At 38.4% G+C, this 72,089-nt stretch overlaps 1 protein-coding gene and 1 non-coding gene across 3 annotated transcripts; one reads left to right on the forward strand and one right to left on the reverse strand.

Annotated features, from left to right (window-relative positions):
* Nucleotides 1-9,643: 9,643 nt before the first annotated feature.
* On the reverse strand, nucleotides 9,644-14,048 carry LOC107643630 (putative methyltransferase PMT2). Of its 2 annotated transcripts, none has more exons than XM_016347332.3 (7): nucleotides 13,692-14,048; nucleotides 12,337-12,988; nucleotides 12,013-12,223; nucleotides 11,562-11,856; nucleotides 10,735-11,103; nucleotides 10,522-10,599; nucleotides 9,644-10,225 (listed from the first exon to the last, which is right to left on the reverse strand). In XM_016347332.3, the coding sequence occupies exons 2-7, from the start codon at nucleotides 12,979-12,981 to the stop codon at nucleotides 9,997-9,999; spliced, it is 1,827 nt and encodes a 608-aa protein (XP_016202818.1). In that variant the 5' UTR covers nucleotides 12,982-12,988; nucleotides 13,692-14,048; the 3' UTR covers nucleotides 9,644-9,996. The 2 variants fall into 2 exon arrangements, with proteins under 2 accessions (XP_016202818.1, XP_016202819.1); XM_016347333.3 differs by lacking the exon at nucleotides 13,692-14,048 and adding an exon at nucleotides 13,262-13,461.
* A 57,111-nt stretch (nucleotides 14,049-71,159) lies between these two features.
* On the forward strand, nucleotides 71,160-71,267 carry LOC148564441 (small nucleolar RNA R71). Its single transcript, XR_015885286.1, has one exon. It is a non-coding gene; the product is annotated as a small nucleolar RNA R71 (small nucleolar RNA).
* The last annotated feature ends 822 nt before the right edge of the window (nucleotides 71,268-72,089 follow it).

Here is a 72,089-nt window from a genome sequence, read left to right on the forward strand (position 1 = left end):
GTTCATATTGCAATTTTGAGTTTCTTGAAGTTTTGATTGATGAATTTAATGTTTTATGCTTTCTTTATGTTTCTTTGGATGTTTATTGTTGATATTGTTGATAGTTGGTTATAGCTTTCTATTTTTCCTTGTAATTTTCCATGTTTTGGTTTTATGCACACAAGGTGTTTGTGAAAATGCCAATTATGAGTTTTGAGTAGATTTTCCCACCTTGGCTTGTGGTTTGAGTTCCTAGGATACTAGAGTCATAATGTACGACATTTAGTGGTAATTATTGGGTAGTTAGTTGACTCTTGTTTCCATTGACGCTAGCCTTTTATCAACTAGTTTGGTAAGTTGGCTAGGACTTATGGGTTAAGGTCAATTATGCTTGCTTGACTTACTCCTCGATGTTTGGGGTTAACTAGGCAAGATTGACTCATGATAATTACCATAGTTGTGGTTATGGCGATGATAGGATTCTTAGATCCTCATTCCCAAGTCAAGGCTCTTTTATTGCATTCATAGCATTTTCACTAGTTTTGACCTTGCTTTCTCTTTACTTACATTAATTCACAATTTTGATCATTGCTTAGTTCTTTCATTACTTTAGTTCTTTTAATATTTCGTTCTTCGATTCAAAAATCCCTTTTTGTCCTCTACAACTGAAAGAGAAACACTCTCCAATTGCATCCTAGGAAAGAACGACCCGAGGTTGAATTACTCTTGATCTCGGTTTATAATTGATTTGAAATTAAACTTTAGTGGAGGATTATTTGTTGGTCTAGGCTATACTTGCAACGAGAATCTATGTTTAGTGAAATTCTAGACTAACAATAGTTTTCCCATCAGCTTCTATTCCGTAAGCAAGTCGGAATGGTGATTCTCCGGTGGTAGAGTGTGGTGTTGTCCGGTATGCCCATAGGACTTGCGGGAGCTCTTCAGCCCAAGCTCCCTTGGCGTCCTGTAGTCTTCGTTTTAACCCGGCCAGTATGACTTGTTGGCGGCTTCCACCTGTCCGTTGGCTTGTGGGTGTTCTACAGAGGTGAACTGGTGCTTGATTTTCAAATCAGCCACCAGGTTCCTGAAGCCTGTGTCGGTGAACTGAGTGCCATTGTCTGTGGTAATAGAGTATGGGACCCCAAACCTTGTGACAATGTTTCTATACAAGAATTTCCAACTTCTTTGGGCGGTGGCAGTGGCTAAAGGTTCATCCTCGATCCGTTTTGTGAAATAGTCTATTCCTATAATAAGGAACTTGACTTGCCCTGATCCCTGAGGGAATGGTCCGAGGAGGTCGAGCCCCCACTTTGTGAATGACCAGGGTGAAGTTACACAAATGAGTTCTTCGGGTGGTGCGATGTGAAAGTTGGCGTGCTTCTGACATGGGGGGCAAGTTTTGACGAACTCTGTTGCTTCCTTTTGCGAAGTCGGCCAGTAAAAGCCAGCTCGGAGTACCTTTTTGGAAAGAGCTCGCGCCCCGGGGTGGTTGCCGGACATGCCACTGTGGACTTCCTCAAGAACTTCCCTTGTAGCAGAGGTCGGGACGCATTTTAGGAGGGGTGTAGAGATTCCTCTCTTATATAGGACGTCGTGCACTATAGTGTAGTACTGCGCTTCTCGTACTAGCCTTTTTGCCTCCTTTTTATCCACAGGGAGTGTTTCAGATTTGAGGTAACTAATTATGGGAGTCATCCACCCTTGGTCCTGGTTTGATATGCTTAAGACCTTCTTTTCTTCCGATGTTGACGGATTTTGTAGTGTTTCCTGGATGAGGCTTCTATTATTGCCCCCTGGTTTGGTGCTGGCTAGTTTTGAAAGGGCATCTGCTCGGGCATTTTGTTCCCGAGGTATATGTCGAATCTCATATCCCCTAAATTGTCCGAGTTATTCTCTGGTTTTGTCTAGGTATTTCTTCATGATGGGATCCTTAGCCTGGTAGCTCCCTTCTATTTGTGAGGTGACTACCTGTGAATCACTGAAAATGGTAAGCTTCGGAGCTCCTACCTCCCTAGCTAGCTTCAAACCAGCCAGTACGGCCTCATATTCAGCTTGGTTATTTGAGTCGGGGAACTCGAACTTTAACGAGAACTCGATTTGGGTTCCCTGATCACTCTCTAAAATGATGCCTGCGCCACTCCTAGTTTTGTTCGAGGAGCCATCCACGTAAAGGCTACACTCTGTGGGGGTGCCCGAGGTGTCAGTGTACTCTACGATGAAGTCGGGCAGGTACTGAGACTTGATAGCTGTCTGGGCTTCATACTTGAAGTCGAAATCGGATAACTCGACTACCCATTGTAGGATTCTTCCGGCTAAGTCTGTTTTCTGTAAGATACCCTTTATGGGTTGGTTGGTCCATACTCTAATGGTGTGAGCTTGAAAGTATGGTCAGAGTCATCGGGGAGTAAGTATAAGGGCGTAGGCAAACTTTTCTATCTTTTGATAGTTCAATTCAGCCCCTTGCAAAGCCTTACTGATGAAGTAGAAAAGTTGTTGCCCGTTTTTGTCTTCTCTGACTAGTGCCGGGGCTATCGCCCGATTTCCTACAGCAAGGTATAGGATTAATTCTTCATTTTCCCTAGGTCGGGTTAAGATGGGTGGTTGCCCCAAAAATGTCTTGAAGTCTTGAAAAGCTTGTTCACATTCTGGGGTCCATTCAAATCTTCTTCCTTTCCTTAGTGTTGCGTAGAAAGGGAGAGATCTCAAGGCCGATCCAGCTAGGAACCTAGACAGAGCCGCTAGTCTTCCATTGAGCTACTAGACTTCTTTAACACAGGTCAGACTTTTCATGCGAAGTATGGCCTGGCATTTATCTAGGTTTGCTTCGATTCCTCTTTGGGTGAGCATGAAGCCCAAGAATTTGCCAGCTTCTACCGCAAAAGTGCATTTTGCGGGGTTAAGTCTCATCCCATGCTTTCTTATGGTGTTGAACACTTCAGCGAGGTCGGATAGCAACGTTTTCTCCCTTTGTGTCTTTACCAGCATGTCATCTACATAAACCTCCATCAGTTTTTCAATGTGATTGGCGAAAACTTTGTTCATCAGTCTCTGGTATGTGGCTCCTGCATTTTTGAGTCCGAAGGGCATGACTATGTAGCAGTTGTTTGCTTTTGGGGTTAAGAATGAGGTTTTCTCCTGGTCAGGTTGATACATTGGGATTTGATTGTATCCCAAGTAAGCATCCATGAAGGAGAGGTATTTGTATCCCGATGAAGCGTCGACTAGTGTGTCTATATTCGGAAGTGGGTAAGGATCTTTTGGGCACGCTTTGTTGAGGTCGGTGTAATCAGTGCACATTCGCCACTTTCCATTTAACTTTTTGACCAATACTACATTGGCTAGCCATAATGGGTACTTTACCTCCCTTATGAACCCTGCCTCTAGCTAGGCCTGTACCTACTCCTCTACGGCTTGCGACCTCTCTGGGCCGAGCTTCCTACGCTTTTGTTGCACTGGCCGAGACCCGGATATACGGCTAACTTATGACACGTTAATCCGGGATCAATACCGGGAATGTCGGCAGCCTTCCATGCGAAGAGGTCAGAGTTGTCTTTTAGGAGCTTTGTTAGCAGCTCCTTTAGGTCTCCATTTAGTTTTACCCCTATGTTTGTTGTTTTGCCTTAAGCGTCTCTAATTTGAACTTCTTCGGTCTCACCTTCTGGATGAGGGCGGAGTTCTTCGCGAGCTCGGATTCCCCCGAGTTCTATAGTATTAGTTTCCTTTCCTCTGGGGTCGCCTTTGAGGTTCAGAATTTCGTTGTAACAGCGTCGCGCAAGTTTTTGGTCCCCCTTTATGGTGGTGATCCCTTCTGGAGTCGGGAACTTCATGCATAGGTGTGGAGTAGAGACCACCGCGGTGAGCTGATTTAGCATTGTCCGACCTATGAGGGCATTGTATGCGGAGCTCACGTTGACTACAATGTAGTCTATACTCAGTGTTCTAGATTGTGTTCCTTTTCCAAATGTTGTGTGTAATGGGATGTACCCAAGTGGCTGGATTGGAGCATCTCTGAGCCTGAATAAAGTATTTGGATATGCTCTGAGCTCTTTCTCTTGTAGGACGAGCTTGTCGAAAGCGGATTTGAACAGAATATCCGCGGAGCTTTCTTGGTCTACCAATGTTTTGTGGAGATTGGCATTGGTGAGTATGATGTTAATGACCACGGGGTCATCATGCCCCGGGATGATGCCTGTGGCGTCCTCTTGAGTGAAGGTAATAACGGGGAGGTCGGGTGACCTGTCCCCTTCTCCGACATGATATACCTCTTTGAGGTGTCTCTTGCGGGATGATTTAGAGATCCCTCCTCCTGAAAATCCTCCATTTATCATGTGAACATGTCTCTCAGGGATGTGAGGGGGACATTCTGCTCGTCCGACCTCTTCATCCTTTCTTCTCTTTTTTGGTTCATCCGCTCTATTGGCTAAGAACCGATTTAATCTCCCTTCTTATGCCAATTGTTCTATGACATTCTTTAGGTCGTAGCATTTATTGGTAGAATGCCCGTAGATTCGGTGGTATTCACAATACTCTGTCCGACTTTCTCCTCTCTTGTGTTTAATCAGGCGAGGTGGTGGGATCTTTTCAGTGTTGCATATCTCCTGGTAAACGTCCACGAGAAACACCCAAAGAGGGGTGTAGTTATGGTACTTTCTGGGTTTCTCAGTAGGTTGGTCTTCTTTCTTCCTAGACTCTTTATCCTTGTCCCGAGGTGGGTAGGAGAATCCAGTCTTGGAGGTTTCTCCTAATCGGAAGTTCTCTTCCATATTAATGTATTTTTCCGCCCGTTCTTGAACCTCGTTGAGAGATGTTGGATGCTTTTTGGATATGGAGTGACTAAAGGGTCCTTCTCGTAGGCCATTGATGAGACCCATGATAGCTACTTCTGTTGGAAGACTTTGTATGTCCGGACATGCTTTGTTGAATCTTTCCATGTAGTTGCAGAGGCTTTCCCGATCTCCTTGCTTAATCCCTAGTAGGCTTGGAGCATGCTTGGCTTTGTCTTTTTGGATGGAGAATCTAGCTAAGAATTTCTTGGCGAGGTCATCGAAGCTTGTTATCGACATTGGCGGCAAGCTGTCAAACCACTTTATTGCCGTCTTTGTCAAAGTGGTCGGGAAGGCTTTACAAATGGATTGCATCTGAGGCATCCGTAAGATACATTCGACTTCTGAAATTGCTGAGATGATGGCTTGAATCAGATGTACCGTCATACAGGGTCATGTCGGGGGTTTTGAAGTCCTTTGGAACTTTAGCCTTCATGATCTCTTTTGTGAATGGATCTTGGTCCTTGTGAGGGCTATCTTCGCGGCTGGATCGGGTGGTCTTAGTTTTGAGGTCGGCTTCGAGCTTTAGGAGCTTGTCCTCTAGCTCTCGACGCCGTCTTGTTTCTCTCCGGAGGTCTCTCTCGGCCTCTCGCTGCCGCTCAGCTTCCTGTTCGAGCTGTTTAAGGCGATCCTGTTGTCTCCCTTGGATTAAGGTGTTTCCTTTGATGCAGCATCCGTGTTCTTATGCGGCGTTCTCTCTTCCAAACCGGAGTCATGATCGTTGTCAGGATTGTCTGCCATGACGGTGAGATGACTTCCAGGTTCCCCGGCAACGACGCCAATGTTCCAAGGGTTACCTGAAACTGAAGGTCGATCCCGGATGAGATCTTCGGGTGTGATCGGAGCTGTTGGGTCCGACTTGCCAGATCTTGAAATGCTTGCTTGATCCTTGGTCACCGGAGGGTGGTGGTACCTGCAAGAGACTCCGATGCTTAAGTTAGCATGGGCTTTAGGTAGTTTTTTGTGTAGAATCAGAGTATGAGTTATACCTGGGTGCTCTAGTGTATTTATAGTAGTGTGGAGTGACCTTCCTTAAGATAAGTTTAGTTATCTTATCTTTGGCCGACCGCCTTCTAGTGGGCGGTGATTCTTCTTTTTGGGGCCTCTTTGGGCCTTTCCTGGGTCTCAGTGCGTTTGTCCGAGCTCTTTAACGAAGAGGTCGGCGATGGCCAACCTTTCATGAGGTTGGTCCTTTTGTCGCCCTCCAACCTGATCTTATAGCTCTGATTGATGTATGAACACTATCTCAGAGACAATGCAACAAATAAAAACTAACCTTGGTCTCTAAATTGTTTCATTGCTCTAGAAAATTGAAGAACATTTCCGTTACCATATACTACTATTAGAAAAGGTGGATACTGTTTCGCCAAAGAATTTGATAGTCTCAAAACGTTTAAATTATTAAATGGTCCTAATAATAAAATATGTTTTTCTAAATTTTTTACTAATGATTAAATATTCATTATTTAATTGTATTTATTAATTGACCTTTTATATGTTATTTAATTTTAAACTCAACTCTTTATTTTATAAATTATTATTCTATTAATCATCATTTATGTTTTCATAGCTGTACCTTAACAATTAGCTGAAAATCAATCGATTAGCTCAATTTCAGTGTAATCATCTTGGATCATGTGCTTGATCGTCTGTGATTCGAGAGCCACTGCCTCGTCAACCTCAAATGCCCCGCCAGCAAGATCCTTGCGAAGGTGATTGAATATTGCAAGAAGCACGTCGATGCTGCTGCTTCCGAGGAGAAGCCATCCGAGGAGGATTTCAAGATGTGGGATGCTGAATTCGTTAAGGTCAATCAAGCCATGCTCTTCGATCTCATTCTGGCTGAAAACTACTTGAACATCAAAAACCTCTTGGATCTTACTTGCCAGACAGTGGCAGACATGATCAAGCAAGACTTCGGAGGAGATTTGCAAGACATTCAATATCAAGAACGACTTCACCCTAGAGGAGGAGGAGGAAATCCGCCACGAAAACCAGTGGGTGTTTGAATGATATTGATTTGTTGCTGCTTCTACTGCATGCATTTATCCTGTTAAAAAATATATTTTGTTAGTAAAACTATTTAATTATCTAGACACTTTGGACCCTCAAAACCGGAGATTACTGTTTCCATTTATCCTGTTCCTTTATAATTGCAAGGTTTATAAGTTTTGTTTCTTCTAAACACTACCCGATGTGAGGCTTGTATATGAAGAGGAACAGATACAAAAAAAAAAAAAAAAAAAAAAAAAAAAAAAACACGATTCAAACCTGATACCTCATGATTTTGAAGCATGCATCTCACCACCAGGATATTGATCCTTTTTAAATATGCATGGCAAAAACCTATATATAATATTTTATATTTTAATTTTATAAATTTTAAAATGAATTCTATTTCATTTATTTAAATTTTGATAACCATTATTTATAATTGTAGAAAATTTAAAAATTAAAAAATTTAAATTGTTATTTATATTTCTTTTATTAAATTTTGTTATAATTTTATATATTTATTTAATTATTACCGAAGTAAATAATTCAACCAATAACCTAATGGCTCAATCAATAACCTAATATCTTGACTGCGCCGATTATCAATTTAGTTTTGATAATTATGCTAGCAACACATGATCCACTAGCGACAAATATTATTATTTATTACTTTTTTTTTAATTTTCCCTTTTCCAATAGTCTCAAGTTAGAGTAACAGATATACCAAAAATTTTGGAAGTAAAGTAACGAAGGATCCATAAATTTTAGAAGATAGGGAAAACACAATATTAATATAGGGTTGAACTTCATAAAATGAAAGGGCGGATATTACATATATAGAGGTAATGACCAAATCAGTACCCGAAAAATTTAAACGCTGACATTTTGGTATCTTACTATTGTTATTGACAAAATGACCCTTAAAAGATTTTAAAATTTGACAAGCGTGCCCTTGAGCTCGCCGGAGCAAATTTCCAGCAAGCACAATGCTAATGTGGCCACCGTGTTTTGGTGACTTGGCAAACCACCCCCAAAGTTTCCTTCCCAACGCACACTCCCTCCCCTTCCCTCTCCCCCTGTCGCAGCCCCCATCCCCAACGCACACTTCTCCCCACCGTAGTCTCCGTCGTATCACAACCCCCTTCCCAACGTACACTTCTTCTTTCTCCCTCAACACCACCATTCACAGCAACAACAACTTTAACATCAACAACAACAACAATAACCTCCACCACTCTCCCTCTCCAACGCACACTACCCCTCCCTCCCTCAACCCCACCACTCGCAGTAACAATAGCCTTAATATCAATAGCAACAATAATCTCCACCACTCCCTCTTCCCCAACTCACACTCCCCTCTCCCTCCCTCAACACCACCATTCACAGCAACAACCTCAACATCAACAAAGTTGCCCCAAATCATGAATTGTCCCAAATTTTTAGGTTAAATTATCATTCAAAAAAATTAATAACAATAAAATTCAGAGAAAATAAATAAATTCATATACAATAATCAAAATAAAATAAAATAAAATAAAACTTAATACAACACCACCAAAACAATAATAGAAGAAGAACACCAGACACAGAGAGGGAACGACACGATGGAGCCAAGATGGAACCCAGACAGAGGAGGCATGGCAGCGACTGGGGGCTAGCAACAAGCAGATACAAGCAGTGAAGACGACAGCGGTGAAGACACACAGACAACGCAATGCCACGAAAGAGATAGACGACACCGGCGGACGCAGAAGATCCGATGACGAGATGGCGACAGTACGGTGTCCATGACACTAGCTCTGTAAGACTGAGAAGGTTGAACTCTACTGCTATTTTGGGGGAGAGTGAGTTGAGAGTGTGAGACACTGTGTTGAGAAGGGGATTAAAATTCAAAGGAACAAGGGAAGGGGAATTAGGGTTCAGAAAGGGAAATTTTGGATTGAGGAGGGAGGAAATGCGTTGGGGATGGGGAATTAGGGTTAGGGAGGGGGAGGGAAGGATTAGGGTTGGAGAGGGGGAGAGTGCATTCAAAAAGGGGAGGGGAAAGGAGAAGAAGTGCATTGGAAAGGAAGAAAGAAAGAAGTAGGGTGGAGGGGGGGTTTGCCATGTCATCAAAATGTAGTGGCCATGTCAGCACTGTACTTGCCAAAGATGTGTTCCGGCGAACTCGTGGGTACGCTTGTCAAATTTTAAAATCTTTTAAGGACCATTTTGTCAATAACAATAGTGAGGTACCAAAATATCAGCGTTTGAATCTTTCAAGTACTGATTTGGTCATTACCTCTACATATATATTATTAAGAAAATTTTCAAAACCCTTACACACATGGCACATACAAGTAGTTCCATTCTAGGCTGGTTCCAGAAGAGTCATACATTTTGTAGAATCTCAGATACTGAATTGTCACAAATGGGAAAATATAGGTACTTCGAAAAACAATTAGTCAAGGGGTAAAAAAAAGTTTTTTTCTTAACTAATTATTGTTAACCTGAATCCTAAAACTTCCGAGAAATTGGTTTGTAGCCATGATAGGTAGCCAAAATTCCTAAGATAGTAGCATCTCTTCTATTTTATTTGGATGCAGTAACATTCTCATTAGCAAAAAACTAACATCCAAAATTTTCACAATCACTTACAATCAAATCATAGGCATATCTTCTAACCTAACCAAATGATAAAGGTGAATAATCAGGAAGCACTTCAAAATTCATATTTGAGTGTAACTTGCAAATGAAGTTACAGCTACAAAGATTGTACCATATACTACTATTCTTTGTTACAAAATTTAGGCGAAGCAGCTCAAACTTTTGTAATTCAGTAAATATAAAACTATTGGGACCAAAGAGAAAAGAGAAGAGACCAATATTTCCTTGATTTTTGAATGTAATATCGTGTAACAACTAACAAGATACTTGATTGATGAAAAAAAACGGCTAATATCTTAAACCCTGAGCATAGTAGCTTCCCAAATTTGTTCATTAATAAATGATAAATTAACTAGATACGAAACCTATTGCAAATTGCAATCAGCAATTCAGCATAACTCTTGTAATGGCCATAATTTGTGCCAAATTTTGTGGTTGATCATTCAAGCCAAAAATGCTCATATCAAAACCCATATGAACTCTGTTAGGATCTAGTTGAGCCCCAAGGGGCTAAAAGCCATTAATGACCTTTCAACTTGCACCGGGTGCTTTATTAGGATGAAGTGGAATTTGACCCGACAACCCAATATTGCTTGACGGCAATCAGTACCTTTTCGGGAACAAGTGGACCATCCTCATGGTCAACCATTTTGGAGTTCCATCTCATTCCTCCGACGATTTTCTTGACCTTAATTAAGATGTCAACTTCGTCACGGATGATGACTGCTCCTTCTGGCCGCAAAATCCGGTCCATCTCAAGAAGAATGTCTTCTATGTTACAGCTGCATATAATGTGAGACAAGATTTTTAAGGCTACATGGATGAACCTATCTTCTAAAATCAAGTAGTTATGCTGGTCTAGATCCAAATGTTACACAAGCTCTACATTTGGGTGAGGGTTACTGAACCATAGCTCTTTAAAGAGGCATGTTCAGACTTCCACAAGCATATCAAATAGGCACAAAAGTTTGAATGCTAAACAAGTTGTTAGGCACATTAGATAGAGAAGCATTTTTGATCAAGAACTGATATAAATAAGAATTATAAAACATGAAAATTTAATCAAAGGATCGCTTACTTGTCCTTGTACAGACTAAAAAGACCATCGCTATGAATGAGGTCGTAGGTCCTTGGATATGTGGAGAAGGCTTCACACCTGTGGATTATAAGGGCCCGATGTATGAACAAATAAGGGGGGAAAGCCATGAAAGATGAGAAAATTGATAATTCATTTCACTAATAGATAATGGCACGAGATTAGTATCATCGTGACTGAGTAAGAAAACCATACCAATCATGATAGATGCCAATAAGTCCTCGTTCATATATGACACCCAGTGTACTTTTCTCAGCAATAGTAGGCACAACATTCATGACCCATAACTTTGGAGATTGAATAGCTGCGGCAAAACTGCCCAAACCAGCATTCATGTCCATAATGTTGCGATACCTTCCAGTATCCAGGAGGCTATTAATTTTCTTATAAGCATTTACGTGCCTTTTCCACTTATTGTTATCCTCCACGAATGTCTCAACACTAACTCCAGGAACTGCACCATTAGCAATTCTAGGAGGGGTTGCAAATAGCCTCTCGGGAAATGGCTTGAGTTCACCAGAAACTTTAGGTGTGCGGGTAACACAGGCCTCCATTTTCTTATACCTGTAGACACAACGACATGATACCTCATAATTTTCGAAGGATCAAAACCAAACAGAGACTTGAAATCATATCAAAGAATGATTTTGACAATAGTATTATGGACTGACTATTGAAAGGGTTCACATGACATAAAACAATGATAAATTGGAAAGATGACAAGGAAAATAAGCAGTCACATATACTTCAAAGATGTTTTCATCTGCTTCTTATTGCCAGTTTCAATCCAAGGTCACTATGGTTAAGTGAACATCCTCTTAACCATCAAGATACTTTGGAAACTGGAAAAGCATTTTTTAGAATTATACATGAAAATATCACTATTATTCTCCCAAATATCTTTAGCTCAATGCATAATGCAAACGTCTACATCCTTGCACATGGCTTATAGAAAGAAACAATGGGAATAATAATAATGCACTGCTAAAATATACAAATTGTTTAAACAGGAAGATTCTTACCAGACATCATTAACATCGGTTGTTTCACAAAAGTTCACGCCAGATTCTTCTTGTCTGCTACGGCATGATTCGGTGTCCATAGTTTTTTGCCAAATGGCAATTTCAGCCTCCTCTGACTTCTTCTCCCAGCAGAGGAGCTTAGCAACCTCTTCAATCTTTCTTTGTTCTTCCTCGAGTTCCTCCTTAGGTCTCTGCCAGTTTCTATAACTTGCCTTCCAGTTTATTGGAGGTCCCGAAAGCACCCAATAACCACCAGGTCTTAGAACTCGGTCTACTTCAATCATATAAATTCCATCTGCAAATGAATAATGCAAAATTACGATTGTTATAATAAATAGGGTATAAAAAAACCAGATCAAACAGAATACGAAGTTAAGAATCCAAAAATTATTGTCCTGCCTAAGTTACAGCAAATATTTCAGAGTAATCTTTCTGAATGCAAAATTCTCACCATTTGCTCCCCAAGGAATTAAGCAACGAGAACAATGAGCCATGTCGAAGGCCGCAGAAGGATAAGGCGTTTTTATGGTTCCAAGAACACCAATGACAGCAGGTACACCTCTTTCAAGAGCAAACTGTACTTGTGCTTCATGAGAGTCCCTTGGCGCAAATGACATTGCAATAACATTTCTGCTCCAAAGATAAGCACCCCAACTGGCAACCTGGGAAATAAGACTTAGAGCTTAAAGAAACTAATAATGCTGTTTTATCAATTAACATGTAATAGAAGGACAAAAATTGGTTTTATGTTCTATGAATTTGATGAGGAACATACCCCACAACCAGTGTCCAGAGCTGTCCTAACTGTCCCATCATTTATAGGGATCACGGAAGCAAGTTGGTCGATATATTTATCTGCACCTTGAGGAAATTGGGTGCCACCACCGGGGAACCTAAACACTGATCCTTCATACTGGATCCAGTTCTGAATAGCCTTCTCAACTGTAAGGCTCTTGTACGGTGCATTTGCGTAAGGAACGTAGTCACGGCTCTTTGGCCATGGAAATGGAGTGACATACCCCTTGGGTGCTGGAATCATACAGTGTAGCTTCTCTCCCTCAGGGGGGCAATGCCTCTCTCGATAGTTCATGTTTTCTCTTGGAAATGTCATTGCACGCTGCTGATCTTGGCACGGAGTGTAATCCGTATATCTAGCAGCACATGGCTCAAATTTCTTAGCTTCTGAATCGACCTCATCGATCTTGCTAACCTCACCAGCATGGTGAGAGTCAAAACTTAAATTTGGAACTGTGTCACACTCTTGGCCTTTCTTGGTGATCTCCAATGCTATGCTATCTCCCTTTCCAAAACCGCTTCTCTGCCACGCACCCAATATATAGAAGAAACAGCACAGACCAACTACTATAAAGACCTGCACAGAACTTCTAGTCCTATTATCAGCTGCACTTGGTTTTGCCATTTAGAACCTGAAATAGAATAAATAATCAATCCTGACTCAACTCAATAAAAATTGTATTTATAAGACTAGCAAAAACCCCAAGGTTAAGTACTACATCATCCAATATCAAGATCAAGAATAAAGATCTCAAGACAAAAGTAGCCAGATGTATTTAGCTTTCAATCTGCAAAATTTAACAACTTGGATACTCCAAGGAAAGAAAGTAAGCTTCAGTGAATCATATCAAATCACTTTGAATCATTATCGCCATGAAGGAATTAATTATTAGTCTGAATCATACGGTTCAAGAAAAATGTCAAAGCAAGCTTCAGATCTGTTGAATAGAATCAGAGTTTAAGCTCCATTTGTAATAAATGTTTCCACTGGGAAAATGCTTATGCATTTTGTGTAGTACTATGTTAATAGAAGACAAAAGACAAGACAAAAGGACGAAACATGAATGAAAGAGAATAATGATTAACTAAACCAGTACAAGGTGTTAATGATGTGGGATCTAGCTTCACGTAAATGCAATGCAAGATCACATACAAACACTGGAAAACGCGTTTCAGTGTTATAATTAATGAAGACGACCCACCAAAAGTTGCTAAATAAGGAATTTAACTTGGGGCACAAAAGTGGGATAAAAAAACTAAACTTTGAAAGTACCAAGATAGAAAAAAATCACCATCACTTGAAAGGAAAAAATCAAACGAGGAAAAATCTCTTACCGATCATATGAAGCTGGGGCGGGAGCAATATTTGGAAGATCTGAGATGTTTCCTTCCTTCCCACACACACACACACTGATAAATCTTGGAGGCTTATATAAATTTTCCGGGGGACCAAACAGTGATCTTCTTTTCTGTTTTAATATTCAAATGATGATGATGATTGTGTAATGGGAAAGGGATGTGAAGGATCCAGTAAGAGGAGTGAGACGTGTCAAATCTCAAATAATAAAAAATGTACAAGAGATTCCTAATCTTTAATCCTCATGAGGTTCTTTTCCATCAGCAATTAGCAGCAATCAATGAATGTTCACATGAAAGAGACACAGTAACGGGATTGGCATCACCACTCACCATAAATAAAGAGAAAGGGAAAGGGAAAGTTAAAAAGAAAATAAAAGAAAGTAAATAATAACAATATAATAATCATAACAATATAATAATGATTCTAAAAAATATTGGATGGAACATTTTTGTCTTAATAAATTTTTTATTTTTAAAAATTTTTGAGAATTATTTTTGTATGACTGGTTAAATTTGTATAATTTGAAGAAGAATAATTTGTGTTAAAACATTTTTTTTTGAAGATCTACTTATCTTATAATAAAATTTATTAAAAATTTATTGTTGGAAGGCATTTTTATATTTAGGTTCCCATTTGAAGTTTATCCCTTTTTTCATGAGTTTGAAGAAAGATATGGCTTTTTGGGCCGAGGCGTCGAGGGAGCGTAAGTGGACAGCAAGCCGCCCGATCAGTCTTTGGACATCTTTGAGATTTGTGGGGCTGCTGATGAGCAGATATTTTATACACTTTTTGGCATTGTTTCCTTAGTATTTTTAGTACATTTGATTAAGTTTTATTATGTTTTAGTAGGTTCTAGTGCAAAAATCACTTTTTGGATGCTACTTTGAGTTTTTGTGGTTTTTCTATGATTTTAGGTGATTTTTGGGTAATTCTGGCAAGTTTTGAAAAAGCCTGATTCAGAGATAGAGAAAGCACTCCAGATGTTGTAAGATTCTGACTACCGTGCATTTCAACGAGCATATCTGGAGCTACAAAGATCCAAATGACGCGCTCTCAACGACATTGGAAAGCTAAAATCCAGGACTTTTCAGAAATTTATAATGGTCCATACTTATCTTTGGAAACGATGTCCCAAAACGGGCGTTGAACCCCATCTGACCCTCTGCCTGGCGTTTGGACGGCCCAGAAGAACCAAGATGGCATTTGGATGCCCAAAAGAGAGCAAGACTGGTGTCCAACGCCCCAAAAGGAGTCTAAGTACGTGGATTCACCCAAATCTCAGCACAAACACTCACCAAGTGGGCCCATATGTGAATTTTCGCATCCTTTAGCTTAGTTTATCACATTTTTGTCATTTTTAATTAATAGTAACATCTTTTAGGTCTAGTATTTTGATTATAAATAAGAAACTTTCTTCCTTCTGAGGATCATGCCTCCCAGGAAGGGAGAAGCATAGACATATTACTACTATTATTTTTTGTAAGCTATGAGCAACTAAACCTCCGAGGTTAAGGTTAGGAACTCTACTGATTCTCATGGATTAATAATATTACTGTTTCTATTTCAATATATGTTTGATTCCATTCTAAGATGTATCTTCATTCTTCAAACTAATGAAACCGGGTGGAACGAGAGTATGACCCATTTTCTACATGGGTTCTTACGAGTCTCTAGCGGGATAGCATTGAATCACAAGCTTGATTATACATCTCTTAGACGGCTAATCCACGACTTCGTTGGGGACATGGGAACATCTGTTCAGCCGAGGTACGGGGCGATTAGGGCCTTAATGGTATAGACTAGAATTATAAACCTTTATTCTCTGATCCAGAAGATTCGACCTTGTCTGTGGCATTTTTTGTAGGATCACCAGGGATTGAATTGCTAAAGCTTCACCCTCGTTCAGATTGGATGACCATTAGCACTAGCATGCGATCTGAAGCAGAGGAGATTAATGACCACTAGTCCCAGGGTTAATCACTTATAGTTTTCCATGGAATGATTCATCCATTGTTGGAATAAACAGTAAGAAAAATTGATTCAGAAAGAAGAAGCATCTCCAAAGCCTCAACCAATTTCTTATCACTGTTTTTACACCAATTTAGTAATTCTTTCCTTATTCTATTTTTATGCGTTTTTCACAACCACTATCTTTTCTATCCGCCTGACTAAGATTTATAAGTTAGCCATTGCTTGCTCAATCCAATAATCTCTGTGGGATTCGACCCTCACTCACATGAGGTATTACTTGGACGACACGGTGCACTTGCCGGTTCATCTGTGCAAAGTTTGCGGAGTTCAATTTCGCGCACTAGCTCCTCATCTCAAGGATGGCCTTGCACTTCTTCGGGTTTGCTTCTACTTCCCATTACGTGAACATGAAATGAAGCCTAGGAACTTTTTGGCTTCCATCCCGAAGGCACACTTCATCGGATTGAGGCGCATCCGGTGCTTTCTTAGGGTGTCTAGTATGAGTTTGTGGTCATTAATGAGCTCCTCGCTTGTTTGTGTATGTCCTAGAATGTCGTCGATATAGACCTAGAGTTTGGTCCTAGAGAGGTCTTTGAAAATTTTGGTGACGAGCCTTTGGTAGGTGGCCCCAGCGTTCTTTAACCCGAAAGGCATGACTGTGTAGTAGTATGTGCCATCGAGGGTTACGAACGTGATTTTCTCTTCGTTTAGTTTGTGAATGAGTATCTAGTTGTACCCGGAATAGGCGTCCATGAAGTTGAGGTACTGATGTCCCAAGGCAGCGTCAACCAGTCCGTCGATATTTGTCAAGGGGAAGGCATCCTTTGAACAAGCTTTGTTTCAGTTTGTGTAGTCGACGCACATTTGCCACTTGCCGTTTGCCTTTTTGACTAGGACGACATTTCCCAGATGAAGTCTGCTTCAAGTAAGCCTTTAATTTGCTTTCTGACTTCGACTGCTCGGTCGGCGAACATTTTTCTTCTTCTTTGTGCTACTGGCTTGGCTTTGGGATACACGACCCTGCGGTGAGAGATTCGGTTGGGGTTTATTCCTAGCATGTCAGCTGGAGTGAATGCGAATAGTTCCTTGTTTTGCTTCAAAAGTTCCATAAGGTCGCTTTTTAGATCGAAGGGTAGGTTTTTGTTGATGAACGTGAATTTGTCTTTGGTCTGTCCTATCTGCAGTTTTTCCATATCTCCTTCTGGTTCTGGTTTGGGTTGATCGTCCTGGCGTGCATCTAGGTCGGTAAGGAAAATCCCTGCCGCGTCCCAAGACTAATGCGTGAGCATCTTCCTTGCATTTTTCTTAGTAATTTACATGTGGATTTGCTATATTGTTATGAGATTTAGGTGTTTTAAGCCACTATAAATGCTACTTTGAATTGTTTTGCAAATTAATTTATTACAGGTAGCATTCGAGCGAGTTTAGTATAACTCAAGAAAGCAAAAAGATGAAGAAGCACAGCAGGAGGTGATGCCAAACGCCACGTCATGGCGTCTGGCTTTAGATCAACGCAAAGGCAACCCAAGAGTCACCTTGGTGGCGCCAAATGCCATGTCACGGCGTTTGGCACAATGTTGAACGTAACAAGCTCTAAGAATGGCGCAAGGAACAATCAAGTATGGCGCCACACCCAAGCTTCCATGGCAAACTCCATTCTCCCAAGTATGGCGCCACCTTTTTACACAAAGGTGGTCCCTCATGTATTTAAATTTTATTTTTTTATTTATTTTTAATTAGAAAAAGATATTAATTAGGTTTCTGAATTTAATTTCTAAACCAATTAGGTTAGATATAAAAAGAGAAACGATTCAACCTTTCGGGCTTCTTCTCCTCTCTCTTCTCCTATTCCGCACTTTACACTTTTTCCTGCTAAGGTTTTCACACCATGAGTAACTAAATCTCCATCGTTAAGGTTAGGAGCTATGTTTATTTGGATGGATTAATAACTATTGTTTTCTACTTCTGATTTATGCATTGATTTACATTCAAGAATCAGTTTCGTTCTTCATCCTAAAGATTAGAGTATATTGAAAAATAACTATTTTCTAACTTGAATTCTTATTGAATCTGGAAAAAGTTATATCACTTGAATTACAGCTTGAAACTGATTTCTCATAACTCTCTAATTAATTGGATTTAACGTGATACGTGACATATAATCGTCTTATTTTTTGGTTCTTAGGGTTTTGTGTGGCTTATAAACTAGGATTTAGACCTAAACCCTCTAATTAGATTAAGTGACCAAGGAATTGGCGGTTAATTGAGTTACAGGAGAATTAAATTACCAAGGAATTGGAGTTTAATAACTTAGAGTTTGCTGTGAATTGAATCTCTACATCAAAGTAATTAATAAGAATTGTTAATCATGAAATCTAAACATCTCCAAGGCCTTAACTATTTTCTCACATCCTTTTTACAACCAATTTACTGTTTGCTTTCTTAAACATTTCTGAATTACTGTTGAATGCAATTTGAACCCAAAACACTCCTTTTTACTTGTCAGACTAAGTGAATCACTCAACTATTATTGCTTAGTCCCGAGGGATCGACCCTCAATCACCTGAGGTATTAATTGGTACGACCCGGTGCACTTGTTGGTTAGTTTGTGGATTGTAAATTCTGTATCCTCTTCCAGAAGGCCAAGCTGGTGTTGTCGCATTCAACCGTGACTTCCTGGTGTGCGTATATTGTTCCCACAACACCATTATCGACTTGGAATTTCACGATTAAGAACTTGGTGAATGTGACGGCGGATGAGTCGTTGATCATCTTGCTTCCCAAGATGCTGTTGTAGGCTATGGAGTCCTTTAGGACTACGAACTCGGAGAGCACGATATTCCTTTGGCTTCTGTTTCCGATGGTGATTGGCAGCACTATGGAACCATCTGGATTAATAAAATTATCTTGGTTTTATCAACTTGGTAAGGCTCTATAACTTCTTGTCTATCACACGCAATACGAGATCTTGATTTCATCCTAATCACAACCATCTAACTGAACTTGAAACTTCCTAGCAATATGAATAGTATACTTGTCGTGCATTTTTGGATAAGATGAAAAGGTCATAATGTTTGCTTCTCTTGCTATTATTTATGTCAAATTGTCTTTATTGTAATGCGATTCCAAAAATATATTATCTTTGGTTTAGTTATACATCTTGTTGTAGCCTGAGATTCTCACTATTGATTCACTATCTAAAACCTTCAGAATGTATGCACTCGATGCCAAACCTCTAAGCCACTCAACCTAATGGGAGCCTCTTGTTATTTGGTTTTATTCTTCTTGAATGAGTCCTTATTCTTTCGAAAAGATTATTATTATCGAAAATTTTTTTATGACAATCAAATCATGAATTCTTACCTTCAAAATTCAACCAAAATAAATTTATATCGCCTAAACAGATGGAACACGACAACCTACACGTAGAAAACGAATGGTGGAGGAGATAGGTGTGATGGCGGCATATAGTGAAAAAAAATATAATGGTTGCAGCACATGGAAAAAAGTCCACGATGGTTGCAGCAACGACTAATGGCGCAAGAGATAGATGTAATGATAGCGTATAACAAATTTAAGAGGTAAAGGACATGATAGTTGCAGCAAGTGGTGGAGAGGACGGAGAAACAGATGGTGGGATAAAGACAATATTGCGTATGGGTGTGGAGTTTTAAAAATAGGAGAAATTAAGAGAAAAGAGAAGAGTTCTAGGAGAGAGGAGCAATAATGATGATAAATAAAATGAGTAAAATTAAAAAATAAGATAAAAAATATAGGGACTTAATTAAAAATTTTACGAAACTATAGAAATTAATAAAGTAATTAAACTATAATAAAAATAAAAATAAAAATAAAATTTGTCATAAAATTTTAGAAATAAAATTAAAATAAATTAATTAAAATATTTTTAAAAATTTTTGAAAATATTAAAAATAAAAAATAAATTTTATCAAAAATAAACTGATATTTAAAATATATATTTTTTTAAATCTAAATTGGCCACCGACAAGACCACAGAAGCATGGCGTCGTCGTATACGGTTTTTATTAATTTATTTTGATGGTTTCCTTTTTTTTTTTTTTGGGTTGAAATTGTGATAAAAATAAATGGTTTCGCTTGTCCGTAACTGGCGGATCCTTTTTAAAAAATGATTGAGAAAGATATAATAGTTGAGTTGGTAAACTTTTTATTTTTTAAAAATAGTTTAAAAAATAATTTTTTAAAAGTTATAGTATTGGTAAAATTATCTAAAAAATAATTTTTAATAAGTATAATTACCACAATTAAAAATAAAACGAATTATAATAGATAAAAATATAAAAGTTAAATTTAAAAATTAATCAATATATAAGGTTATATTAGACTTTTAAATTTGATAAGTACAAGATTTTGAAAAGTTTTATCATAATACTTAGTTTGGTAAAATTTTTTAAAAAGTTTTACTACAACATTTTGGGCCTATATGGCCACGGTTTTTTTTGTCACAGTAAAAAATCATGATCATAAATTCTCTAAATCGTAAACAAAAAAAGTTATGGTTACGGTTTTTTAAAAAAAAGGTGATCATAGAGTACCTACGATTACGGTTTTTAAAAAAAGGATGGCCTAAAAGGGTCCATGGTCACGGTTTTGGGGGATGGCCTAAAGAGATTTATGGTCACGGTTTTTAGGGGTGACAAAAAAGGGTCTATGGTCACGGATTTTCAAAAAAGGGTGACTAAAGAGGTTTATGGTCACAGTTTTTGGGAGTGGCCTAAACATGTCTGTGGTCACGATTTTTGGGGTGGCCTAAAGAGGTCTATGGTCATGGTTTTTAAGGGTGACCAAAAAGGGTCTATAATGATTTTTCAAAAAAGAGTGACCTAAAAGGGTCTATGGTCACGGTTTTCAGGGGTGACCTAAACATGTCTATGATCACGGTTTTGGAAGGTGACCTAAAAGGGTCTATAGTCACGGTTTTGGGGGGGGTGACCTAAAGGTATCTATGGTCACGGTTTTCAGGAATGACCTAAACATGTCTATGATCACTGTTTTGGAAGGTGTCCTAAAAGGGTCTATGGTCATGGTTTTGGGTGTGACCTAAAGGTTATGATCACGGTTTTGGGGGTGGCCTAAAAAGGTCTATGGTCATGATTTTTTAAAAGGGTGGCCTAAAAGAGTCTATGGTCACAGTTTTGGAGAGTGGCCTTAAGGGGTCTATGGTCACAGTTTTTCGAAAAGATGACTTAAAATGGTCTATGGTCACAGTTTTGGGGGTGATCTAAAGGGGTCTATAGTCATGGTTGTAAAGGGTGACCTAAAAGGGTTTATGATCACGGTTTTTGGGGGTTACTTAAAGGGGTCTTTGATCACGGTTTTAAAGGGTGACCTAAAAGGATCTATAGTAACGATTTTTTAGGTGACCTAAAGGTATCTACGCGTATTTGTGCAAATTCATCTTAAAAATAATTTTTAATATGCACAAGTATCACAATTAAATTTAAAATAAACTATAATAGACATAAATATAATGTTAAATTTTAAAATTAATTAATGTACAAACTTATATTAGACTTTTTAAGTATGATAAGTACAAGTTAATTTTGAAAAACTCCACCTTAACACTTAGTTTGATAAAATTTTTTTAAAAAGGTATTTATACTTTTCAAAAGCACAAACTTCTCTTTTTTATTTAGTAAATTAAAAATACTATGTGCTTGTACTTAAAATTTTTAAAAGATAAAGATGCTTTTCAAAGTATCTAAGATAGAACTTTTCAAATATGACTTGTACTTATCGAAATTAAAAAATCTAATATAATTTTATACATAAATTAATATTTAAATTTAATTCTTACATTTATATTTGTTATAGTATTTTAGAATTTAAAAACTATTTTACCAAATATATTTATTGTTATTTGTGTTTATTAAAAATTATTTCTAATTTAATTTATCAAATATATATACTATAACTTTTAAAAAATTATCTTTTAAAATCTAATTTTTATAAATTACTTTTAAAAAATAAAAATTTTATTAAATTAAATTTAAATACTTTTAAAAACACTCTTAACTTTTAAAAAATACAAGCATAATCACATAATTTTTTTAATTTACGAAATATAAAATAAAGAGCTTATGTTTTTAAAAAATACGAACACCTATTCAAAACACTCCACCAAAACTAAGCTTAATAATATGGGTCTTGCTTCGAACTCTTTGTTAAAAGATTAGTTAAAATATAAGTTAAAAAAATTTTCAATAAATATACTGTAAAAATATTTTCTATTAAATACCCTATAGTATTTAATAGCAAAATCTTCGATCTCCAATAATATTAATATTAACAAAAATAATTTATATGCTCTAAAATTCATTCATTCTATATTTATCTCTATTTATATAAATTAATTTATATATTTTCTTAAATAATAAATAATTAATAATTATTAATTATTAAAATAATTATATTTGTCATAATAAGATAATTAGATATGCATAGTAAAATAATTAAGCTTATTTATAATAGTGTAATAATTTTTTGTATAAAATATTAAATATATATATTTTTATATATAATAATTAGTTAGTAGTTGATTTTTTATATAGGTATATGATGATTTTAATATTAATGTGTGGAAGTTGGAGTGACCTTCAAATTGAGAACAAAGATTTGTGTGGTGCCCATGCCTACTTATGCCGTCCGTAGTTTATGACTTTATTCTTATTTATTATTCTTATGTCTCTTAAATATCCCATATGACTGTATAATCTATTGTCACACAAATATTGCTCACAACTTTGTATAAAATTAAAATGATATTTTTTATATTTTAAAAATATTTTATTTTAAATAGTATCTTTAAAAATATTATTTAATAATAAAAAATATTATTTTAATTTTAATATTATTTTCAACTATTATAATTATCGTAATTACTATAACATAATTATATTAATTAGAATGACTCTATATTATATTAGTAATTTTAAGATATCCCTTAATACATATTGCATCTGAGTGTCTCTCGATCTTCGTAAGTTTGGTTACTTTAAATGTCAGTATGTAGATTCGATCCATATTTCATATATAATTATAAAAATAAAATAAATATCATTTTTTGATTTTTTTTATATGAGTAATATTATATATTTAAATTTTTATTAATTAAATTTTATTATTTAATTTAATTAAACTTTGGTTAAAAAAAAATTTAAATATGTAATATTATTCTTTTTATTCTAAGGCAATGACGCGGGTTGCAAATTCTTTACGCATAAAATAAATTGGAAGAAATGGATATGGTCAAGGATAACTGTATCCAATATAATAGAAAAAGAAATTTAACTAACACCCTAAGAATAACAATGAAAGTGCAGTTTAACCTAAATTAGTGGGAGTTCAACCACATATGCAAATGGAAAGGTGATGGATTTTTCATTAGTCAATGCAATAAGGGTAAAGGGTGTGAAGAATTTTAGGTTGATGAAATACAATAGGAGCCCATGGGTATCTATATTGTGATGCACCTAAATTATTATTACGACTATTATTATTTAGCTTTAGCAAATTTGTTAGCGATTTAAAAGCATAAAACTTTTATAGATAAAAATTAACTTTTCTGTGTTTTTGATAATAAATGCACGAACTTTATTAAACTCTATATTTTGTCAAAATAGTGATACTTGTTAGCAAAACAAAAAAACCTGTAATATACTACAGAATTAGTTAGCTCTACTAAGATTTTTTAGAAGAGTAAATTGTGTTTTGTTAAAGTTTTTCTAGAAGAGTAAACTGAGTTTCATTCACCGACGATAAATTTACATTTTATAGTATTTATCTACTTTAATTAGGTGAAATTTGTTAGTTTTTCTCACACTTATTCATTGAATTTGCATATTTTTATAGTTTTATCCTATTTGTGCTTAAATGACTAAAGCATATTTTTTTAAGCTTTAATTGATTTATTTATTTCACTTTTTCATTCCATTCGATACCTTGATATGTGTGTTCTAATGTTTTAGAATATATAGGTAAGAATGGTACCGAAAAGTGAAAAAGAGCATGCAAAAGTGAGGAATCATGCATATTGGAAGCTTGGGAGTTTTGCAAGCTTGCATACGTGAGATCACAGTCGCGCCCCTTGTAACATCCTTACTACCAGAATGTCACGCCTCCAGCTGCGTCACTCTGATAGTGAAGAGTATTACGACGACTTTCATATATTTAATAATAAAATAGGATCCTTTGAAAAATTCAGAACTGTATAAACTATTCTTTTGAAAATTGGAAACACATACTTTTTTGTTCGAAAACACACACACACACACATACACATACACATACACACACAGACTAAGTTCTTTATACAATAACTTACAAACATAACCATCACGACCCCTAACTCTCTTTACAAGATAAAATATTAATGGCGAGGGAAAAATAAATAATAACTATACATTATATCAGTATCGCATAAGCAAAACGTAATTAAACTCTTCGTAAGCTTCTTCATCCGATTCCTAAAAAGATAAAGCTATAGGGGGTGAGAACCAAATCACATGGTCTCAACACGAATTTTCAGAATTGTCATAAAAAGATATTTAAAAAAATATTTTCCAACACAGTGATCATCGCTTATCTTATGAATCTTTTAAAAAATCAACGGTTTAACATCCAAAAAAATTCAAAACAATTTTAAAAGAAATCAATTAATTATCCAAAATCTAAAACCTTTCTTTTCTTATAAGAAGATCTTAAAAGTTTCCTAGACTGTATGAATGACTAACTTGTTCTAAGCATAGATTTATTAGGTCTATGCTGAACTAGCTTGATTTTTCATACTTAACTAAACCTCAATCAACTAAATCTCAATCAGAAACCAATCTCGACCTCCCACCCATCACACAAACAATCAACACTATCATCAACTCGTCACCAATACTCAATCACAAAGTACCACATCAGAAACAACCCTCAACGCCTCTTCCACACGCTAGAGGGATCTCTCAGAAACAAACATAGGTAAAACAAACAAGGAAAGTGGTGCACAAATCCCCATGCTTCGTACAACTAAACCAGCAAGTGTATTGGGTCATCCAAGTAATACCTGAGCGAGTCAGGGTCGATCCCACGAGGATTGTGGTTAGAAGCAAGCTATGGTTATCTTGCAGGTCTTAGTCAGGCAGATCAGAAGGATGTTTGAAGTTGTAAGAGTAATGTATACCTTAAAATCATAAATAGGAATATGAGAAAAGGGTAGAAGGTGTTGTTGGATACGGAATTGTAGTAGGACTTTGGGAATCAGCAATAGGGATATGTTGAAGGATTGGAGTTGCGTTGTCTTTTTGAATTAACTCTGGTATTACTGCTCTCTTTGCTTGTGAGTGATTACTTCAATGGCAGGCTATATGTGATTGACACTGGTTTGAGCAGCTGCCAATACTCCTCCAGATCTGAACCCCAGGTTTAGTGCGGATCCATTCTGATTGAGGGTGAAGCTCGTACAGTTCATTCTCCTTGATGATCCTACTCAAAATGCAACAAACAAGGTTGAATCTTTCGGATCGGAGGAATGCTGCATCTTTGGTTCTAGCCTCTACCACATAGACCTTAATCTCCCCGTAAATCGGCTGAAATGATGTCTCGAAAAGTCTCCAACGAAGTCATGGATTAGCCGTCTGAGAGACGTATATTCAAGCTGGTGGTTCATCATTGTCCGATGAAATATGCACTCTGAACCCATGTAGAATGTGATAACCTTATGCTAGTTCAACGCATTCATAATGATGAAGAACGAATACACATCTTATAATTAATCAAACACGGATCGAAGAGAAACAGTAATACTTTTATTAATTCATATGACTCATCAGGACTCCTCCCCTCAACCTAGGAGGTTTAGAAACTCATACTGAAAGTAAAATACAATGGTGACAACTAAAATAGGGCTGAATGGTGTTTGATGTCTCTGAAAATCATGTAAAATACACTTTAAATACTAAATATATGACTAGTAAGGGTAAAACAGTCTATTCAGTGCTAAAATCCACTTCTGGGGCCCACTTGGTGTGTGTTTAGGCTGAGCTTTGATGAGATCCATGTGCTATGAGATCTCTTGGGCATGGAATGCTAGCTAGGGAGGGTCCTCTCTGGGCCTTTGGATGCTGGGCTTTGCTCTTTGGGCGCTGGACGCCTGGAAGGGGGCAGGAAGCTGGCGTTGGATGCCAGTTTTGGGCCTTCTAATCCGAAGCAAAGTATGAACTCTTATATATTTTTGGAAAGCTCTAGAAGTCAGCTTTCCATAGCCATTGAGAGCACTCCATTTGGAATTTTGTAGCTCCAGAAAAGCTCTTCCGAATGTAGGTAGGTCAGATTTGGACAGCGTCTGCAGTGCTTTCTCTGTCTCTAAATCAGACTTCTGCTCCAACTCCTCAATTTAAGCAAGAAAATACCTGAAATTGTATAAAAACACAAAAAGTCATAGTAGAATCCAAAAATGTGATTTTGACCCTAAAACCTATAAAAACTTAACAAAAACTAAATAAAACACACTAAAAACTATTATGAAAATGATGTCAAAAAGCGTATAAAATATCCGCTCATCACAACACCAAACTTAAACCGTTGCTTGTCCCCAAGCAACTAAAAACACAGCAGGATAAAGAAAATTAAGATACAATAAATTTCTAAGTTTCAAATGAAGCTTAGTTAAAATCGGATGAGCGGCACTTAGTAGCTTTTTCCTTCTGAATAATTTTGGCATCTCACTATGCATTGAAACTCAGAGATGTTGGCATCCTTAGGAACTTAGAATCCAGATAATATTATTGACTCTCCTAGTTAAGCTTATTTTGATTCTTGAACACAGCTTTCTGAGTCTTGGCCGTGACCCTAAGCACTCTGTTTTCCAGTATTACCACCGGATACATTCATGCTACAGACACTTTAACTACGTGAACCTTTTTAGATTGTGACTCAGCTTTACTAGAGTCCCCAGATAGAGGTATCCAGAGTTCTTAAGCATACTCTTTTTGCTTTGGACTACGACTTTAACCGTTCAGTCTCAAGCTTTTCACTTGACACCTTTACGCCACAAGCACATGGTTAGGGATAGCTTGGTTGAGCCGCTTAGGCTAGGATTTTATTCTTTTGGGCCCTCATAACCACTGATGCTCAAAGCCTTAGGCCCTTTTACCCTTGCCTTTTGGTTTAAAGGGTTACTGGCTTTTTCATTCTGCCCTCCTTTTCCTGCATTTTTGGGCAGTAATGGATTTTTTTGCTTTTTATATTATTTTATTTTTCACCATTTTTCTTTCTTTTTCGCATGCATAATAATTTTTTTTCTTTTGCAACATGCTTTTTCTTTTACTTTTTGCTGCTTTTTCTTGCTCAAGAATCAATTTTCAGATTTTTCAAATTATCAATAATATTTTTCCTTTTTCCTTATTCTTTCAAGAGCCAACATTCTAATATTTCAACTTCAAACATGCACTGTTTAATCATACATTCAGAAAAAAAAGAAAATGACACCATATCAAACTAATTAAACTAATCTTATTATAAACTTAAAATTCATGCATCTCTCAATTCTTTTCAATTAAAAATTTTCATTTAAACAAGGTGAGAGATATATGGAATATTTTACAACTTTTAAGACATCAATGCAAATGATCATGCAACTAAAACAAGAGAACATATAAATAAACAGGCAGAGAACATAAAAATAACAGGAAAGGGGTGTAAAGAGAATGAATCCACCTGAATAATGGTGGCTAGTGCTCCTCCTTGAGGATCCAATGTAGTACTTGATCTCTTCAATGTCACTCCTTTGTCTTTGTTTAAGGCGGCTGCACAGGCTCTTGTGCATGCTTCCTAGTTTGCTCCATCCTCTTCTTCCATACTTAAGAGTGGTAGAAGTCAAAAAGCAAAGCTTTTGCAATACCAAACTTAAGAGTTTTGCTCGTCCTCGAGCAAAGTAGAGTAGAAGAAGGTGGGGTAGGTGGAGCTCTGTGAGACCTCTTGGTCTTGAGAGGCTAGGAAATTCCAGATTCCTTGCTTCTCTGAATTGGCGTTTGAACGCCCAGGGGCTGCTCCCTGGCTGGCGTTCAACGCCAGCAATACTCCCTTCTTGGGGTGTTGAACGTCCATCAGGGATACCCTGGCTGGCGTTCAACTTTAACACTCTTTCTGGAGTGTTCTATTTTTATTGCTGTGAATTCCGTCTCTTGACTGGTGCATATGATCATGACTTTAACAACTAAAAGAAAAACAAAATGAAAGAAAATAAACATGGTTAAGTAAGGTTGGACGGCCTCCCAACAAGTGCTTCTTTAATGTCATTAGCTTAACGAACAACTCCTTTCAAGGAGGAAGATAGTCATAGAGGAATAAATCCTCACTCCTTACTGGGAGCTTCCTTCCTGTGCTCTCATGGAATAGCGTAATACGCTCAAGAGACAGGATTTTGTTCACTGCCTGAGGTAGGGTTGGGCTTACAACAGTATGCTGGTGTCCCTTTTTATCACTTTCCTCTTCCATGGTGAATACCATGATAAGATAAGTGAGTACCACCATCTTCCATGGTGAAAAGCCCTCAGTAGGGATATTCTTGTTTTTCCAGGCCCTAAGTATCTTCCTTTTGGGACCTTCCTCCTTTGTGGATAGTGTACATCCAACATCAAACTTACGTTTGGTCTTAGGAGGGAGTGAGTTAGTTCCATCCAAGGGAGGAGGCTTGGATGCTGAATCCTTTATGCAAGTGCCTCCCTTGTCAGGGGGTAATGGAGGGTCAAGGACCTTGAATACCATCCAGTCCTTATGCAAGGTAGTCCTTGTTCCATTTTTGATTCTTAGCTTCCCCATTACTATACTTGACCTTAGGTCACACAGAGCCTTCTCAAAGGTCATGGTGCATATGGTGCAAGGAATCAGAAAGCATCTAGGGTCTGAAAGCTTCTGAGGTAGCTCTTGCTGAACTAAAGCATTGAGGTCTTTGGAAAGCAATGGAGGTTCTTCCTCCAAAGGCTTTGTACCAAACAGTTTGGCATTCAGCTTCATGAGAGCTCCTAGGTGCCGAGCAACTTGCTCTTCCCTAGTGTCTTCATCCTCACTTGAGGATGAGTAGTCATCAGAACTCATACACTGTAAAAGTACATTCAAAGGAACCTCAATGGTCTTTATGGTTTCCTTTGGTTCTGAGATAGAGGGTTCTTGAGTGGGCTTTAAGCTCTTAAGGTGTGTGCTCTCACTGGCGTTCAACGCCAGCTCTGTCAGCTTATTGGGCATTGAGCGCCCTTGCTGTCCACCCTGACTGGCGTTCAATGCTAGTCCCTCTAGCATTCTGGGCGTTGGACACCTAGCAGAGGTGTCCTTGATGGCGTTCAACGCCATCTTCCTTGGGTGTATGGGCGTTGAATGCCCAGTGAGGGCTTCCTCATTGGCGTTCAGTGCCAAGCTTGCTGCCATCATGGGCGTTGAACGCCTAGTGAGGGCTTCCTCACTGGCGTTCAATGCCTTCCCAATCTCTCCAGACTCGGCATCTACCTCAGTGGAAGGTATCGAATTTAAACTCAAGCCAAGATCATACAGGGCTTTGTCAAAAATGATCTTTCCAGTAATCCATAGGATCTGAAAGCTCCATAGATCTGACATCTTCCTTGGCAGCTCATGCTAAATTAGGATACTATACTTCTTAGTAAGTATCTCTATTTCATCTCCCCTTAGGTCTTTCTTTTCATATACCTCTGTAAAAGAGATATTGACTTGCAGTTCCTTAAGGGCTGTTGGGGAATGAGCTGACTGCTCATCTGCCAGTTCTTTATGCATGCCTAGGAAGTATGGCTCTTGAGGTTCTTTCACCTCTGCAAGAGAGAGCTCTGTGATCATCACAGACTCCTTTTGCACGCCTAGAGAAGAATCAACTTGAGGTTCCTTCTCTTCTTGAAGGGCGTGCTTAGTGGCATTCTCAGGATCCTCCTGGATATTGATTGCCGCCAGTTTTTTAGTATCATGCTCCTGAGGTTCAGCATCTTTGGTGAAGATTACTGTCTCACATTCTTTCAAGGTCTCCATGTTTAGAACTTCTGTCCTAGCTGGGGTCTCCTCATAAAAGTATAAGTGCTGGTTATTTGCAGCTATCTCAATGAGCTCATCTGTCTCTTCATGTGTCTCTATAAGGTCCAGAGAACCACCTGCAAAGTGATCTATTATCTCTCTGGCCATCTCAGAGATAGCTTCATAGAAGATGATCGTCTTGCCCATCTAGACAACATATGGGGGGCAATTTCTGAACATCAGCTTGTACCTCTTCCAAGCATCACGAAGAGACTCACTCTCCTTCTGTCTGAAGGTTTGGACATCTATCACTAGCTTTGCTAGTCTCTATGAGGGAGAGAACCTGTTCTGGAAATTGTTAATAACCTGATCCCATGTGTTCATACTTTCCCTGGGTGCAATATTCCACCAATCCTTTGCTCGATCTTTTAGAGCAAATGGGAATAGTTTTAGCTTGTGGAGTTTAGGGTCCACTCAATTGGTGTCTTCAGTGTCACAGAACTGCAGGAAGTCAGTGATGAATTTTCTGGGGTCTTCCTGTGCATGTACGTGAAATTGGAACTTCTGCAACACTAATGTAATATGTTGTGGGTTGATCTCAAAGCTTCTTGCTCTGATAGGAGGTTGAAGAACTGAAGATTGACGGTTTAGAATTCAGAATAAATTCTCGTTGTAAGTATAGTTTCTAAACCAAGCAATCAACCTTTCTTACAAACGTTTTGGTTGTCACAAGTAACAAACCCCTTTTGAAATTGATAACCGAAGTATATAACCTCGGGTCGTCTTCTCAAGGAACTGCAGGGAGGTGTTCTTATTATTAGTTATGAGTCTTATAAATTTGGGGTTTTGAAAGTAAGAAAGAAGTATGACAAGTAAAATAAATAAATAACTATAAAATAAAACTCTTGGCAAGGTATAAGAATTGGAAGTCCTATCCTTATCAATTGTGATGAGAATTGGATTTTAATCCCACTTTGTTAACCTCTAACTATGAAGGTAAATCAAGTGGACTAATTAGCTTGATCCTCAGGTCCTAGTCAATTTCTATGGAAAGACTAGAGTTATTGGAGCAACTCCCAATTTCAATCACTGCTTTATTTGACAACTCAAGCATTACCAATTACTTACCCAAAGCTAAAAGGAAGAAAATATCTAAATTAAATTAACAGCATCCATATAAATAAAGCAAAACAAAATTAAATATGAAAATACCTCAAATTGCATGAATAAAATAAAATTAAATCTAACATGGATGTTCATAAATTAAATTGGGAAAATAAATAAAAGGAAAATTGAACCTGATAAAAAGAAACAATCCTGAAAGCAAAGAAATCCTAAATCCTAATCCTAAGAGAGAGGAGAGAACCTCTCTCTCTAAGAACTACATCTAAAACTAAAAATTATGAATTGTGAGCTGATGATTGTGAATGGATGTATTCTCCCACTTTATAGCATCTAATCTGTGTTTTCTGGGCCGAGAACTGGGTCAGAAACAACCCAGAATTCGCTGGTTTCGAATTCAAACACGCTAGTTTTTTCGCCACTGCGACGCGTTTGTGTAGATTATGCATTCGCGTCACTTATCGTCAGAGCAACTATGGAAAATTATATATCAAATCGAAACCCCGGACGTTAGCTTTCCAAAGCAACTGGAACCGCATCATTTGGACCTTTGCAGCTAAAGTTATAGCCGTCTGAGTGCGAAGAGGTCAGGCTGACAACTTTGCAGTTCCTTTAACTTCTTGTATTCCTTCCATTTTTGCATGCTTCCTTTCCATCCTCTAAGCCATTCCTACGCTATAAACTCTGAAATCACTTAACACACATATCAAGGCATCTAATGGTAATAAGAGAGGATTAATATTAGCAATTTAAAGGCCAAAGAAGCATGTTTTCAATCATAGCACAAAATCAGGAAGGAAAATGTAAAACATGCGAATAGTATGAATAAGTGGATAAAGAGTTGATAAAAACCACTCAATTGAGCACAAGATAAACCATGAAATAGTGGTTTATTAGAGGTACATTGATATTTTCTCCATAGAAATCAGTGTTGAAGCCACCAAGCACCTTTCTTGCCTATTTTCCAGGTTCGGCCATGTCTTCTGTTTCTTTTTCAAAACTTTCTAAAAGGTCTCTTCCGGAGTGTTGTGCTTTAGCTAGTTATAAACGCCTCCTTAGAGTCTTCTTAGGTTTAGGATTAGGAGTCAAGAAGGGTTCTTTATCCCTATTCTTGATCATAAATAAGAAGAAAAAAAAAAGAAAGAAAAAAAGACTTTTAATAGACAAGAAGCTCCTCTTTAAAGTCAGAAGTAGAGAAAGAAGAAGAAGATAAAAAAATAAAAATAAAAATAAAAATAAAATAAGTAGAAGAAGATTATCTTGAAAAGAGAAGATAGAAGTACATAAAAAAATAGAATAAAAGAGAAGAGAAAAGAAGAAAGCTTTTTGCTCCACTTGCATCAAAGAGCTTCCAGTTAGATGTGAAGAAGAAAGGAAAGAAGATAAAGAGGTTGAAGTAAAAGAAGAGATAGGGATAGGACAGTTTTAAGTAATAGAGATGTGAGAAGAAGAGCAATATAAATAGAAGAAGTAAATAAGAATTAAAATAATTTTTTATTTTTATTTATTTAATTATTTTTAATAATTTGGTTATTAATTTAAAAAGAATTTAAAATTTAAATGTTGATTTTTAAAAAATAGAAGGGAGAGAAGAGAGAGAAATTTTCAAAAATTGAGAGAGACGAGAGTTAGTTAGGTGGTTTTGAAAAAGAAGAGAGAGAAGAAGATATTATTTTCGAAAATTAAGGAAGGAAGAGTTAGTTAGGTGTTTTTGAAAAAGAAGAGAGAGAAATAGGAGAAGTATTTTCGAAAATTAAGAATAGAAAAGTTAGTTAGGAGGTTTTGAAAAAGATGAGAGAAAAGATAAGATATTAATTAAGAAAAGATAAAAATATAAAAAATGAAAATAAAAGATAAGATAAGAAAAGATTCAAATTCAAAATAAGATAAGAAGTAAGATAAGAAAAGATTTTGAAATTAAAGTTTGAATTTAGAAAAAGATAAGATTTTGAAATTTGATTTTGAAAAAGATATGATTTAAGAATTTGAATTTTGAAAAAGATAAGATAAGATTTTTAAATTTTGAAAAAGATATGATAAGTTTTGAAAAAGAAAAGATTTTTGAAAACTTGACAACTAAGATATGATAAGATAAAATTTTAAAATCAAAATCTGAATTTTAATGGAAAAAATTCAAAAATTATAGTTAAATAAAGATAAAAAAGTTAATTTTTTGATTTTTTAATTTATTGATGAAAGAGAAAAACACAAAAAAGACACAAGACTTAAAATTTTTAGATCTAGCACCTTTGTTTTTCGAAAATTTTTTGGAGGGAAACACCAAGGGACACCAAACTTAAAAATTTTAAGATCAAGACACATACAAGACTCAAGAACACTTTGAAGACTCACAAGAGCACGAAGAACAAAATTTAAAGACTCAAAGAACACAAGAACATAAGAACACCAAACTTAAAATTTTTAGAAAGCCAAAACAAAATTTTCGAAAATTGAAAGAAAAATAAAAAGAAAACACCAAGCTTAAAAATTGAAACAAGATTTAAACAAAGAAAGATTATTTTTTTAGAAAATAGGACTCAAAGAGAATACAAGACTCAACAAGAACATTAACACTGTGACTCAAAGCAAAAAAATTCAGAGGATGCCAAAAATAAACTATATGAAAAAGGTTTTTGAAAGAGTTTAAAAGATTTTGGAATTGAAAAACAAGAACATGCAAGACTCAAACCAAGAACAAAAATTAAACAAAGAAAAGAAAAATATTTTTGAAAAAGTTTTTAGAATTTTTTGAAAAAATTGAGGAATAGAAATTAAAGACTCAATTAAAATAATTTAAAATAAACTTACCAGATCTAAGGAGCAAAACAATCCGGCAGTTTGTCCAAACTCAATAATTCCCGTCAATGGCGCCAAAAACTTGGTGCACGAATCCCCACGCTTTGTACAACTGAACCAGAAAGTGCACTGGGTTATCCAAGTAATACTTGAGCGAGTTAGGGTCGATCCCACGAGGATTGTGGTTTGAAGCAAGCTATGGTTATCTTGCAGGTCTTAGTCAGACAGATCAGAAGGATGTTTGAAGTTGTAAGAGTAATGTATACCTTAAAATCATCAATTGAAATATGAGAAAAGGGTAAAAGGTGTTGTTGGATACGGAATTATATTAGGACTTTTGAAATCAGCAATTGGGATATGTTGAAGGATTGGAGTTGCGTTGTCTTTCTGAATTAACTCTAGTATTACTGCTCTCTTTGCTTGTGAGTGATTTCTTCAATGGCAGGCTGTATGTGATTGACATTGGTTTGAGCAGCTGCCAATACTCCTCCAGATCTGAACCTCAGGTTTAGTGCGGATCCATTTGGATTGAGGGTGAAGCTCGTACAGTTCATTCTCCTTGATGATTCCATTCAAAATGCCATAGACAAGGTCGAATCTTCCAGATCGGAGGAATGCTGTGCCTTTGGTTCTAGTCTCTACCACAGAGACCCTAATCTCCCCGTAAATCGGCTGAATTGATGTCTCGAGAAGTCCCCAATGAAGTCATGGATTAGCCGTCTGAGAGACGTGTATTCAAGCTGGTGGTTCATCATTGTCCGATGAAAGTCGCACTCTGAACCCATGTAGAATGTGATAACCTTATGCCAGTTCAATGCATTCATAGTGATGAAGAACGAATACACATCTTAGAATTAATCAAACACGGATCGAAGAGAAACAATAATACTTTTATTAATTCATTTGACTCAGTAAGGCTCCTCCCGTCAACATAGGAGGTTTTGAAACTCATAATGAAAGTAAAATACAAGGGTGAAAATGAAAATAGGGCTAATGGTGTTTGATGTCTCCGAAAATCATGTAAAATACACTTTAAATACTAAACAGATGACTAGTAAGGGTAAAATAGTCTATTTAGTGCTAAAATCAACTTCTGGGGCCCACTTGGTGAGTGTCTGGGTTGAGCTTTGATGAGATCCACATGCTATGAGGTCTCTTGGGTGTGGAATGCCAGATAGGGGGTCCTCTCTGCGCCTTTCGACGCTGGGCATTGATCTTTGGGTGTTGGACGCCTGGAAGAGGGCAGGAAGCTGGCATTGGACGCTAGTTTTTGTCTTTCTAATCCGAAGCAAAGTATGGACTCCTTTATATTGCTGGAAATCTCTGGAAGTCAGCTTTCCATATCCATTGAGAGCGCTCCATTTGGACTTCTGTAGCTCCAGAAAAGCTTTTCCAAATGCAGGCAGGTTAGATCTGGACAGCATCTAGAGTGCTTTCTCTATCTCTAAATCAGACTTCTGCTCCAGCTCCTCAATTTCAGCCAGAAAATACCTAAAATTGTATAAAAACACAAAAAGTCATAGTAGAATCCAAAAATGTGATTTTGACACTAAAACCTATAAAAACTTAACAAAAAATAAATAAAACACACTAAAAACTATATGAAAATGATGTCAAAAAGCGTATAAAATATCCACTCATCAGAAAGCACAGATATAAATAGCAGTTACAGCAAATAGCTCAGATAGCAAGGAGCCAGCATCCTCAAGCACACCCAGCTATGATGAACACAAATTTCTTTCAAATTTCCATGAGAATCAATTCTTCGGTTGGGTAAGTGAGAGGCAAATTATCCCAGAAGTGGCTTTCAATTAGGAAGAAATGAACACAAAGAGATACAAGTGGAGATCAATCGAAGAGGGTGGACGATCCTTTGCAACCCAACAAGAAGAGTACATGAGTTCTTTTAACAACATTGCATATAGAGGCATCTACTCTAATGATTCAGCGAATGGGATGTTGATTTGGAGCTTCTTAAAAATTTCAAGGAATTTAGAGAACTGATTATCCCTCACATATTTTTGGAGTCTCTGAGGATAAGGGGCTCGTCCTGGATAGGGATTCAAAGTCTCCTTCTCTTTATGCGGAGTTAGTTCAGAGACTTCCTTTTCCTTTGGTTTGCTTGTTTCTTTGTGGACTTCTTCACTTTGTGTTCTTTGGCTTGTGGGTGATTCCTCCACCACCTTTCCACTTCTAAGTGTGATAGCCTTACACTCATGATAAAGAGGATGCTTTGCTTAAGGTGCTTAGAAGCCAAACGACTCTTGGGTGGACTAGTGCGCGAAATTGAACTCCACAAATTTTGCGCAGATAAACCGGCAAGTGCATCGGGTAGTCCAAGTAATACCTCAGGTGAGTGAGGGTTGAATGCCACGGAGATTGTTGGATTAAGCCAGCAATGGCTATCTTGTAAATCTTAGTCAGGAAGATAAAAAAAGATAGTGGTTGTGAAAAATGCATAGAAACAGAATAAGGTAAGAATTACTGAATTAGTGTGAAAACAGTGATAAGAAATTGGTTGATGCTTCGGAGATGCTTCTTCTTTCTGAATCAACTTTTCTTACTGTCTACTCCAACAATGGATGAATCATTCCATGGCAAACTGTAAGTGATTAACGCCAGGGCTAGTGGTCATTAATCTCATCTGCTTCAAATCACACGCCGGTGCTAATGGTCATCCAATCTGAATGAGGGTGAAGCTCTAGCAATTCAATCCCTAGTGATCCTACTCAAAATGTCACAGACAAGGTCGGATCTTCTGGATCGGAAAATAAAGCTTTATGATTCTAGTCTATACCACAAAGGCCCTAATCGCCCCGTACCTCGGCTGAACAGATGTTTCCATGTCCCAACGAAGTCGTGGATTAGCCGTCTAAGAGATGTATAATCAAGCTTGTGATTCAATGCTATCCCGCTAGGGATTCGCAAGAATCCATGTAGAAAACGGGTCATACTCTCGTTCCACCAGGTTTCATTAGTTTGAAGAACGAAGATACATCTTAGAATGGAATCAAACATAGATTGAAATAGAAATAGAAATATTATTAATCCATGAGAATCAGCAGAGCTCCTAACTTTAACCTAGGAGGTTTAGTTGCTCATAGCTTACAGAAAATAATAGTAGTAATGTGTCTGTGCTTCTCCCCTCCTGGGAGGCATAGTCCTCAGAAAGAAGGAAGTCCCTTATTTATAATAAAAACTCTAAGACTAAACCTAAAAGATATTGTTTTTTAATTAAAAATTACAAAAAAGGAAATTAAATAAGCTAGCAAGTGCTAAAATCCACTTTAGGGCCCACTTGGTGAGTGTTTGGGCTGATGCCTGGCATTCAAATTAAGTTCTGGGCGTTTCCTGCTCCCCTTGGGACATTGAACGCCAGTTTGGGCCGTCATCTTGGGAGGTTGCTCCCTTTGGGGCGTTGAACGCTAGAAAGGGAGTAAGTTGGGCGTTCAATGCCCATTTTGGGCCATAAAATCCAAAGAAAATTATAGACCATTATATATTTCTAGAAAGCCCTGGAAGTTAACTTTCCAATGCCGTTAGGAACGTATCAATTGAACCTTTGTATCTCTAGAAATGCTCGTTTGAATGCATGGAGGTCAGGATCTGATAGCATCTACACTCCTTTCTTCGCCTCTGAATCAGACTTTGCCAAAACTTGCTAAATTCACCCAAAATTCAACTAAAATCATATGAAAACCACAAAATCTCAAAGTAGCATCCAAAAAGTGAATTTTGCATTAAAACCTACTAAAACATAGTAAAACTCAACAAAACATAACTAAAACACCATGAAAATAATTTCAAAAAGCGTATAAAATATCCGCTCAGCATGGACCATTGGTGAATTGAAAGGGATTAGTCTGGCTAAGTGTATTCACAAAATCTTACTTGAGGAGTATGCTAAACCAGTTGTGCAACCACAAAGGCGACTTAAAAGGAAGTAATGAAGCTTTGGGAAGCTGGGATAATTTACCCAATTTCTGATAGTCCATGGGTAAGTCTGGTGCAAGTAGTTCTTAAGAAAAGAGGGGTGACCGTCGACAAGAATGAGAAGAATGAGCTTATTCCCATAAGAACCATCATGGGGTGGCATATGTGTATTGGTTACAGAAGGATTAACACTGCAACAAGAAAAGACCACTTTTCCTTGCCTTTCATTGATCAAATGCTTGAGAGGTTAGCCAACCATGCATTTTACTGTTTTCTAGATGGATATTCTGGCTATAATCAGATTGCACTGGACCCTCAAGACTAAGAGAAGACGACATTCATATGCCCCTTTGGTGTATTTGCTTACCAGAGGATGCCGTTCGGACTGTGTAATACTCTAGCAACTTTTCAGAGGTTCATGTTTTCCATATTTTCTGACATGGCTAAAAAATTTATTGAGGTTTTTATGGATGATGTTTCTGTATTTGGTAATTGTTTCGAGGGTTACCTGAAACTGGAGGTCGATCTCGGATGAGATCTTCTGTTCTGGTCGGTGCTGCTGTGTCCGACCTGTTTAGAGTTGGTGGCCGGAGCTGTCGTGCCCGACTTGTTGGATCTGGTGGTCAGAGCTGACGTGTCCGACTTGTTGGACTGGGTGATACTACGGATCCTTCGTCACCAGAAGGTAGTGGTACCTGCAAGAGACTTCGATGCTTAAGTTAGCATGGGCTTTAAGCAGGTTTTTAGTAGAATCAGAGTATGAGTTATACCTGGGTGCTCCAATGTATTTATAATAGTGTGGAGTGACCATTCTAAAGATAAGATAGTTATTTTATCTTATCTTTGAGTGAAGTAATCTTATCATTAAGGGGAACCGCCTTTATCTTTCTAGGCTTTGGCTGCCTTTAGATTGGGCTGTGTCCCTTCGTTTGCGCCTGCTTGGGCCTCTTATGGCGATTTGGCCGAGCTCTTTATGAAGAGGTCGGTAATGGGCCAACCTTCCAAGAGGTCGGTCATGACCAACCTTCTAAGAGGTTGGTCATGGGCCAACCCGGTCCTTTATAGTTCGAACTGATGTATGAACAGTGCCCCTGCTTGAGCTTCGACCTCTTTGGGGAAGTCATGCTCAAGCACCTGTCTGGCTTGTTTCTTCATTGCTTTGCAATCCATGCAGATTTTCTAGAGGTTTGGTACTTCCCAGTCCGACCTCTTTTGAGTGGTAGTGTGGGTTTTCTACCCTTGCCTTCTAGATCACGCCTTGCTTTAAGTTTATGTTGACAACCCTCTGCTTTGGCGAAGTTATCCTTGCGGCTTGATATCCGGGCTTTTAGTGAATTGTCTAATGACTTTTTAGTGTTCTTTATATAGAACCTTTTTTAGTCTCGGATGACGTTCGTAGCCCTGTTTGAGATTGTGCCTTCTTTGAGCGGAGTTGTATCCCTTTTAGCTAAGCACATTTGAGCTTTAAGTTGTTTTCCAACCTTTTGACTTGTTCTTTTTTGAGATCGTACTTGCGCCTCTTCTTAGCTGACGTCGACCTGTACGACTTTTCCCTTGCTTGAGTTCGGACCTTTCCGCGAGATCGTGCTTTCAGAGCTTCGATCTTCTTTGGGGAAGTCGTGCTCAAGCATCCTAACTTTGGTCGATCTTGAGTAGTTTCTCCTTGTGCGAGTCTGGAATTGCCCTTTTTAGTTTGTTGAGAGGACTTTTCAGCCTTATTCCGACTTGTTTGTCTTCACTGCTTGGGATTTTTTGTCATAATCCAACAACTTTTAGGTAGTGTTCTGATGGGGAACCTTTTTATAGTTTGTTTGGATGACTTTTTAGCTCCGTCTTTGAGGCCGTGCTTTTCGCTTTTTAAGTAGTGTCTTTTTTCAAGACTTCGTACCTTTCAGCGAAGCATTTCTGGCTTTGGCCTTTTGACATTTCCTTTTGTGAGATGTTTATAGAGTGTTTGCACTTTGCTGTCCGACCTCTTTTTGATCAGATCTTATTTTGTCTGTCTCCTATTTGGGCGAGATGACCTCTGGGCTAACTTGTCCGACAACTTTTTAGTGTTCTCGTGGAACCCTTTTTAGTTAGTTTGAACAATTTCGATAGCCTTGTCGTGGAGCCGTGGCTTTTTGGGCAAAGCTATGTCCCTTTTAGCGCACGCTTTTCGTTGGTCCGACTTCTTATTGTCGGTCCAAGCTGTAGCTTTCGTTGGTCCGACTTCTTCTTGTTGGTCCAAGCTATAGCTTTCGCTGGTGCGACTTCTCCTTGTCGCTCCGCTCTAAGTTATTTCTAGAAATCCATTTTATTTGGACCTTGTTAGGTCTCTTTTTATGGATTACTTTTTATAATGTTTTGTAGCTTATCGGGCCGACTTCATCATATCGGTCCCTTCTAAGTTATTTCTAGTAATCAATTTTCAGGGCTGGCCAGGCCTCTTTTCTATTGGTTACTTTTTATAACTTTCTGTCGCTTTGATCTGGTCCGACTTCTTTTATGTCGGTCCATTCTAAGTTATTTCTAGCAATCCATTTTTTGTTTCAAACCTCGTCAGGCCTCTATTCATGGATCGCTTTTTTATAACTTCTTGCATTAATCTGTTTTTATCGCTTTCATCTTAGCCGACTTTGTCAAAATCGGATGATGAATTCTGCTTTCATTTTTTTGCCAACCTTGTTGAAATCGGGCGATGAATTCTGCTTTCATCTTTGCCGACTTTTAATGTGATCGGGCGATGAATTTGGTTTTCACCCCGCCGACCTTGTCATGATCAGGCAGTGAATTTTTGCACTCAGATTAATGCGTCTTGGTAGGAAACTTTTGGGAAATCTGCAAACTTTATTTAAATAATAAAAGTAAGATATGAATAAGAGTGTGTGCACGTTAGTACTTACCCTTTTAGGTCGGGCAATCTTTTAGATCTCGGCCTGGTGCCCTTTTTAGGTTGCAGGCATGCTATGACCTTGGTAGCTCTCGCCCCTCGAGGTCGGACACTTTGTGGTGACCTTTCCCAAGTACCTCTGAACACTTGGTATGGTTCTTTCTAGTTGGCTGCTAGCTTCCCTTCCCAGTAGAGATCGTTGTTAGCGAAACTTTGCTGGATTACCTTCTGATTGTTTCTTGAGGCCATTTGATGCTTTAACGCTTCCTCACTAATCCGAGCTCTTTCTCGGACTTCTGGAAGTAGGTCGAGTTCTTCCCTTTGGATTTGGGAGTTGACCTCTTCATTGTAGAGGAACATTCTTGGGGATCCTTCTTCGATCTCTACTGGGATCATTGCCTCCATTCCGTAAGCCAATCGGAAGGGTGATTCCCCCGTGGTGAAGGGTGGAGTTATCCGATATACCCATAGGACTTGTGGGAGCTCTTCAGCCCAAGCTCCCTTTGCGTCCTGTAGTCTCTGTTTTAACCCAACTAGTATGACTTTGTTGGCAGCTTCTACTTGTCCATTGGCTTGTGGGTGTTCTACGGATGTGAATTGGTGCTTTATTTTCAAGTCGGCCACCAATTTTCTAAAGCCTGCGTCTGTGAATTGAGTGCCATTGTCTGTGGTAATGGAGTAAGGAACCCCAAACCTTATGACAATGTTTCTATATACGAATTTCTGACTTTTTTGAGCAGTGGCATTAGCTAGGGGCTTTGCCTCAATCCATTTTGTGAAGTAATCCACCCCTACAATGAGGAACTTGACTTGTCCCGATCCTTGGGGAAATAGTCCGAAGAGGTCGAGTCCCCACTTTGTGAACGGCCAAGGTGATGTTACACTTATGAGCTCCTCTGGTGGGGCAATGTGGAAGTTAGCATGCTTTTGATGTAAAGCTTTGACTTTGTATTTGGGTTTTTGCTCTGTTGTTGCCTCCAAAAGGTGCCCTTGGACTTTCGTGTGAGTCTTGGGGTTTTCCTTTTACTGATGTATCTGACACCTGATGTTTTGTTGTTATTGTCCGAGTTGTTTCCTTATTTTCCTGAGTTGTTTGGTAGTAACCCCATAGTTGATCTATGTCTTCTCGAAAAAATATTGCTGAGATGTCTACTAAGATCCCGGACGGCATGTCTAATTGGCTGGATTCTATAGTTTTAATGCGTGTTACTGTGGCTGACCCTGAGTACTGTGTGCAACTTAGGAGGTTCCGCAGAATTTGTAGGGATAGGGATGAGGAGAAGAATTATGAGTTGGTGTCGCCGGACCCTGAGGAGAGGGTTTTTCCTTCCTTGACTCCGGGGGAATGACCATTTTTCTATGCTTATGATTACTTTTTCAGTCACTTGAATATTACCATCCCTTATACCACCTTCGAGATCGACTTGTTGTGGTCTTGTAATGTAGCCTGGATGAGGCTTCTTGTATTGCCCCCTAGTTTGGTGTTGGCTAGTTTTGAAGGTGTATCAGCTCGGGCATTCTGTTCCCGAGGTATATGTCGGACCTCATATCCCCCGAATTGTCCGAGCTGTTTTCTGGTTTTGTCTAGGGTCCCCCGAATTGTCCGAGCTGTTATCTGGTTTTCTCCAGGGTCCCCGAATTACCCGAGCTGTTCTCTGGTTTTGTCTAGGGTCCCCCGAATTACCCGAGGTATTTTTTCATGGTGGGATCCTTCGCTTGGTAGCTCCCTTCTATTTGTGAGGTGACTACTTGTGAATCACTGGACACGGTAAGCTCCTATCTTCTTGGCCAGCCTTAAACCAGCCAGTAGTGCCTCGTATTCAGCTTGGTTATTTAGCTCGATTTGGGTTCCCTGATCACTTTGTATAATTACACCTGCACCACTCCCAGTTTTGTTTGAAGAGTCGTCCGCGTAGAGATTCCATTTTGTGGGAGTTCCCAGGGTGTCAGTGTACTCTGTAATGAAGTCAGCCAGATACTGTGATTTGATGGCTATCCGAGCTTCATATCGAAGATCGAATTCGGATACTTGACTGCCCACTGTAGGATTCTTCCAGCTAAGTCTGTTTTCTGTAGGATGCCTGATGAGAGAAACTTTTGTGTGGTCTAGAAATTTGTGGATAAATCCTCGTTGCAAGTATAGTTTCTAAACCTTCAAAAGTCCTTTCATACAAACGTTTTGGTTGTCACAAGTAACAAACTCCTTTTTAAAATTGATAACCGAGTATTTAAACCTCAGGTCATCTTCTCAAGGAATTGCAGGGAGGTATGTTCTTATTATTGGTTATGAGTCTTGTAAATTAGGGGTTTTAGAAAGTAAGGAAGCAGTATGTTGAATGATAAGAAAAATAAAATAATAATAATAAAAATAAACTCTTGGTAAGATATTAGAACTAGAAGTCCTATCCTAGTTATCCTTATCAATTGTGATGAGAATTGGATTTTTCTCCCACTTTGTTAACCTCTAACTATGAAGGTAAGTTAAGTGGATGAATTAATTCGAATCCTCAAGTCCAGTCTTTCCTTGGGAAAAGTTGGAGTTATTGGATCTCGAATTAATTCTTGAAGAATTCCAATTTTCAATCAACAATGAGTTTGATAATTCAAGAGTCACTAATTATTTAACCAAAGCCAAAAGGGAAAATATCTAAATTAAATTAAAAGCATTCATAAATAAAACAATCATAAACTGAAATACCTCAAATAACATTAATTAAGAAAATCATAACATGAATGTAGCACAAGCCAATTAGGCAACATAACTAATACAAGTATTAAAGCACCTGAAAGTAAAAAGAGAAATATAAAATAAAAAGAATATTGAACCTGGGATTTAGAGGCACTCCTAAAACTAAGAGAAATCCTAAATCCTAATCCTAAGAGAGAGGAGAGAACCTCTCTCTCTAAAAACTACATCTACTCCTAAAATTATGAATATGAAAGCTTGATTATGAATGGATGCAATCCCTCTACTTTATAGCCTCTAATATGTGTTTTTTGGGCTGAGAACTGGGTTAGAAACAGCTAAGAATTCGCTGGTTGCGAATTCAAACACGCTGATTTTCGTCACTGCGACACGTCCGTATGGAGCACGCGGCCGCGTCACCTAGCATTAGGGAAACTATAGCATATTATTATCAAATCGATGCCTTGGAAGTTAGCTTTCCAACGCAATTGGAACCGCGTCATTTGGACCTCTGTAGCTAAAGTTATAGCCGTTTGAGTGCGAAGAGGTCAGGCTGGACAGCTTAGCAATTTCTCCAACTTCTTGTATTCCTTCCATTTTTGCATGATTCCTTTCCATCCTCTGAGCCATTCCTGCCCTGTAATCTCTGAAATCACTTAACACACATATCAAGGCATCTAATGGTGATAAGAGAGGATTAAACATAGGGAACTTAAGGCCAAAGAAGCATGTTTTCAATCAAAGCACATAATTAGGAAGGCAAATGTAAAACCATGCAAATAGTATGAATAAGTGGGTAAAGAGTTGATAAAAACCACTCAATTGAGCATAAGATAAACCATAAAATAATGGTTTATCAACCTCCCCACACTTAAACATTAGCATGTCCTCATGCTAAGCTCAAGAGAAGCTATAAAGGTGAAGAGGAGTAGTAGAATGTATGAATTGCAACCTATCTTATATGAATGTAACTACATGCAAAATGTTTCTACCTACTTGGTTAAAAGTAAAAAAATCCTTCAAGAAGAAATATGAACTGGATTTCATAATTCAAATCATGAAAATGAAGTTCAAATAGACTTGCAAGAAGAAAGTAGCTCATGAAAGCAGGGAACAAGGAATTGAGCATCGAACCCTCACTGGTAGTATATACACTCTAATCACTCAAGTGTTTAAGGTTCGATTCTCTCAATTCTCTACTAACCTTGCTTTCTAAAGCTTGCTCTTCATCTAACAATCAACAAAAATTTGATGCACAGATACACATATCAAGAGGTCTTTTAAGGGTTGTAATGGGGTTAGGGTCAAGGTAGGATCGTAATTGGCCAAGTGGACTGAAATCTGAATCCTTAATTAACTTAAACTTTCCACCTAACTTTAGACAATCCATGAACTATAATACCACATCTAACTATCCATTAACCATGTTTTCCACATATTCATGCATTCTAATTTCAGGTACAGTACATATGCATTGCTTTCACCACTTACTTTGGGGCATTTTGTCCCCTTTTACTTATTTGCTCATTTTCTCTTCTTTTTCTCCCTTTTTTTTATATATACATATTTTTTTTCTCAATGCATATGATTATTCTCAATATTCTTTCACATTTTCATAAAGATATATAACATCCAATTCTCAAACCAAATATTTTGAAATTCAACTTTCCCCATACTTAATTCATGAGCACTCTCACTAGTCTAAGCTAACCAAGGATTCAAATTAAGGACATTATTGTTTTCCGCATAGAGTTAATGATGTGCTAAAGTAAAGAATAAAGGGGTATAATAGGCTCAAAATTGGTTTGCAAAGGATAATAAAAGGGTCAAGGCCATATGGGTATGTAAGCTCAGTGAAATAAGGCCTCAATCATGTAAGTGTATGCATACATCAAACCATGGAAATATAGAATTAAGCAAGACAAAGATCACAATTTTAGAGAGAAAAATACACACTAAAAAAATAAAATATTGGTTGGTAAAATGCAACCAATTCAAATAGGCTAAAAAAATCTCACAGGTTTTGTGTGTTCGAGCTCTAAACCATGTTCCAAAATAATATCTCTTCAAACAAGTGTAAAAAATTTTATTCAAATTAGTGAAATGCTATAAAAAGTTTCTTGAAAAAGAAAATATTTCTTCAACCAAGTGGTAAAATATGCAATCAAACATGCAAATGCAACAATGAATAAAAAAATAAAAAATTTGGTGTTGGAGTTATTGGATCTCGAATTAATTCTTGAAGAATTCCAATTTTCAATCAACAATGAGTTTGATAACTCAAGAGTCACCAATTATTTAACCAAAGCCAAAAGGAAAAATATCTAAATTAAATTAAAAGCATTCATAAATAAAACAATCATAAACTGAAATACCTCAAATAACATTAATTAAGAAAATCATAACTTGAATGTAGCACAAGCCAATTAGGCAACATAACTTACAAGAATTAAAGAACCTGAAAGTAAAAAGAGAAATATAAAATAAAAAGAATATTGAACCTGGGATTTAGAGGCACTCCTAAAACTAAGAGAAATCTTAAATCCTAATCCTAAGAGAGAGGAGAGAACCTCTCTCTCTAAAAACTACATCTACTCCTAAAATTATGAATATGAAAGCTTGATTATGAATGAATGCAATCCCTCTACTTTATAGCCTCTAATCTATGTTTTCTGGGCCGAGAACTGGGTCAGAAACAGCCCAGAATTCGCTGGTTGCGAATTCAAACACGCTGATTTTTGTCACTGCGATGCGTCCGCATGGAGCACGCGGCCGCGTCGCCTAGCGTCAAGGCAACTATGGCATATTATATATCAAATCGAAGCCCCGGACGTTAGCTTTCCAACACAACTAGAACAGCGTCATTTGGATCTCTGTAGCTAAAGTTATAGCTGTTTGAGTGCGTAGAGGTCAGGCTGGACAGCTTAGCAATTTCTCAAACTTCTTGTATTCCTTCCACTTTTGCATGCTTCCTTTCCATCCTCTGAGCCATTCCTGCCCTGTAATCTCTGAAATCACTTAACACACATATCAAGGCATCTAATGGTGATAAGAGAGGATTAAACATAGGGAACTTAAGGCCAAAGAAGCATGTTTTTAATCAAAGCACATAATTAGGAAGGCAAATGTAAAACCATGCAAATAGTATGAATAAGTGGGTAAAGAGTTGATAAAAACCACTCAATTGAGCACAAGATAAACCATAAAATAATGGTTTATCAATGCCTTTTATGGGTTGGTTGGTCCAAACTTTGATAGTGTGAGCTTGAAAGTATGAGTAGAGTCGTCGAGAGGTGAGTATGAGGGCGTAGGTGAACATTTTCTATCTTTTGATAGTTTAGTTTGGCCCCTTGTAGAGCTTTGCTGATGAGGTAGACGGGTTGTTTCCCACTTTCGTCTTCTTTGACTAGTGCTGAGGCTATTGCCCGACATCCCACTGCGAGGTGTAATATGAGTTCTTCACTTTCCCATGGTCTGGTAAGAATGGGTGGTTGCCCCAAGAATTTTTGAAATCTCAGAAGGCTTGTTCGCACTCCGTTGTCCTTTTCAAACCTCTCTCCCTTCCTTAATATACCTCTTTGAGGTGTCTTTTGCAAGATGATTTAGAGATCCCTCCTCTTGCGAATCCTCCATTTATCATATGAACATGTCTCTCAGGGGTGTGAGGTGGACGTTCAACTCGTCCGACCTCTTCGGTGTGAGGTGGATGTTCAACTTGTCCGACCTCTTCGGTGTGAGGTGGACGTTCAACTCGCCCGACCTCTTCGGTGTGAGGTGGACGTTCAACTCGTTCGACCTCTTCGGTGTGAGGTGAACGTTCAACTCGCCCGACCTCTTCGGGGTGAGGTGGACGTTCAACTCGCCCGACCTCTTCGGTGTGAGGTGGACGTTTAACTCATCTGACCTCTTTGTCCCTTATTCTTTTTCTTAGTTCATCCACTTTATTGGCTAAGTACCGATCTAATCATCCTTCTCTTGCCAATTTCTCTATGATATTCTTTAGGTCGAAACACTCGTTAGTGGGATGTCCGTAGATTCGGTGGTACTTGCAGTACTCTGTTCGATTTCCTCCTCCTTTTTTGCTTTTGATTGGGTGAGGTGGTGGGATCTTCTCAGTGTGGCATATTTTTTGGTAAACATCCACAAAAGATAGGTTTCTCAGTGGGTTGGTCTTCTTTCTTCCTAGATTCTTTATCCTTGTCATGTGGTGGGTTAGGAGAATCTGATTTTTGAGCTGTCTCCCAATCGGGAGTTCTCCTCCATATTGATATTTTTTCTGCCCTTTCTTGAACCTCGTTTAGAGATGTTGGGTACTTCTTGGATATTGATTAGCTGAAAGGTCCTTCTCTTAGGACATTGATGAGTCCCATGATGGCCGTTTCTGTTGGAAGACTTTGTATGTCCAGACATGCTTTGTTGAATCTTTCCATGTAGTTGCGAAGACTTTCCCGATCTTCTTGCTTAATCCCTAGTAAGCTTGGGGCGTGTTTGGTTTTATCCTTCTGGATAGAGAACCTGGCGAGGAACTTTTTGGCCAAGTCATCAAAACTTGTGATGGATCTAGGAGGCAAACTGTCGAACCACTTAATTGCTATCTTTGTTAGAGTAGTGGGGAGGCTTTGCATCGAATAGCGTCCAAGGCGTCAGTGAGATACATTCTGCTTCTGAAATTGCTGAGGTGATGGCTTGGATCGGAGGTACCGTCGTATGGGGTCATGTCAGGAGCTTTAAAATCCTTTGGAACTTTAGCTTTCATGATCTCTTTTGTGAAAGGATCTTGATCCTTATAGGAGCTGTCCTTGTGACCAGGCTGAATGGTTTTGGTTTTACGGTCGGCCTCGAGTTTTAGGATTTTGTCCTCCAACTCTCGGCGTCGTCTAGTTTCTCTTTGGAGGTTTCTTTCGGATTCACGTTGGTGTTCTGCCTCCTGTTCGAGCTACTTGAGACGATTTTGCTGTTCTCGGAGGGCTTCCAAAATTTCTGTATTTGGAGAATGTTTGTCTCTGTTTTGTTGAGGTGTATCTTTGGGTGTGATGTCCGTATTCTTATGTGGTGTTTTGTTCTCCAAATTAGAGTTGTGATCGTTGTCAATGTTGTCCACCATGATGATGGGATGACTTTCAGGTTCTCCGGCAACGGCGCCAATGCTCCGAGGGTTACTTGAAACTGGAGGTCGATCTCGGACGAGATCTTCTGTGCTGGTCGGTGCTGCTGCGTCTGACCTGTTTAGAGTTGGTGGTTGGAGCTGTCGTGTTCGACTTGTTGGATCTGGTGGTCGGAGCTGACGTGTCTGACTTGTTGGACTGGGTGATACTGCTGATCCTTCGTCACCGGAGGGTGGTGGTACCTGCAAGAGACTCTGATGCTTAAGTTAGCATGGGCTTTAAGCAAGTTTTTAGTAGAATCAGAGTATGAGTTATACATGGGTACTCCAGTGTATTTATAATAGTGTGGAGTGCCTTTCTAGAGATAGTTATCTTATCTTATCTTTGAGTGAAGTCATCTTATCTTTAAGGGGAACTGCCTTTATCTTTCTAGGCTTTGGCTGCCTTTAGATTGGGCTGTGTCCCTTCGTTTGGGCATGCTTGGGCCTCTTATGGCGATTTGGCCAAGCTCTTTATGAAGAGGTCGATAATGGGCCAACCCGGTCCTTTATAGCTCGAACCGATGTATGAACAGTAATTCTTTTGATTCTTTCCTGAGACATCTTTCCTTGGTATTGAAACAGTGCAAAGAAACAAACCTTCTTTTGAATTGGGAAAAATACCATTTTATGGTAGTTGAAGGTATTATTCTTGGGCATCGCATTTCAAGTAAAGGAATAGAGGTTGACAAAGCTAAGGTGGAGCTAATTGAAAAATTACCACCACCTACTAATGCAAAGGCAATTTGGAGTTTTCTAGGACATGCAGGCTTTTATAGAAGATTTATAAAAGATTTTTCTAAGATTGCTAAGCCTTTGAGCAACCTCTTGGTTGAAAACATTCCTTTTTATTTTGATGATGATTGTTTGCATGCTTTTGAGACTCTGAAAGCTAAGCTTCTCTCTGCTCCTATCATAGCTCCTCCTAACTAGGACTTACCATTTGAATTGACATGTGATGCCAGTGATCATTCTATAAGAGCTATCTTGGGAAAAAGACAAGACAAGCTTGTGCACATTATTTACTATGCTAGCCATGTGCTAAATGACGTGCAAAAGAATTACACAACTATAGAAAAAGAATTATTAGCTGTAGTTTATGCTTTTCATAAGTTTAGGTCCTATTTGATTGGTTCTAAGGTTATTATTTTTACTAACCATGCTGCTCTTAAGTACCTTCTAACCAAACAGGATGCTAACCCAAGGTTGATTAGGTGGGTGCTCCTTCTTCAGGAGTTTGATATTGAGATTAGAGATAGAAAAGGGTCAAAGAATCAAGTGGCTGATCATCTTTCCAAGATTGAGCCTGAAGAGGGAATGCAACAACCCCCTCTTGTGACCGAGACTTTTTTGGATGAGCAACTCTTTATTATTTAGAAGGCTCTGTGTTTTGTAGACATTGCAAACTACAAGGCCATGAGGTTTATCCCCAAGAAGTACACTAAACAGCAAGTTAAGAAGCTACTAAATGATGGCAAGTACATCTTATGGGAAGAACCATACCTTTTCAAGAGATACTCAGATGGTATTATCCAGCGTTGTGTCTCAGATAAGGAAACATAGCAGATTCTCTGGCATTGTCATGGTTCCAAGTACGGAGGCCACTTTGGTGGTGAAAGGACAGCAACTATGGTCTTCCAGAGTAATTTTTATTGGCTAACTCTCTTTAGAGATGCTTGGGATTTTGTGACGAAATGTGACAAGTGCCAGAGGGCTAAGAATTTGCCCAACAACCATGAGATGCCACAGTAAGAAATATTGGAGATTGAGTTGTTTGATATGTGGGGTATTGACTTCATGGGACCTTTTCCACCCTCATACTCAAACAATTACATTCTGGTGGTGGTTCATTATGTGTCCAAGTGGGTAGAAGCAGTGGATTTACCCACTAATGATGCCAAAGTGGTGTTGAGCTTTCAAGAATTCTCTGGACCATTGAAGGTGATCCTCAACTGCTAGTTCAAGAGATGAAGGTTGAGAGTAATTTTATGGATATAGATGTATTGTAGTGAAGTCATTTTGAGGGGTATGGAATAAGTTTTGTGAGTTGTAAAATGATTTTTGTGGTTGGTGAAATGAGTTGTATGAATTTTGGAAGGAACTTTTTGTTGAGGCATACTCAAGTGATGGAAAATTCTGAAATGCAAAATCAGGGGGTGGGGTTGTATAATTTTGCATAAATGAATTGAAGGTACGCTCAAGTGATAAGTGGAGTATGGAACATTGAGTGCTCTTTGATTTTGACCCTCCCAACCACAACTTGAGTAATTGTTGAATTCATCACAATATGGATCATTTTGTGGCCCTGGGGAGCAATCTTGCATGAATGTATTGACAGCACAATCAAGTGATGATGTCTCTTGATGAATAGAATATGGAGCATTAAAATCTCTTTGGTTTTGACCTTCCCAGCCACAACATGAGTAGTTGTTAGATTCATCAAAATATGGATCATTTTGTGTCTCTTGGAGGTGTTCATACTCCATCATTCCTTGTTGATACTCCCATCCACCATTAGCATAATGACATGAATCATTTTGTGGTGTTGGGCAATATCCCATGAAATTTTCTTGATCATTTTGTTGCCCTGGAGCATATCCCAATCGAGTTGATTGCTCATCATCTATCATTTTTTGGTGATATTCCCAGCCACTATTAAGATAATGACGTGAATTGTAAGAACTAGATTTTTCACAGATAAAATCATTTAAATGCCCAAATTAAATTTTGGAAAGTTAGGATGAGAATTTGGGGTTTTAAATATGATTTTTGGACTCAGTAGGACTTTTCGAGTCAGAAAATGTGTTCTCTGCGAAAAATCATGAAAAACTGTGAACTAGCAGTCGAACCGGTTCAACAGGTACAAGTCTGCCCGGTGCTGTGCGAGAAAAAGTAGAAACGGCTAAAAACCTTAGAAAAATGATAGAAGTCGAAAACCGGGCGTTAATTTCAAAGGTTTGTCCCGAAGTTAGGCCGAACGGGCTAAAAACGCTAACGGGTTGGACCGGGCCTAAGTTGGGCCCAAGCCCAACATATATAAGGGTTTATTAATGAACCCAAACACCCACCACACCACTAAACACACATCCACCCAGCTCAGAAGAGAAGGAAGAAGAAACCGCCATGGGCACTATTCATCACCACCTTCTCAAGCTCATATCTTGAGCTACGGAGCTCCGATCGTCGCATCATTTGTTGCCACACGTTTCTTGTGAAGAGCTCTACAAAACCTATACAAGAAACTGGAGAAGTAACCACAAAATCTTTTCTATTCTTCTCCTCAAAGTTTTGAGTTTTTAGGATTTTTGCTAAGTGAGGTTTTGTGATTTTCAAGTGTTTAGGTACACTCTAGCCTTTGATTGATGTTGGTTTTGGCTTCCAAAACTGTTGGGCAAGGTAAGAAGCATTGAAACTCTTGTAGAATTTCAATTATAATGATCCCTAGGTTGATTTACGATGGTTTATGTATATATAGCTTGATTCTGGTGAGTTTGGAGCTTGTTGATGCTTGTTGGAGATTCTTGGTGGCTTAGATTGTGATTTAAAGCTTGTCTTGGGCTCAATTTGTGTTTTGGTGCATATTGGGGATCGTCCAAGGTATGGTTTCAGTTTCCTCTATGTAGTATATAATATTCATGGACATTTAGGCTAGTGACCTATAGGATAGGTTTGGATTTGAATGGTTGATGAGTTGTTGAATGTTGTTGTATGATGATGTATAATGAAATGATGATTATTGAGTTTGATTTTGATGGTTGATGATAATATGATAAGTATGAATGATTTGTGAAGTTGAGGAGTGAATGGTGTTGTTAAATGGGATAATGATGTTGATTGATTGGTAATGTAGTGGGAAAAATGTTAATGAGGTTTGGTTATATGTGATATATTGATGTTGAGATTGAGGATGAGGAAAGGTGAATAAATATGTGGTAAGACTTGGTATAATATGACATATAGTGTTAATTTTGATGAGAATTAGAAGTTGGAATCGTTTGGTTTGGTTTTGGTTGTGTTTATAAAGGAATTGAGGAAATTGTGATTTTGGTTAAAAGTTAATTTTTGGTGAACTTTGTCTGATCATAACTTTTGCCTCGATTTTCAAAAATTGGGTGAAATTTGTTTAGAATTAAAGCTCTTTGAAAACCCTTCAAATTGATATAAAGTTTGTAAAATTTGGAATTTTGTAGAGGAAGTTATGATCATTCAAAGTTGGTATTGAAAATATGAAATTCTGCTAAGTTGCAGAATTTCAAGATTTTCTGATATGTGCGCATGCACAGCCTTGTGCGGACGCATAACCCTGTGAAAATTTTGATCTGTGCGGACGCACACATCTGTGCACACGCACAGGCAGGGAAATGCATTCTATTTGCAGCGCTAGCACAGCTTGTGCGCGCACATATCTAAAGATGAATTGCAACCTGTGCGTCCGCACACACCTGTGTGCATGCACATGTTGGGGAGGCCAGTCTGTTGGGGGCACTAGCACAAGTTGTGCGGGTGAACAGACCTTGTAATTTTGACACTTGTGTGTACGCACACCCCTGTGCGTATGCACACATTTTAAAACTCTCCAAAGTGTGATACGCACACCCTTGTGCGGCCGCACACGCCCTGTTTCTCAAATTTTCCTTTGTTTTCAACTATTCTGTCTTGCCAACAAGGTTGTAAGCTTCTATAACACCATTTTAAGGCTTTTGAGCTTAATTTTGAGTATGGGAATATGGGAGGTAGGCTAAGGGTTTTTGTTAATGATTATTATGAAATATTATAGAACGGAGGCTTAGGTTCTGGTGTACTGAGGATGGGTTGGTAGAGTGAGAATGAAGAATGGAAATGTTAGATTACCAGTGGTTGAGATGATTCGAGGACTCTGAATGATTTGATGGATCCATGATATATTGAAATTATGAGACGCTATGCGCCCGACAGGGGCCGTGGTTGGATCCCGCCTATCGAGGTAGCGGCGGAGGCGTAAGGGCGGTGGTTCATCCTGCTTGTGCTTAAATGTAAGGTCGGTGGCAATAGTATCTCGCTCGCATCCCTTCGGATCATCAGAGCGTACAGGCACAAAACCCTGGATAGTGATCCGAGCACTATATCTCGGGGGTTCCCATATTATGATTCCGAAGGGCAACATCTCCATGGAGATGTGTTGGGTTGGCAGTTGAACCAACAATGTGATATCACAGCCAGTAGGGCATGCATTCATCTTGTGCATTTTCTATCAGTTTGTATGCTTTGCCGACTTGATATTGTTTGCCTACTTGTATAACATGTCTAATTGCTACTTGAGTTATTTTCTTTATATGCTTCTACCTGTGATTTACTTGTACTGTATATACTTATATTTTTTACTGGGTTTGAGGAGGTTTGGAAGGCAGTGGCGATGGGATCGCATGGAGGATAGGTTGGCGAAAGCTGTGGGACAGTGGTGTTTGGTTAGAATAGAAATCCTTAAGATTGAGTACCCTATTTATCTATGTTAAGATTTATATATATTTTATGTCTTATGGTTTTAGATTGCTTTAAGTTGGATCTTGTGATGGATATGAAGTCTAGGATTGCCTTTGGCGTTCCGGGGTCTTATATTCTACATCACTGGGCACTGTTACCATACTGAGAACCTCCGGTTCTCATACCATATTTTTGTTGTGTTTTTCAGATGCAGGTCACAACCCACGTCGGTGAGTTGCTTTAGATGGTGACAGCAGTGGAGGATTGATGACATGTCATCATGTCATGTTTTTCTATGCTTTTTCATACAAGAAATTGATGATTAGTGCTTAAATATTGAATGCTTTTGTGCTTAAATGGTATATTTCCTTGATCTTTTGATTTTATAAATTTTGTAGGAAATAAGTGGAAAAAGAAGCAAAATAGCACAAAATCAGTTCAAAAGAAGAAAAGAAGGATTTTGGGCCACACTTTAAAGTGAGCAATGATGACAAGTCATCTTATGCTAGTTTTACAAGCATTTTTCATTAGTTTCATTAGGTTTTATGCACTTTCTTGCACCATAAGTAAGTAATTGGAGTGGATTTTCATGGTTATCTTGAAACAATCAAACATCATGTATTTTGCACAAAATCATAGGTTTTATGCTAGAATTAATTGATTTTATAAATGATGCAAATATCTAGTGATTTTGGTGGAGCTTTGATTAGTTGTTTGGTTGCTTATTGGTGAAGAAATGGTGGAAAGAGGGATTTCTGGCACACTTTTGAAGTTTGAGCACGCTTTGGATCTTAGGCCACGCTTTTGAAAGCGTGGCCCATGAAAGTAAAGCGTGGCGCTCAACCAAGGCCAAGCACCAAGGAGCAAGGCCAACGTTCACTTTAGTGAACGTAGTGCTCCAAGGGGAAGCACCAAATGGTGCAGCACAAACCAAAGGCAAGGGGGGGTAGCGCTCAAAACTTCAAGTGCAGTGCTCCCTTTTGTCATCTTTTTCGTGACACTCCTGGCAAGGAAACAAGGGAGCAAGGCCAGTGCTCCAAAGGGGCAACATAGCGCTACCCTGGAGCTGCCCCATGCACACCAAATTTGCTAAGCCAAGGAGGATAGTGCTCAAACATTCAAGCATAGCGCTCCCTCTTCTTCACTTTTTCGTGGATCTTGGCAAGGAAGCAAGGCACAAGGCCAAGCAATACAAGGAAGCACAATGCGCTGGCCAAGGTTCGAAGAGGGGAACCAAGCAAGGGGGAGTGTAGTGCTCACAAACTCAAGCGCATCACTCTTTTCTCTTCACTTTCTCGTGCCTCCAATCCAAGGAACCAAGGCACACAACCAAGCAAATGAAGGTAGCGCTCACAATTTGAGCGCAACGCTCACTTACTGAGCGCTAGGAGAGCTATGCTATGGGCAAGGAGGCTTGGCAATTGACAAGCCAAAGAGTGAACGCTGTGCTCACTATACCAAACGGAGCACTTCCCTGGGAGGTTCCCACACACCAAACCAACTTGAACCAAAGCCAAACTGGACCCATGCTTCTACTTCAATTGAACCAAAGCCAAACCGGACCCATCCTTCTTCAAATCCATTTCTCATTCAAGGCCAACTTTGGAAAGCCTACTTCAAGCTTTGAAGACCAAAATAGAAAGTGTATATATAGGAGTTAATTTGATTTGTAGAGGACCTTTTTCTTATTTTTAGTTTTACCTTTAGCTAAATTTGAGTTTTCACTCTTTTTTTGAAATTGGGGATTTGGGAATTGGATCTGGTTTTCTTTCTACATTTTCTTTTCTTCTGTAACTTTCAGTATCTGTTCTTGGAATGTGAATTGAGATTGAAGAGCTTCATTGATTCTAAGTTTGAGAATCATCTTTTACCTCTCTTCTCAATTGTTCTAAGAATTGGATCTGAGTTACTTTTTCTATTTTCAATTTCATTCACATGTGATGACAAGTAACCTTATGCTAGCTTTGCAAGCAATTTTCACTTGTTTCATTAGGTTTTATGCACTTTCTTGCATTGTAAGTAAGTAATTTGGAGTGGATTTGCATGAATTGGTAAAATCAATCAACCACCCTTTAATTGACACAAAATCATGAGGTTTAAGCTAGAATTAATTGAATTTTGAATGAACTTTAAACCTTATGAATTTGGTGATACTTTGATTGGTTGTTTTGATTACTTGTAGGTGAAGAAAAGAAAAAAAAATAAGAAAAGCGTGGCCCAAGGAGCGTGCCCAAAGGAAACAAAAAGCGTAGCCAAAGGAGAAGAAAAAAGCGTGGCATCATTGAGAAAGGAGGGAAGCTAGGTTGGGTGAGTGAACCGAGCTTCACAAAGAACAAAAAAAAAAGGGAAGCAAGGCACAAAGCTAAGTTAACTTAGTTAACTGAGCATCAAAGAAAGCAAGGCAAGAGCATAAAGCTCAGTTCACTAAGTGAGCTTTATCGAGCTTCTTCAGCAATAAATTCAAAGCAAAATCCCAAGGAATGAAGCCACCAAGTTTCGAACTCATGACCTAAGGGAAGCAAGGAACGCTCCTTGCAAGGAAAATAAGCCAAAATGATTTGGCAAGGATTCGAACCCGGGAGCTCCATGAAAGGCAAGGAAGGAGCGCACCACTCTTCCAAGGAAATCAGCATCAAATTGCTTCCACCAAGGATCGAACTTGGAAGCATGAAGCCCAAAGCAAGGCGCTACAAAGGGAAAGCTCAGTTTGTTTTCCCAACTGAGCGCTATCTTCCCCCCACTCTCCACACATTGACACGCTAGGAAGCACACCAAGGAGGGAATCATGCGCACAGGTTGACAAGGCCAAGGGGGCTGGGACGCGCAATTGGACGCACCCAAGGTAAGACATAGAGCTCAGTTCAATTTTCCAACTGAGCTCTATTGAAGTGCAACATTAACAAGGCTGGGACGCGCACCAAATTGGGCAAGGAAAGCAAGTTTGGGCGCTCAGTTTAGTTTTTCAACTGAGCCATGCCCTGGGAGTGCACCATGACTCAATTTTGAGTCCAAAAATAAAATAAAATCCAATTCTTCACAAAATTAAAAAGCCCACTCCAAATTCTAAAATCCAAAAATAGGAAGTGTATAAATAGAAGCTAGTTTGAGTTAGAGAGGACCTTCTTTTCATTTTTAGCTAATCTTTTTACTTACTTTGGAATTTTCAATTTTATTTTTTCTAGTTTTGGGAGTTTGGGAATTGGGAAGGAGAATTGATCTCTCTTCTTCTTTGTTCTTGGTTCTGCACTTTCTACTCTTTATTTTGGATCTTGGGTGGAGAATTGAAGAAATTCTGTTTCAATCTCACCTTGAATTCTCTTTCTGTTTATTTTACTGCATAATTCTAGAAACTGTGATTTGAATCTAAATTCTGTTTACTGCTTTCTTCTACTCTTCTGCAATTTATTCTTCTACTTCTTCTGCAATTGTTCTTGTTGGATCAAAGAAGAACTTGAGATCTAGACTTGTTTTCTAGTCTCCTCCACCCCTGAGATCTTCAACTTCCCTTTTGCTATTACAATTTAGCTGCATTTTGTTTTTTTGTTTAGTTTCTTAAGCAATTCTTCCTTTCTTGTTTAGATCTGCTGCATCTAAATTCACCTTCTACTGCTTTATTAATTGTTATTTACTTTTGCTTGTTTAACTTCTACAATCCCAGTGCCCAAGACCTTTTATGATTCACGCCATTTACATTTCTTGCATTTTAAGTTTCAGTTATTTACATTTCTTGCAATCTAAGTTTCTGCAATTTACATTACTTGCACCTTAAGATTCAGCTCTTTTAATTCTTCTGCACTTTAAATTCTTGTCAATTATCCCTCTCCCTTTAAATTTCATGCAATTTAGCTTCTGTTGGATACAAATCACTCAAATCAACACTTGTTCGCTTGACTAAATCAACCACCTAACTAAAATTGCTCAATCCTTCAATCCCTGTGGGATCGACCTCACTCATGTGAGTTATTATTACTTGATGCGACCCGGTACACTTGCCAGTGAGTTTTGTGTTGGATCATTTTCCACACATCAAGTTTTTGGCGTCGTTGCCGGGGATTGAATTTGATTGACAATGATTAAGTGAAGTGGTGGTCTAGATTAAGCACTTTTTCTTTATTTTTCTTTATTTTTACCAAGCATATTAACTGTTTGACACATTGTGTCACCTAACCCTCTAACCACATTCTAGCATTAGAATGTTCATGTTTCATTTGGTTTGATTGTGATTTTTTTGCAAGTCATGGAGGCTGAGGTGCGTGAAGAGGGAGTGAGCAACAATGCTCAACCTGCAAAAAGGGTGTTGGCCTCTTACACTATCCCCAATCCCAGACATTATGGGAGCAGCATCCTCACCCCAAATGTTTAGGCAAATGACTTTAAGTTGAAGCCTAAACTAATCACCTTGGTGCAGAACAATTGTGCTTATGGAGGTGGCCCTCTTGAAGACCCCAACCAACATTTGTCTGTTTTCTTAAGGATTTGTGAAACGGTCAAGACAAATGGGGTTCATCCTGACATTTATAAATTACTTCTGTTCCCATTTTCTTTGAGGGGCAATGCTACTCAATGGTTGTAAACCTTTCCCAAAGAGAGCATCAACAATTGGGATGAATTGGTGAGCAAATTCCTAGCCAAGTTCTACCCACCTCAGAGGGTCATCAAGCTGAAAACAGAGGTGCAAATATTCATTCAAGTGGATGGAGAGTCGCTGTATGATGCCTGGGAGAGATACAAGGCCTTAATCAGAAAGTGTCCCCCAGAAATGTTTAGTGAGTGGGATAGACTCCAAAACTTCTATGAAGGGTTAACCCAGAAAGCTCAGGAAGCATTAGATCATTCAGCAGGAGGCTCATTGCAGCTAATGAAGACAGCAGAGGAAGCCCAAAACCTCATAGAGATGGTGGCAAACAATCAATACTTCTTTGCTCATCAAAGACAATGCCAACCAGCCTAGAGAAGGGGTGTATTGGAGCTGGAAGGTGTGGATACCATCTTCAAAGTGATGCATCAACAAATTCAGCAACAATTTGAGCAGATGGCTAAGAAAATTAATGGACTGTAAATCGCTGCAGTAAACACACAAAGCCAATCTCAAACCTCACATGGGTGGAAGCAATCTGAAGAAAGTTTTGGGACATTCAATTATGAGCAACAAAGCCCTGAGCAGGTGCAATGCATGAATAACACTTCAAGTTCATTTCAACACAATTTTCATGGTGATGCACATGATAAATCCCGATTTCATGATTTATCTTATGCTTATTTTGGGGGATTTTATAGCATTTTCCCACATTTATTCAATGAAATAGCATGGTTTTGCAATTCTCCCTTGATTTGTGCTTAAATGTGAAAACATATTTTTTAGGCCCTAATATTGGTGATTTTAATTCACTTTTATTCCATTCGATGCCTTGATGTGTTTGATGAGTGATTTTAGGTCCATAAGGCAAGTATTGGATGGAAGAAATGAGGAGAAAAGCATACAAAAAAGGAGAATGCATGGAGAAACAAAGATTGGGAGTGCACCAAAGGACGCGTACGTGCACCAAGCGCGAACGCGCAAAAGTGATTTCGCCTATGGACGCGCACGCGTACATGCTGCGTTCGCGCGGGTTGAGAATTTGCCAGCGACGCGCACGCGCACCTTGCGCGCACGCGTCGATACTCTCACGTGGCCCACTTGAAGGCAAAATGCTGGGGGCGATTTCTGAGCTGCCCAGGCCCAATTCCAACTTGTTTCTCAGTGTATTTCATGCAGAATTGAAGTCCAAGCAAAGGGGAAGCAATTGTTGGAAGTTTTAGCATCATGTAGTTTAGTTTCTAGAGAGAGAAGCTCCCTCTTCTCTCTAGAATTAGGATTAGAATTTCTTAGATCTAAGTTTAATTCATGCTTTGATTTACTTTTCCTTTACAATTTGTTGTTCCTCTACTCTTCCTCTCTCTAATTTTGTATTTCATTCTTATGATTCTCTACTTTTATGCTCATGCACTTTTGTTTCTTCTATTTTCATTTCAATGCAATTTATGATTCATGTTCCTTTATTGTTGATTTGGTTTTGTTGTTGTTTAGTTCCTTGCAATTGAGTAGTGTAGATTTATATTCCTTGCAATTTTACTATGCTTTCCTTTTATGCCTTCCAAGTGTTTGATGAAATGCTTGGTTGGATTTTAGAGTAGATTTTGAGCATTCTTGGCTTGGAAAGAGTAATTAGGCAATCTTGAGTCATGAAAACCCAACTTATGTTGGTGATCTAGAGTTGTTAGCTAATATTGTTTTCATTGACGCTAATCTTTTGCTAATCTAATTAGTAAGTTGATTAGGACTTTTGGATTGAGATTAGTTAGTCTTGTTAGACTTTCTCTCATGGAAGATAATATGATACCTTCTTCCAATGTTGGAGATGACGTAATGAGATAAATTCTTGTTATTATTGTGGTATGATTGATTAGTCTTGTTTGACTTTCTCCCTATTTGTTGGAGCGCCGTTGCTGGGGAGTTGCAATGGTGTTATGTTATTGGTTATTGTATATATGTGAATATTGTGAATAGCTTGATTTTTGGATTGCTTGTTAGTTTTTGCTAGTTTTAGGACTTTGTTTCATTATTTCTTGTTAGCTTTTTGTTTCTTATTTTCACTTTTCACTATGAATTCTCACTTTGGCTATGAGTGTGATTACAAATATGTTGTAGGAAATGGGAACTTCAATGAAGATGTGCATCAAGGATGGGATAACCAAAGGTGGGAGGAGCCATATGCATATAATCAATCCTCTTGGCAACAACCTCCACCAATGCACTATGAAGAGGAGTCATTCTATGATGCATATCAATCCAATGGCTATGGTGAATCCTCTTGTGACTTTCAAGAACCACCACCATATGCCTATGAACCATATCCCCAACATAACCATCAACCATACTCACAAGCCACCTTTCACCAACCATCTTCATATGACCCTAATCCATACCCACCATACCAACAATCATATGAGTCATATGAACCACACATAGAGCCACCACCACTCCAACATCAACATTTTCAAGAGCCACCCCTCTATACTATTACCAAGAAGAACCACCTCCAACGCATGCAAATTTTCAACCACAAGATGAATTCTACTTTTCACCACAACCACCTTTCGACTATAATACCTTCCCCTCAAACAATGAACCCTCTCTTCCACCATCACCCCCCGATGAAGCCTCTATGCTAGAATTAAGAGATCTTGAATCTCACATCTTAAGGCAACACGAGGAGGATGAAAAGAATTCTGAGGAGTTAAGAGCAAAAATGGCTATCATGGTAGAAGCCATTGGCAACATAGTCTCATCCCGCCTAAGCCTATGCGATCAAGGCACTTCCATTGTGGAATGTGGAGAAGCAACGAAGGAGCTTAGTGAGGGAGTGAACTTGAAGCTCCAAGGTGAAGAAGAGGAGTTAAAGCAAGAAATGCAACAAGAGGAGGAAGTAGAGATTATTGAACAAGAGGAAGAAGTGGTTGAAGACTTAGGAGATGCGAAACCACCTTGGGAGTCTAGGATTGAAGAAAACCCCTCCAAGATGATTGAATTTGATGCTAAGGAGGAATGTGCACAACCTCCAAGGCATATCTCTTATGAAGAATTAGATGGGATAGAGCAAGAATTGAGTCCCCTTGGTGATGAAGATCAAGCATCAAGTCTTAGTGGTGACGAATCCTTTGAGCATGAAGAACCTTCTCCCGATTAGATGGAAAGCAATGTGGAGGTAAATGTCTCTCACCCTCCCAGTTATGACTTGAGTAAGGAAAAAAGGTTTAGATAAAATTGTTGAACAAAGGATTGAAATTAAAAGATCTTGTGAAGAGGTGGAAGTCCTTAGAAAAAATAGGATGGGAATTGAATACGCCTTGTCAAGACCCTTGGAATCACCTTTGCCTAGGTTACCATCTACACCTTCATTTGAGTGGGTGAAACTCATTTCTATTATCTTTATTATCCCACTTGAATATGGCTTGCTTGAAACGGATGGTTAACTTAGGATGCTTTATGGGATGAAGCGTGAAAGAAAGATGTTTTGTGGTTGGCGTTGCAAATCAAGGCTCATTATGCTTGAAGCTTCAAGGAGCAAGGTTTGGACTAGTGCTTAATTGGATGAGTCTAGGAGGATTGTTGGTCACTTTATAGAGAATTCATCTCTCTTGCCACGCGGAGGAAACCACCATGATCAACTCAAGGATGGGTGTGAAAACAAAGTGTGGGATCCCGGATCGCACAAGGAAGATCAACTTTGGGAGCCTATGGTTTGTGAAGAACTCCATCAAAGCTTGGAGTTATTAACCTTGAATGATGAAGCACAATGGAAGTCCAAGCATTGGTGGATGTTCAAGGATGGATTCAAGCACAAGCCACCTTGATGAAGAGCTCCCCATAAGTCCAACTTAAGGACAATAAATAAAAGTGCTAGGTGGGAGACACCCTACCATGGTAACATCTTTTCATTTTTCCTTTTGTACATATTGGTAAAATAGGTTTAATCTCATGTTTTGATTGATTTGTCAAGTTTGTTTGGTAGTCTAGTAGGTTAAATAAGGTTTTATAATGTTTTGGTAGTTGTTTGGAGGTTTGGAATGCTTGGTTTGGTGGAAAAACATAGAAAAATTTTGAAAAATAGAGCACCAACCCACGTGTGCGCGCACCTAGCACGTACGCGCACCTCAAGCATTTTTGACCATCCACGCGGATGCGCCATGTACGTGTATGCGTGGATTGAGTTTTTCCACCCCTCCATACATTCACCCGAGAGTTGTGCCTGAAGTGTGCCAACTTTGTGCCCCAAGGCACGCGCACGTGTACCCTGCGCGTCTGCGTCGACTCTCTACTTTGCCATGCACGCGTACGCACATTGCACGCGTACGCGTCGCTTCCATTTCATCAATCCACGCTTATGCGCACATGACGCGCACGCGTGGATTATCCTGTTTCACTCACCTTATTTTCTTCTCTTCTCTCCATTTCTTTCCTTCTTCTCTCTTCTCTTCTTTTCTTTCCACCCTTCAAACATCATTCAACACTACCAAACATCATATAACAACATTTCTTTTAGTCAGTTAGTTAGTTTAATTTTTGTTTTCCATTATAAGTGTTGGATTACTAATCTTGTTTACTGTTTACTACTGCTGCTTATTGATAGGATGTTGGTTTAACATCGTTGTTGTTATAGTCATTGTTGGATTCTTTGTTGAGGTTATATCTGGTTACTTGGTTTGGAACTTTTCATGCTTAATATTTTTGAATACCAAGTAAATGTTACATTGCCTTTAAGCTTCTTAACTCTTTTGAATTGCATATTTTGGCCACCATGCATTCATCATCTATTGTTAGGCAATTGTACATTATCAATGCATTTTTTTAGGATGCTTGTTCTAGTTGATCATCACCTATTTCACGCATTAAGATTTTTGAAATTATGAAATTGGATCGAAAGCTTACCTAGCGACATATTTTTGAGCTTTCTAAGCTTTGTGGACCATGCTTGCTATGTGATTGATTTTCACTTCTATCTTCTTTTTCCTAAGCTCCATAGCATCCATGTGTTTTACCTCTATGTCACTTAGGTGTTGCAACAACTTCAATATGTGTCATTGATTGTTGTGTGAGTTTCATATACCATTTTGTTCACTAAATTTACTTACACATCAATCAATGTCCATGCATTATCCAATTTTACAATTGCTTGATTAATTGCTTGAATGCTTTTATACTTTTTTACTACTTGTTGGGTTGTTTTAGCCTACAAATCTTTTAAAGTATCTCAAGCACACTAGAATGAGTGAAGTGCATGTTTTCTTTTGTGTAATTGTGACATAACTTTTTGTACTAGTTTGTGTGTATTCTAAACCGCACGCAATTTTAGAACCCACATACTTATTTTTCATCAATGTCACACTAATTCACTCACTCCATTCAAGTGGTTCTTACCTCATTCCAACAATTCACACTTCCTTGCTTTTGTATTTTTTCATCTTGTGGTGTTTACTTTGTTTTTCATGACTGATGCACCATAAGCAAAGATGGAAGCGGAAGGAAGAACACGCAGCAACCGGTTGACCTACCAGCTGAAGGTAGCAACTCAGAAAGTCACCGTACCCCCTTGCTCATCTTTGAGTGCACCGAGGACGGTGCAAACTTTTAAGTGTGGGGAGGTCGTCCGACCGCTCGGCATTTTTGGGTGACAAGTTTCTAATCCCAACACTTTTGCATTTTATTTTAGGATTTTTAGTTGCACTTTCTTATTTTGCATATGTATATAATAAGCTTAGTCAAAATCATGATATTTTTCAAGGATTTTATCTATAGGGCACCCCAATTGAAAAAAAAATTTTTTTTTTAAAACTTTCTTGAATTATATACTTTGTGGAACATGATTTTTGAGCTAAGAACACAAGCATGTGAGATTTGAGCCTAATTGTGTGGTTACATCCTATATAACCACTTATTTTCATTCTTGTGTGCATTATTCTCTTCCTATGATTGTAATCTTTGATTTGTTTAATTCTATATGTCCATTATTTTGTGTATACATGCACTTATATGATTGAGGCCATTGTTCAAATAGCTCACTTACCCAAATAAGCCTACCTTTTATCTTCCATTGATAACCAATTTGAGCCTATGCTTAACCCATTTGTTCTTAATTGTAGCACATTACAAGCCTAAGTGAAAAACAATAAATATCCCTTACTTTGAATCTTTGATTAGCTTAGGCTAGTGAGAGTGTTTATCACTTGATTTTGGGAAAGTTGGGAATATTGGGTAGAGATAAAAGTGTGTTTACGTTTTTGTTGAAAAATCATGGGAATTGGGTACATACTCATGTATTAATCATGTGTAAACCATATGCATTGATGTTCTTGTATAAATATTTTAGTTTGAAAAGAAAAAAAAATTGGATGAAAAAAAAATATAATAATAAAAGAAAAAGAAAATATATAGAAAAGAAAGACAAAGAATTGCAATAAAAAGGGGACAAAATGCCCCAAAACAAGGTTCAATAAAAGTCAATGCATATGGGTGGTGATCAAAAAGAGAATGCATGAGTGTGTGAAAAAGTGAAGAATGGGTAGTTATGTTTGTTTAAAATTGTATAGGTTGTCATAGGTTAGGTGGGAAGTTTAAGTTGATCAAAGATTCAAATTTCAAGCTCACTTGACCATATGCATCCTACCTTGACCCTAGCCCCATTACAACCTATGGGAAAGTCCTCATGATATTTGTATGCATGCATAAAGTAATTGTTGATTGTTAAATGAAAAACAAATCTTAGAAAGCATGATTAGGGGAGAATTGAGTGAATCAACCCCATACACTTGAGTGCCTAGAGCGGATACACATCCGGTGAGGGTTTGATTGCTCAATTACATGTTTCCACCCATGATCATCTCTTTTCTTGCAAGTTTGTAAAATCTTTTTAATAATTCAATTCAATTGTGGGTTTGATTTGACTGCTATGGCTTTAGCCCTTATGCTTGTATATGTATTCTTGGAAATTGACTTGTTTTGACCAAGTGGATGCATTCATGTAGATAAATTGCATATAGATATATTGTATTTAGTTAGCTTGCATTGAATAAATGTTGATACCCCTTTGCTTATTTCTTGATTTTAGCATGAGGACATGCTTAGTTTAAGTGTAGAGAGATTTGATAAACCCCGATTTCGTGATATATCTTATGCTTATTTTGGGGGATTTTATCACCTTTTCTCACATTTATTCAATGAAATAGCATGGTTTTGTAATTCTCCCTTGATTTGTGCTTAAATGTGAAAACATGTTTTTTAGGCCCTAAAAATGGTGATTTTAATTCACTTTAATTCCATTCGATGCCTTGATTTGTTTGATGAGTGATTTTAGGTCCATAAGGCAAGTATTGGATGTAAGAAATGAGGAGAAAAGTGGTATGCGAAATTGTTACTCAGAGGTTGTAAAATTTGTTGTTCGTTCTCTCCCTGGCAATGGTGCCAACAAACTGGTGCACAATACCATGGTCCAAACATAACTTCACAACTTCGCACAACTAACCAGCAAGTGCACTGGGTCGTCCAAGTAATAAAACCTTACGTGAGTAAGGTTCGATCCCACAGAGATTGTTGGTATGAAGCAAGCTGTGGTCACCTTGTAAAACTCAGTCAGGCGGATATCAAATGGTTATAGTATTTTCGAATAATAATAATAATAATAATAATTAAACAGAAAATAAAGATAGAAATACTTATGTAATTCATTGGTGAGAATTTCAGACAAGCGTATAGAGATACTTTCGTTCCTCTGAATCTCTGCTTTCCTGCTGTCTTCATCTAATCAGTCTTACTCCTTTCCATGGCAAGCTTTCTGTAAGGGCATCACCGTTGTCAATGGCTACATCCCATCCTCTCTGTAAAAATGGTCCAAATGCTCTGTCACGGCATGGCTAATCATCTGGAGGTTCTCGATCATACTGGAATAAGATTTACAATCCTTTTGCATCTGTCACTACGCCCAGCACTCGCGAGTTTGAAGTTCGTCACAGCCATCCCTTCCCAGATCCTACTCGGAATACCACAGACAAGGTTTAGACTTTCCGGATCTCAGGAATGGCCATCCATGGGTTCTAACTTATACCACGAAGATTCTGATTAAGGAATCCAAGAGATACTGATTCAATCTAAGGTAGAACGGAAGTGGTTGTCAGGCACGTGTTCATAGGGAATGATGATGACTGTCACGATCATCACATTCATATTGAAGTGTGAATGGATATCTTAGAAGCGGAATCAGTTGAATTGAATAGAAAACAGTAGTACTTTGCATTAAATCATGAGGAACAGCAGAGCTCCACACCTTAATCTATGGAGTGCAGAAACTCTACCGTTTGAAAATACATAAGTGATAATGGTCCAGGCATGGCCGAATGGCCAGCCCCCATGAAAGTCTAAGATAGCATAAAACTGATCAAAGATCCCTAATACAATAGTAAAAAGTCCTATATATACTAAACTAGTCACTAGGGTTTACAGAAGTAAGTAATTGATGCATAAATCCACTTCCGGGGCCCACTTGGTATGTGCTTGGGCTGAGCTTGAAGTTTACACGTGGAAAGGTCATTATTGGAGTTGAACACCAGTTTGTAACGTGTTTCTGGCGTTCAACTCTGGTTCGTGACGTGTTTCTGGCGTTTAACTCCAGACAGCAGCATAGAACTGGCGTTCAACGCCCTTTTACGTGGTCTAAACTCGAGCAAAGTATAAACTATTATATATTTCTGGAAAGCCTTGGATGTCTAATTTCCAATGCCGTTAAGAGCGCGCCATTTGGAGTTCTGTAGCTCCAGAAAATCCACTTTGAGTGCAGGGAGGTCAGAATCCAACAGCATCAGCAGTCCTTCTTCAACCTCTGAATCTGATTTTTGCTGAAGTCCCTCAATTTCAGCCAGAAAATACCTGAAATCACAGAAAAACACACAAACTAATAGTAAAGTCCAGAAATGTGAATTTAACATAAAAACTAATAAAAACATCCCTAAAAGTAACTAGATCCTACTAAAAACATACTAAAAACAATGCCAAAAAGCGTATAAATTATCCGCTCATCACAACACCAAACTTAAATTGTTGCTTGTCCCCAAGCAACTGAAAATCAAATAGGATAAAAAGAAGAGAATATACTATAAATTCCAAAATATCAATGAAACATAGCTCCAATCAGATGAGCAGGACTTGTAGCTTTTTGCCTCTTGAATAGTTTTGGCATCTCACTTTATCCATTGAAGTTCAGAATGATTGGCATCTATAGGAACTCAGAGTTCAGATAGTGTTATTGATTCTCCTAGTTCAGTATGTTGATTCTTGAACACAGCTACTTTATGAGTCTTGGCCGTGGCCCTAAGCACTTTGTTTTCCAGTATTACCACCGGATACATAAATGCCACAGACACATAATTGGGTGAACCTTTTCAGATTGTGACTCAGCTTTGCTAAAGTTTCCAATTAGAGGTGTCCAGGGTTCTTAAGCACACTATTCTTTTGCTTTGGACCTTGACTTTAACCGCTCAGTCTCAAGTTTTCACTTGACACCTTCACGCCACAAGCACATGGTTAGGGACAGCTTGGTTTAGCCACTTACGCCAGGATTTTATTCCTTTAGGCCCTCCTATCCACTGATGCTCAAAGCCTTGGGATCCCTTTTATTTACCCTTGCCTTTTGGTTTTAAGGGTTATTGGCTTTTTGCTCTTGCCTTTTGGTTTTAAGAGCTTTTGGCTTTTTCTGCTTGCTTTTTCTATTTTTTTTTCACCATTTTTCTTCTTTTTTTTTGCAAGCTTTTTGTATTCACTGCTTTTTCTTGCTTCAAGAATCATTTTTATGATTTTTTAGATTATCAAATAACATTTCTCCTTGTCATCATTCTTTCAAGAGCTAACATATTTAACATTCTTAGACAACAACTTCAAAAGACATATGCACTGTTCAAGCATTCATTCAGAAAATAAAAAGTATTGTCACCACATCAATATAATTAAACTAAGTTCAAGGATAAATTCGAAACTCATGTACTTCTTGTTCTTTTGAATTAAAAACATTTTTCATTTAAGAGAGGTGATGGATTCATATTTACTACTTTAAGGCATAGACACTTAGACACTAATGATCATGTAATAAGACACAAACATAGATAAACATTTAACATAAGAAAATGAAAAACAGAAAAATTTAAGAACAAGGAATGAGTCCACCTTAGTGATGGTGGCGTTTTCTTCTTGAGGAACCAATGATGTCCTTGACCTCTTCTATGTCTCTTCCTTATCTTTGTTGCTCCTCCCTCATAGCTTTTTGATCTTCTCTAATTTCATGGAGGATGATTGAGTGCTCTTGATGTTCCACCCTTAGTTGCTCCCAATAATTGTGTGGAGGAAAATGTATCCCCTGAGGTATCTCAGGGATCTCTTGATTTGCAGTCAAATGTTCTACCACTGAGCTATAGACCCTTGAGATGAATCTCTCAATCTCCTATGACTTGGAGGTGGAAGCTTTTGTCTTCCATTTCCTCTTTCTAGAGGTTTCTCTGGCTTTAGGTGCCATCAATGGTTATGGAAAAACAAAAAAGCAATGCTTTTACCACACCAAACTTAGAATATTGCTTGCCCTCGAGCAAGAGAAGAAAGAATAGATGAAGAAGAAGATGTGGAAGAATCTAGGATTATGAGGAGGGAAGGTGGGGATCCTGTGGGGTCCACAGATCCTGAGATGATCCTGTGAGGTCCACAGATCTTGAGGTGTCAAGGATTTACATCCCTGCACCAATTAGGCATGTAAAATTCCTTTGCATGCAATTCTGGCGTTTAAACGCCGAACTGATGCTTGTTCTGGGCGTTCAACGCCCAGATGCAGCATGTTTCTGGCATTGAACACCAGTTGTATGCTTGTTTCTAGCGTTCAGCGCCAGATCCATGCTCTGTTCTGGCGTTGAACGCCAGCCAGATGCTCCTTACTGGCGTTTAAACGCCAGCAAGTCCTTCCTCCAGGGTGTGATTTTTCTTCTGCTATTTTTGATTCTGTTTTTAATTTTTTGATTTATTTTTTGACTCCACATGATCATGAACCTAATAAACCATGAAATAACAAAAAATTAAAAAATAAAATTAGATAAATAAAAATTGGGTTGCCTCCCAACAAGCGCTTCTTTAATGTCAATAGCTTGACAGTGGGCTCTCATGGCTCCACACAGGTGATCAGGTCAATTTTATAGACTTCCAACACCAAACTTAGAGTTTGGATATGGGAGTTCAACACCAAACTTAGAGTTTGGCTGAGGCCTCCGAACACCAAACTTAGAGTTTGACTGTGGGGGCTCTGGTTGACTCTGTTTTGAGAGAAGCTTACTGTGCCTCTTTTCCATGTTTACAGAAAGGTGACCTTGAGTTTTAAACACAAGGGAGTCCTCATTCAATTAAAGGACTAATTTACTTCTGTCTACATCAATCACAGCTCTTGCTGTGGCTAGGAAGGGTCTTCCAAGAATGATGGATTCATCCTCATCCTTCCCAGTATCCAGGATTATGAAATCAACAGTGATGTAAAGGCCTTCAACCTTTACTAACACGTCCTCTACTTGTCCATAAGCCTCTTTTCTTGAGTTGTCTGCCATCTCTAATGAGATTTTAGCAGCTTGCACCTCAAAGATTCTCAGTTTCTCCATTACAGAGAGTGGCATGAGGTTTATTCCTGACCCAAGGTCACATAGAGCCTTCTCAAAGGTTATGGTGCCTATGGTACAAGGTATTAGGAACTTTCCAGGATCCTGTTTCTTCTGAGGCAGTCTTAGTTGATCCAATGCATTTAGTTCATTGGTGAACAGGGGAGGTTCATCTCCCCAAGTCTCTTTACCAAATAAATTGGCATTCAGCTTCATGATTGCACCAAGGAACTTGGCAACTTGCTCTTAAGTAACATCTTCATTCTCTTCAGAAGAAGAATACTCTTCAGAGCTCATGAATGGCATAAGGAGGTTCAATGGAATCTCTATGGTCTCTAGATGAGCCTCAGATTCCTTTGGTTCCTCAAAGGGAAACTCCTTGTTGATCACTGGACGTCCCAGGAGGTCTTCCTCCTTGGGATTCACGTCCTCCCCTTCCTCCTTGGATTCGGCCATGGTGGTTATATCAATGGCCTTGCACTCTCCTTTTGGATTTTCTTCTGTATTGCTTGGGAGAGTACTAGGAGGAATTTCAGTGATCTTCTTACTCAGCTGGCCCACTTGTGCTTCCAAATTTCTAATGGATGACCTTTTTCATTCATGAAACTTAGAGTGGCCTTAGATAGATCAGAGACTAAATTTGCTATGCTAGATAGATTCTGCTCAGAATTTTCTATCTGTTGCTGAGTGGATGATGGAAAAGGTTTACTATTGTTAAACCTGTTTCTTCCACCATTATTAAAGCCTTGTTGAGGCTTTTGTTGATCCTTCCATGAGAAATTTGGGTGATTTCTCTATGAGGGGTTATAGGCGTTTCCATAAGGTTCACCCATATAATTTACCTCTGTTATTGCAGGGTTCTCAGGATCCTAAGCCTCTTCTTGAGAAGATGCCTCTTGAGTACTGTTGGATGCAGCTTGTATTCCATTCAGACTTTGAGAAATCATATTGACTTGTTGAGTCAATATTTTATTCTGAGCCAATATGGTATTCAGAGTATCAATTTCAAGAACTCCCTTCTTCTGAGGCGTCTCATTGCTCACAGGATTCCTCTCAGAAGTGTACATGAACTGGTTATTAGCAACCATGTCAATGAGTTCTTGAGCTTCTGCAGGCGTTTTCTTTAGGTGAATGGATCCACCTGCAGAAGTATCCAATGACATTTTAGCTAATTCAGACAGACCATCATAGAATATATCCAGGATGGTCCATTCTGAAAGCATGTCAGAAGGACACTTTTTGGTCAGTTCCTTGTATCTCTCCCAAGCTTCATAGAGGGATTCACCTTCTTTCTGTCTGAAGGTTTGAACATCCACTCTAAGCTTACTCAGCTTTTGAGGAGGAAAGAACTTGGCTAAGAAAGCCTTGACCAGCTTATCCCAAGAGTTTAGGCTATCCTTAGGTTGAGCGTCCAACCATATTCTAGCTCTGTCTCTCACAACAAAAGGGAAAAGCATAAGCCTGTATACTTCAGGATCTACTCCATTAGTCTTAACAGTATCACATATCTGCAAGAATTCAGTTAAGAACTGAAAAGGATCTTCAGATGAAAGTCCATGAAACTTGCAGTTTTGTTGCATCAGAGAAACTAATTGAGGTTTAAGCTCAAAGTTGTTTGCTCCAATGGCAGGGATGGAGATGCTTCTTCCATGTAAATTGGAATTAGGTGCAGTAAAGTCAACAAGCATCCTCCTTGCATTATTATTATTTTCGGCTGCCATCTCCTCTTCCTGTTTGAAAATTCCTGTAAGGTTGTCTCTGGATTGTTGTATTTTAGCTTCTCTTAGTTTCCTTTTCAGAGTCCTTTCAGGTTCTGGATCTGCTTCAACAAGAATTTTCTTGTCCTTGCTCCTGCTCATATGACAAAGAAGGGAATAACACAGAAAATATGGAATCCTCTATGTCACAGTATAGAGATTCCTTTGGGTGAGTAGAAGAAAAGAAGAATAAGAATATAGAAGAGAAGAATTCGAACTCAGAGGAGAAGAAGGGGTTCGAATTTTTTTGGTGAAGAGAAGTGTTAATAGATGAATAAATAAATAGAAGGAGATGAGGGAGAGGAAATTTCGAAAATTGATTTTGAAAAATAGTTAATGATTTTTGAAAATTAAAGGAGAATTGAAATTAAAATTAAAATTTAAACAATT

The sequence above is a fragment of the Arachis ipaensis genome, chromosome B5, assembly GCF_059453495.1.
Source record: "Arachis ipaensis isolate K30076 ecotype BB chromosome B5, ASM5945349v1, whole genome shotgun sequence".
Lineage (NCBI taxonomy): Eukaryota > Viridiplantae > Streptophyta > Magnoliopsida > Fabales > Fabaceae > Arachis > Arachis ipaensis.

What these genes read in the sequence shown, in the direction of transcription:
- LOC107643630 (XM_016347332.3), bottom strand. Translation starts at nt 12,981, where the DNA reads ATGGCAAAACCAAGTGCAGCTGATAATAGGACTAGAAGTTCTGTGCAG. An exon ending in AATTCCTTGGGGAGCAAATG is followed by an intron (nt 11,857 to 12,012) that starts GTGAGAATTTTG and finishes ATTCATTTGCAG; the next exon opens with ATGGAATTTATATGATTGAA. An exon ending in ACCGATGTTAATGATGTCTG is followed by an intron (nt 11,104 to 11,561) that starts GTAAGAATCTTC and finishes TTGTGTCTACAG; the next exon opens with GTATAAGAAAATGGAGGCCT.